This window comes from Thamnophis sirtalis, unplaced genomic scaffold, assembly GCF_051295495.1.
Source record: "Thamnophis sirtalis isolate CommonGarterSnake01/CBP01778 unplaced genomic scaffold, rThaSir2_p1.2 scaffold_2, whole genome shotgun sequence".
Classification (NCBI taxonomy): Eukaryota; Metazoa; Chordata; class Lepidosauria; order Squamata; family Natricidae; genus Thamnophis; species Thamnophis sirtalis.
The window spans coordinates 102,311,205-102,380,965 of record NW_028261382.1 but is presented as its reverse complement, the minus strand read 5'-3'; the positions used below and the strand labels follow the sequence as shown (position 1 = coordinate 102,380,965).

At 46.8% G+C, this 69,761-nt stretch overlaps 4 protein-coding genes across 7 annotated transcripts in view; 3 read left to right on the top strand and 1 right to left on the bottom strand.

Moving 5' to 3' along the window:
• Positions 1-5,956, bottom strand: part of LOC148049052 (protein brambleberry-like) — an 18,601-nt gene extending 12,645 nt beyond the window's left edge. The window contains exons 1-3 of the mRNA XM_087703536.1: positions 5,939-5,956; positions 5,431-5,697; positions 2,434-2,562 (exon numbers count right to left, since the gene is read on the bottom strand). Of these exons, the coding sequence (XP_087559662.1) occupies positions 2,434-2,562; positions 5,431-5,697; positions 5,939-5,956 (414 nt within the window). The remainder of the gene's footprint in view (positions 1-2,433; positions 2,563-5,430; positions 5,698-5,938) is intronic.
• Positions 5,957-12,763: 6,807 nt separating this feature from the next.
• PYCR3 (pyrroline-5-carboxylate reductase 3) lies at positions 12,764-20,720 on the top strand. The gene is made up of 5 exons (XM_087706624.1): positions 12,764-12,980; positions 13,554-13,733; positions 15,655-15,867; positions 18,527-18,619; positions 20,195-20,720. Exons 2-5 carry the CDS (start codon positions 13,698-13,700, stop codon positions 20,375-20,377), a joined length of 525 nt encoding a protein of 174 aa, XP_087562750.1. The 5' UTR covers positions 12,764-12,980; positions 13,554-13,697; the 3' UTR covers positions 20,378-20,720.
• Positions 20,721-22,869: 2,149 nt separating this feature from the next.
• On the top strand, positions 22,870-61,317 carry EEF1D (eukaryotic translation elongation factor 1 delta). Of its 4 annotated transcripts, none has more exons than XM_087706620.1 (9): positions 22,870-23,027; positions 39,795-39,918; positions 46,396-46,467; positions 51,613-51,684; positions 55,155-55,254; positions 55,362-55,465; positions 56,686-56,958; positions 57,850-58,044; positions 61,230-61,317. In XM_087706620.1, exons 2-9 carry the CDS (start codon positions 39,799-39,801, stop codon positions 61,266-61,268), a joined length of 975 nt encoding a protein of 324 aa, XP_087562746.1. In that variant the 5' UTR covers positions 22,870-23,027; positions 39,795-39,798; the 3' UTR covers positions 61,269-61,317. The 4 variants fall into 4 exon arrangements, with proteins under 4 accessions (XP_087562746.1, XP_087562747.1, XP_087562748.1 ...); XM_087706623.1 differs by lacking the exon at positions 22,870-23,027 and adding an exon at positions 35,086-36,350; XM_087706621.1 differs by lacking the exon at positions 51,613-51,684 and having other exon boundaries at positions 22,871-23,027.
• Positions 61,318-66,599: 5,282 nt separating this feature from the next.
• NAPRT (nicotinate phosphoribosyltransferase) overlaps positions 66,600-69,761 on the top strand; it is a 34,111-nt gene continuing 30,949 nt past the window's right edge. The window contains exon 1 of the mRNA XM_087706619.1: positions 66,600-66,807. Within this exon, the coding sequence (XP_087562745.1) occupies positions 66,600-66,807 (208 nt within the window). The remainder of the gene's footprint in view (positions 66,808-69,761) is intronic.

The window sequence follows — 69,761 nt, the reverse complement described above, 5'->3', positions numbered from 1 at the left end:
TGCCCCCTTACAACAAACAGCACCGAAAACATACACAGTTTGTAGTGTTATATTTCAGACTACGCTTGTACAGATGCTGTTAAAACTGATGTGGCTTTCTGGAAGTATAGTTATTCTCTGTTATTTAAAAGAAAGTACAATAGCACTGGGCCTCTTCAGATCAAGTATTTGTTTTAAAAAGTTTCTTCATTTTGTTAAGCTGTTTAGAACAATAATAAAGCAGTCTTTAAAAAGTAAGTCTAACAATTTGAACATTCTATAGGCATTTAAAGTTATTACAATACAATAAATACAATAGCAGAGTTGGAAGGGACTTTGGAGGTCTTCTAGTCCAACCCCATATTCAGCAGGAAACTCTACACCATTTCAGAGAAACGGCTCTCCAACATCTTAAAGACTTCCAGGATTGGGGCATTCACAACTTCTGGGGGCAACTTCTGTTCCACTGATCAATTGTTCTAACTGTCAGGAAATTCCTCCTCAGTTCTAAATTGCTTCTCTCCTTGATTAGTTTCCACCCATTGCTTCTTATTCTACACTCAGGTGCCTTGGAGAATAGTTCCTTGTGGCAACCCCTGAGATATTGGAAGACTGCTATCATGTCTCCCCTGGTCCTTCTTTGCATTAAACTAGACATACCCAGTTCCTGCAACTATCCTTCATATGTTTTAGTCTCCAGTCCCCTAATCCTCTTTGTTGCTCTTCTCTGCACTCTTTCCACAGTCTCCACATCCTTTCTACATCTTGGTGACCAAAACTGAATACAGTATTTCAAGTGTGGCCTTAACAAGTGGCCTTACACTTCACGTGATCTTGAGTCTATCCCTCTGTTTATGCAGCCTAGAACTGTGTTGGCTTTTTTGTTTGGCAGCTGCTGCACACGGCTGGCTCCTATTTAAATGGTTCTCCACTAGGACTCCAAGATCCCTCTCTCAGTTACTACTGTTGAGCAAGGTACCACCTATAAGTTATTGAGTTACCTCCTTGCAGCAAACAGCCTGATCAGCAGAAGAAGAAAAAACCTGCCTCCCAGAATTTGCCACTGGAGCAAACAGCAAGTTTCACTTTCAATTTCTCCCGATCATCAGCTGTTTCAGGCTGCAGATTATAGCCTATTGCAGCCTCCGAAAGCCTCATTTTCCCGTTTGAAGCAAGGAGGTAAATTGCTGGGAGGCAGAGGCCAAAGGGTGGCGGACGGTGGGTGGGTGGGTCTACATTCAGTGTATATGACGCACCCAAATTTTCACCCTCTTTTAGGTGGGGAAAGGATACGTCTTATACTCAGGAAAATACAATATGTTGTAGCATGCAAAGAAAATACAAAAGCGAATAGTAGGTAAAATAGGAAAGGAAAGAATGTGGAAAAGAAGGGGAAAAGAAAAAAGAAAAGGCATTTACTTCTGACTCTTTGGTGGAGTAGAAATCAGGCATTCACATCAAATCTCAACTTTTTTACTTTTACATAATAGTTTAAAGTAACCAACGATTAAAAACAAAGTCGGCGGTTCGTTTCCACGTCAAGCACAAAGTCCAGAAATGGTTTCCAGGTAGAAATAAAAGTATTTGCAATTTTTTTTTCTTTGATCAGAGCAATCAATTTAGCCATCTCTGCTAACTCCATTTAACTGACTTCGGAAGGATGGAAGTTCTGAGTCGACTTTGAGCCAGCCAGGATCGAACTGCTGACAGTCGGCAGAGTTAGCCTGCAGTATTGCATTCAGATCACTGTAACTCTACGGCTCTAGTCATGAGAATTAAAACAAGAATTTGAACCCGCAGTGGAACTGTTGTGACCGAGGCTTCCCGAGAGCCTGAAGCAAACTCCTGGTCCCAACAAAAAACCCTTTTATTAATTGACTGCGAATTCTGCTCCTTCACATCCAGCAAAGTCTTTCGAGGGAGGATTTACAGTCACAGACCTTATCTGGCTTGGAGAGCTTCCAGGATGATAGCTGCAAAACCTGGCAAGGAGTCTCGGAGAGTCACGAACCAATTAAGTGAACCAATTGTCTCCTGCAAACTCCACTCCCCTTTCGCTCCTCTTTTATTTCCTCTGGGAGGGGCCATTCATCGTCCACCTGTGGCCTTACTCCCAAGTCGACCCCTGTTCTTTAGCTGTTCCCTTCATCTGGCAGCTCTGCGCATGCGCACACTGGGAACAGGCTCCAGCTGTTCTTCTGCCTCACTGATGTCTGACTCCGAAGGCAGCTGATAACTGTCAGACGGCCCTGGCCCCCTCTCTGCCTCCGACACAGAGCCCTCCTCAGAGCCTCCCCCAGACTGGCCCATCTTCCTCCCCAACCTCCTCACTGTCCGAATCTGCCGCCAGCTCCACTGGCAGGCCACAACAAAACCAGTGCCGGAGCAGCCTCCCAGTCGTTGGCCAAGGTGCCTGAAGCATCGTTCAAAGGTGCCCCAGGTGTGACTACATACCATGTCCTCAGTGCACAGGTAAGTCCTCCGACCTTCGGAACTGGCCTGGCAGTTGAAGAGAGCCACTCCCAGCTTGGCCAGGTCCTCTTCCATGAGATCAGTGCAAGTTGAGTGTAGTTGTGAAATGACCTGGATGGGGAAAGGACAAGAAAAAGCCCCCCCCCCCTCCAAACCATCAATTCAAGAGGAAGAGAGATGTACATTGACCATTGTACATAAATGGCGAGGAGGTGGAGAGGGTTGGTAGTTTTAAATGTCTGGGCATTTATATCTCAAGAGGACCCTCTCATGGACCATGAATGCTAACATGCTTGTGAAGAAGTCACAGAGGAGGCTGTACTTCCTGGGAATGCTCAGGAAGATAAATCTATCTCAGCATCTACTTCTTTGAATGCTGTAGATATTGTAAGTTTAATGGTCTTACTCCATAGATCCCACCATTTGCCCATTTCAATCTCATAGCCAAAGTTTCTCTCCCATGCTATTAGAAGGCTTTTGTCCATCTCTTCATTGGCATCTTGGCAAGTCAAAAATTGATAAATCTTCGATAGCATTTTCTTGTCTCCGCCAAACAAAATCTTATCTAGCCCCTGAGGGTTTGGGTAGATCCCAAACCGTACCTTATCGCTTTTAAACCTGTTTCTAACATGTAAATATTCCCACCATTCCAGATTCCTGCCCTGTTGCTCTAATTCCATCTTGGTTTTCATGTTGCCATCTTCTGCCATAATGTCTTTATATGTTATGTTTCTTGTCCAATTAAATACACTGGGATGCGTTAAGGCCTCTAACGGTGCCAACCAGCACGGAACCCTAAGATAGTATTTTTTCCTCATCTTTTCCAGACCCCCATCAAAGTCTTCCGAATATAATGTCCCATGAAGTACCTACGGGGGGTGTCTCTTTCTTGCCAGAGGGAGGCATGCCATCCCTGGGGGAGGTCATGTCCCTCTATAGCCAATAGGCGCATCTACTTCTGTCCTACTATCGCAGCACCGTTAAGAGCGTCCTGACATACGGCATTCTTGTATGGTATGGGAGCAGCTCGGCAGCGGACAAAAAACGCTCTCCGGAGAATCATTCAAACTGCCCAGAATATCACAGGGCTCCAGCTACCAGCCCTGGATGACATCTTCGCATCTCTCTATTTGAGGAAGTTGCATAAAGTTCTCAGAGACTCTTCCTATCCTGCTTACAATCATTTTAATATGTTGCCTTCGGGCAGAAGATACCGAAGAATTAAAACTAGGAACCACGCGTCTTCTGAATCGCTTTTATCCCAGAGCTATAATTGCACTCAACAATGAACTAAAGGGCCACCATCAGTGATCTGTTGGACAGCATTACTTGGTCCGGGGTTTAGGGAGGAATTTTTTTTGGGGGGGGGGGCGTGGGTGGGATTGTTATGTATGTAGGGCCTGGTGTCTCGGTGTTATGTGAATTTCGCTGTATGTGTATACTGTGTATATATGTACAATGACAATAAAGTAAAGTAAATTCACAAGCGCATTGGCCAACAGGATGGGACAGCAATTGAGTGCAAACTTTCCATTGCTAAGGCCTTTCTTAAAGGAGTTTTGCCCCATTTTACAACCTTTCTTGCCACAGTCGTTCAGCGAATCACTGCAGTTATGAAGTGAGTCGCACAATTCTTAAGGGAATCTGGCCTCCCTCCCCCACCCCATTGACTTGGCCCATCAGAAGGTCGCAAAAGGGGATCGCATGACCTGGGGACACTGCGACTGTCCTGAGTCCTTTGCCAAGCGCCTGAATTTTGGTCACATGCTCGTGGGGATGATGTCGTAAGCGTGAGACCCAATCTTAAGCCACTTTTAGAATGGAACAGAAGAGAACAGGACAGAATAGGAATAGGATTAGGATTAGAACTGGAATTGAGCAGATTAGAACGGAACAGAATTAGACTAGGACAGGAATAGAGTTAGAAATAGAATAGAAATAGAATTAGAAATAGAATAGAGTTGGGATAGCAATAGCAATAGCAGTTAGACTTATATACCGCTTCATAGGGCTTTCAGCCCTCTCTAAGCGGTTTACAGAGTCAGCATATTGCCCCCAACAACAATCCGGGTCCTCATTTTACCCACCTCGGAAGGATGGAAGGCTGAGTCAACCCTGAGCTGGTGAGATTTGAACTGCCAAACTGCAGAACTGCAGTCAGCTGAAGTAGCCTGTGTGGGGAACCAGACTGTCGCCATAACAGGCGTTGTCTCTTCAAGCCTGCAGTGCTGCATTTAACCACTGCGCCACCTCGGCTCTTAGAAGAGAAGAGAATTATGGGAGGAGAAAATAAACAGAGTTGGAAGGGACTTTGGAGGTCTTCTAGGAAGACCCTCTAACAGTGATGGTGAACCTATGGCCAGAGGGGGCATGCAGAGCTTTCTCTGTGGGCACGCACACCGTTGCCAGCTATTCCTCTAGTGTCCGGCGTGCACATGGGCACCGGCCAGCCGGTCTTTGAGGGTACCGGAGCACTGGAAAATGGCCTGGAAATAGCCTGAAAAACAACCTTGGTGCTGGAGAAGAAGACTCCTGCATTGAGTCCCTTGGACTGCAAGGCCATCCAACCGGTCAGTCCTGGAGGAGATCCGCCCTGGCTGCTCTTTAGAAGGCCGGATCCCGAAGAGGAAACTCAAAGACTTTGGCCACCAAATGAGAAGAAGGACTCCCTGGAGAAGAGCCTCATGCTGGGAACGATGGAGGGCAGAAGAAGAAGAAGGGCAGAGAAGGAGCGGGCTGGATGGAGTCACCGAAGCAGTCGGCCTGAGCTTCAATGGACTCCAGAGGATGGGAGAGGACAGGAAGGCCTGGAGGAACGTGGTCCATGGGGTCGGGATGGGTCGGACACAACTTCGCAACTAACAACAAACAGTTGGAAGTCAACGACTGCCTGTACACACACACACGCGCACACACACACACACACACACACACACACACACACACACACACACACATCTACTACAAAGCGCCAGAGACCTTGTGATGGCAGGAATCCAGAAGCGACAAATCCACCGACTGAATTTCAGCTAGGAAGCGCTCGTCGCCCGTATCCATCTCGAAAGGCACTTCCGCAAGGCCGGCTGGGTCTGGAGCAGATGCTGCTGGCTCAGGACTGGGAGCCGGACTCGGGGAGGCCTTTTGGGAGAGCCAGCCAAAAAACCCAGAGGAGGGGGCAACCACCAGAAGCAGGGGGAGAGGAAAAGGAGGGCCCAGCTGTGAAAAGGCAGCATCTTCCCACGGTGCCTGCAGTAAAAAACAAACACAAATCACTTCGTACCCGTAAAGCAGTATATTCAGGGTTGAAATGAAGGGTCCTTGGTGCTCTCTGAGCTTGGCGGTTTTCTTGCAGACGTTTCATGACCCAATTAGGTAACATCTTCAGTGCTAGAAGGGAGTGGGGTTTGCAGAATAGAGGAGGAGGAGGAGGGGGGAGGTCCTTGATGCTCTCTGAGCTTGGTTATTTCTCATGCACAAGTTTCATTACCCAACTAGGTAACTTCATCAGTGATTTTCCTTCCTGTACTAGGTTCCACCACAAAACCGCGTTCGACTAAAGGGCGCTCGACGAAACCGCGTAGCTGACGTCATCACAGGGCGACAACAGCGCGGAGACAGAAGCACGCTGTAAACGCTAAACCTAAAATTAACCCCTAAACCTAAACCTAACCCCCCTAAACCTAATCCTAACCCTTAACTTAACCCTAACCCTTAACCTAACCCTAAACCTAACCCTTAACCTAACCCTAACCCTTAACCTAACCCTAACCCTAACCCTAACCCTAACCCTTACCTTAACTTGAATCGGCTTGCTTTCAAAGCGCTATTTAAATCGCCCTTCTTTCTCCGCGCTGGCTGTTGTCGCCCTGTTGATGACGTCAGCGACGCGGTTTAATCAGGCGCGCTTTAGTCGAGCGCGGTTTTGTCGTGCCACAGTCTGTACTAATTTATTCTCCTTGCAGACAGCTGGTCATTTGCATCCTTTTACAGCAGGGGTAGTCAACCTCTTTATACCTACCGCCCACTTTTGTATCTCTGTTAGTAGTAAAATTTTCTAACCGCCCACCGGTTCCACAGTAACCGTGTTTTATAAAGTAGGGAAGTAACTTTACTTTATAAATTTATAAAGCAAGAGTTATAGCAAATCCCTACCGCCCACCATGAAAGCTGGAACGCCCACTAGTGGGCAGTAGGGACCAGGTTGACTACCACTGTTTTAGAGGGTCCTTGAGGCCCCTTGAAGGTTTCTCTGTGTCCTTGGGGGTCACCTGCGTTTTCTGCCCCGTGTCCCTTCACTATTGAACATCCTGTAGAAAGCACAACTCCACAACACAATCCTTTCAGCAGTTCCAAGAAGGCTCCACCCCACATTTGCAAGGACTTTAAAGGCCAAAGACCCTCGTTTGTGTTGTATTTTCATACTTCAGCTTTTTACATTCCATGTTGGCTTCTTAAGGCAGCTTCTATACCAGAACAACAGAGCTGGAAGGGACCTTGGAGGACTTCTAGTCCAACCCCCTGCTCAGGCAGGAAAACTTACTGTTTCAGATAAATGGTGGTCCAGCCTCTTCTTTAAAAATTCCAGCATTGAAGCACCCACAACTTCGTGGGGCGAATCTATGCTCATTTTGGAGGAAAGTCTACTGCTCTTTCCAAGCAGAACAACTGAGAAGGAGATTCTCAGTCCTCCTAATCAGGATTGTCCCAAAGGGGCTTTTTCCAGTTTTCAGGAAGTCCAGTCGTCTTTTGGAAAAGCACCTTTGGGAAAAACCAAAAAGCCTCCTTCCGCAGAAGGCCCAGCTCTTGCTGACTTCCTAAGGCCACACCCTTGGCTTTGCAAATTGCCATTCCCTTTTCCTTAAATACTTTTTAACTGTAGATCTCCTCGTGGTCCCCCATCCACAGACCAGCACAACACACCCCAGACTTGGCTTTGCAAATTGCCATTCCCTTTTCCCTAAATACTTTTTAACCGTAGATCTCCTCGTGGTCCCCCATCCACAGACCAGCATTGCCGGGCCTGGCAAAACCAGCCAAAAGTCGGGCCAGGTGTAAAGAGAGAGAAGAAACCTCATCGGAGGCCGGGATGGGGTGGAAGGAAAGCGGGGCCAAAGCAAGGCGACGCACCCCGAACCCAGCGGCCCTTCGACCCTCCGATCCCCGCACAGTAGCCTCGCACGCAGCGCCCAGCGGAGCCGCGCGGCTGCTTTTTAAATGACCCGCGGCCTGACGTCACGGGCGCTTACCCAATCGCCGCCGCGTCTTCGGGAAGGGGCGTGGCGAGTCAGCGCCTTCCCCCCCGAGCGCGGGATTCCCGGGCGGGGATTGGCCGTCGTGGGCGTGGGGGCGTGCCGGGGGCGTGCCCGGAGGCAAAGTCGGGGCTTGAGCGGCGGGGCAGCGCCAGAGGAGCCATGGAGCCGCTGCGGGAGCTGCGCGTGGGCTTCATCGGCGCGGGGCGTATGGCCAGCGCCGTGGCCCGCGCGATGCTGCTGGCTGGTAAGGGCCCGGAAGGGGCGCGGGGTGCAGCTTGCCACGCTGGAAAGGCACGGAGCCCCCTCCCGTTAGAAGACCCGGCGGGGGGCTCGCACCCCACTTTCAGAGGAGGCGGAGCAGAGAGCCGGTGGGGTTCAGAAGGGGAAAGGGGCCGGGGTCCCTAAGGGCAGTCCCTTATTTGGAGGGATCCCTAAGAGAAATCCCTTATTCAGCGTGGCCACTTATTTAGAGGGGTCCCTAAGAGGGATCCATTATCTAGAGGGATCCATTATCTAGAGGGATCCCTAAGAGGGATCCATTATCTAGAGGGATTCATAAGAGGGGTCCCTTATTTAGAGGGGTTCCTTATCTAGAGGGATCCCTAAGAGGGATCGATTATTTAGAGAGATCCCTAAGAAGGGGTCCTAAGAGGGATCCATTATTTAGAAAGATCCCTAAGAGGGATCCATTATTTAGAGAGACCCCTAAGAGGGATCCATTATTTAGAGAGATCCCTAAGAGGGGGTCCCTAAGAGGGATCCATTATTTAGAGAGATCCCTAAGAGGGGGTCCCTAAGTAGGGATCCATTATTTAGAGAAATCCCTAAGAGGGGGTCTCTAAGAGGGATCCATTATTTAGAGAGATCCCTAAGTAGGGATCCATTATTTAGAGAGATCCCTAAGTAGGGATCCATTATTTAGAGAGATCCCTAAGAGGTGGTCCCTAAGTAGGGATCCTTTATTTAGAGGGATCTCTAAAGCCGGTCCTTTCCCACCGCTTGGAAGGGGGGGTATTTCAATTGGGCAACTTTAATGTCTAGCTAGGGAATTCTGGGGGTTGAAGTCCATCCCTCCTCCCCTCTTAAAGTTGCCACGATTGGGAAGCAAGATCTAAAATAAAATGCTGGAACTGGGAGCTCTTGAGGTCAGCTAGTCCACCCGCTGCCGGCTAAAGATTGGTTCTACTGTCAAATGGTTTTTGCATTGTTGGGGCTCAGATGTTACTGTTTCATCAGACGGGAGGCAAGTTGTTCCGCTGGTTAATTGTTCTCACTGTTGTGAATTTCCTCCTGAGTTCTAGGTTGCGCCTCTCCTGGATTAATTTTAGATTACAGGTATTCCTTGAGTTACAACAGTTCATTTAGTGACGGTTCAAAGTTACAACAGCACCAAAACAAGTGACCGATGGCCGCTTTTCATATTCACGACTGTTGCAGCATCCCCGGAGTCACGTGATTAAAATACGGACACTTGGCAACTGACTCATATTTACGACGGTCACAGTGTCTATGGCTCACGTGATCCCCTTTTGCCTTCTTCTGATAAGCAAAATCAAGGGAGAAATCAGATTCACTTAACAGCCGTGGCCATAAAGGTCGTAAAAACCGGCCAAAAATTCACTTAAATGTTTCACTTAGCAACAGAAATGTTGGGCTCAATTTGGGGTCGTAGGTTGAGGACTACCTGTGCTCAAAAGTCAATGAGGGAGGGGGGTTTGCTGTAAAGGAAGAGGCAGTTTTTACAATTTTACTGCCTTGGTGGAAATTTACTGCAGTCATGGAAAAATCTCCATCTGTTTTTTTCCTGCTCTGTTTTTCTCACTCATCTCTCTCTTACCTGCGATCCATTTACCTTCAGGTCTTCTAAGCCTCTGGAAATTTTCTTTAACCCGGAAATTATGGCAAGAATTTTTTTCTAAAGGAAACCAGCCAAGAAGTTTAACCTGATTCTTGACCTTTTCACCAAACCTTACTTTTAAACAATACCACCTTCGATTTTCTTCGTATTTTCCTAATAGCCAATTTTAACCCAAGGAAGAAACTAATTTATTTGTGTGGAAAAAGGTTCAGAAAAAAAAGAGGTGTGTAGTCATGGGAAAACATATATTTGGTTAAGGAATTGATAACATGGCTTGCAACTGTAAACTCTGAACCAACTTTCTGAATCAAGGGGTGAAAAGCAAACCGGGCCTATTTAACAGTATTGAAAAATGCATTTAAAAATGTATTTTTAAACACAGCCTATTTAAAAGTGCATTTTCATCATCTCAAACTTTGTTTTACGACGTCGGGAAAATTGCCAACTTGGCTAGAAACTGCTGTCTTCTTGTATTTATTTGGAGATTTTATATAAATCGATTATCTTGGCCGCATAACAAGGTTTTATCGGGTTAAAATTAGCATGTGGTTGGTTTTTTTCCAAATTCAAAACAGGCCGTTCCATTCCCAGGGAAAGTGTTCCAAAGGGGCTGCAATTATTATTATTTTTTGTAGGAAATCAAAATCAGAACATAGTTTTAGCTTTGAAACTTTTTGCCCAAGTCTTAAGGTTCCCTTTTTACGACCTTCTGACCAGCCAAGTCAACAGGGAAGTCAGATTCGCTTAACAACCAGGTTTACTAACCACTGCAGTGATTCGCTTAACAACGGTGGCCAGGAAGGCCGTAACATGGGACAAAACTCGCTTAACAAATTCCCACTTAGCAGCTTAAATTTGGGGCTCAGTTGTGGTCATAAGTTGAGGACTGCCTGTAGTCTGGTCCTGAGATGACCAGGGAAATGACGGCAGGGAATTCTGGCCCAGGAAAGGCCGCAAACTGGCGCATACCATGAAATTGTGCGAAGGCCCTTCTGGTTGCAACTGCCACTTGTTTCTCCCACAGGAGTTAATCACCTCCTTTCAATCGGGTGGTTCCGGCTGGTACGGCTCGGGACGGGCATACTGGCAGTAGCCGGGAGCCGTTGACAGCGTACCGGTACAGTGGCTCGTTCAGCCTGTGTTCTATCCCGGTTTTTAAAGCAACCGGTCAATTACGTGCGCACGAGCTCCGACAAGCAGCTGGTTGTCGGAGGGGCAGTGGGGTGCACGTGCGCAGCGCATGCACACGAAAAGATGCGTGGCCCCGTGAGCACTGTACCGGCAGCGACTGATTCTAATGACCCCATAATCCCTTGCGGCGCGGAGTCTGGGCAAGTGAATGGAGGTTACTGGAGTTTACTGGCCCGATGCCCTTCCTGTTGCCAATGCGGAGTTACATTCGGCAGCTATATTCTCATTGTGCCCTTAGAGAGAAATATCTGCCTCTACCGCGGATCGAACTCACAGCCTCTTAACTCCACCTCTCGGCCACCGCACCCCTCCAACGGGAGTTAACATTTTACGCAAATGTGAATTACTCCAGGACGCAGGATGGTGTGTGTGTGTGTGTGTGTCTCGAGGAAGAGTACTATTTCTCTGGGATCTGCCCCTCAGGATCAACTGTCCTGCGGCGTCCTGAGGTCTCATCCTTGCGAGACAATCCAGAAGGAGGTGGAAGCCGCTGGCGCCCCAGATTGGTGGGAACTCAAGCGGAAGCCACGAAGGGAGGCCTCCCCGGATCGTGTCCCGATAGAAAGCATCCCGCCAGGCAGAAAAGCCTATTTGAGTTCCAGAGGCACCTCGGAAGCCGGGCTAAAGCGGATCCCGTGGACAGGTTTAACCCTAGAGATGGTTCCCCACCGCGGTCCGGAGCGTCCTGGCCCAAAACGGACTCTTGGAGACCAGATGGTAACTGTCCAATCTACGTGGATCTCGAAGGCTTCGTTGGGTTAGGAGATTTAACGGCCACAGGTTTGGCCTTTCCGCCAGACGAGGCTTCCTCACGCGTGGCCGTTTGAAGAGAGAGCGCTGGACTTTTGACTCTCAGGCGTCTGGGCGTTGAAGTCCAGGCGTCTTAACCTGCCGTGGTTGAGAGACAACGGCGGCTGCACCAGGTGGACGTCAATGAGCAGGCCCGTTGTCTGAAGCTTTCTGCTCCTAATGGTGTAGAACCAATGAAGCTCCCGCTTCTTCCTTCTCCTCCCCCTCTTCCTGCTCCTCCCCCTCCTACTCCTCTTCTTCTTCCTCCTCCCTCCCTCCCTCCCTCCTCTTCTTCTCCTCTTCCTCTCCTTCTCCTCCTCCCGCTCCTCTCCCTCTTCTTCCTCCTCCTCTTCTTCCTCTTCCTCGCCCCCTTCTCTTCTCTTCCTCTCTCCTTCCTCCTCCCGCTCCTCTCCCTCTTCTTCCTCCTCCTCCTCTTTTCCTTTTCCTCCTCCTTCTCCCACTCTTCTTCTCCTCTTCCTCTCCTTCTCCTCCCACTCCTCTCCCTCTTCTTCCTCCCCCTCCTACTCTTCTTCCTCTTCCTCCTCTTCATCTCCTTCTCCTCCTCTCCCACTTCTTCCTCCTCCTCCTCCTCTTCTTCCTCTTCCTCCTCCCCCTCCTCTTCTCCTTCCTCTTCCTCCTCCCTCCTTCCCCTCTTCTTCTCCTCTTCCTCTCCTTCTCCTCCTCCTGCTCCTCTCCCTCTTCTTCCTCCTCCTCCCCTCCTCCTCTTCCTCCTCCCCCTCCTCTTCTCCTTCCTCTTCCTCCTCCCTCCCTCCCCCTCTTCTTCTCCTCTTCCTCTCCTTCTCCTGCTCCTCTCCCTCTTCTTCCTCCTCCTCCCCTCCTCTTCTTCCTCTTCCTCTTCTCCTCTTCCTCTCCTTCTCCTTTTTTCCTTTTCCTTCTCCTCCTCCTCCTCTTCTTCTTCTCCTCCCCCTCTTCCTGCTCCTCCGCCTCCTTCTCCTCTTCTTCTTCCTCTTCCTCCTCCCTCCCCCTTCTCTTCTTCTCTTCCTCCTTCTCCTCTCCCGCTCCTCTCCCTCTTCTTCCTCCTCCCCCCTCTTCTTCTCCTCTTCCTCTCCTACTCCTCTTCTTTTTCCTCTTCCTCCTCCCCCCTCCTCTTCTCCTCTTCCTCTCCTCCTCCTCCTCTTTTCCTTTTCCTTCTCCTCCTCCCACTCTTCTTCTTCTCCTCTTCTTCCTCCTCTACTCCTTCTCCTCCCTTCCTCTTCTTCTTCTTCCTCCCTTCCTTTAGGGGTTGTATAGCTGAAGTTCTACTCCTCGTAGCTTTATCCCCTGTTGTGAACCGTGGGAAGTTAGAAATCAGTGAGTTTGCAATCCGGTGACGAGTTCTCCTACTATTCTCATCCTCTCCCTCTCTCCTTGCAGGAGAAGTCCAAGCTGTGAATATCCTGGCCAGTGCTCCATCCAGCAGGAATCTGGACAAATTCCAGGTAAATCTATACAGGCCAAGCCTCTAGGGGGCGATGCTCACCTCCGTTTCTCGGTGGAGGGAACCGGCGTTCTTTGAAGACATGTTCCATGGTCATGTGGAGAGGAAGGCTTGTTCCCACCAAAGTTCCTTCTTTATTTCTTCCTTCTTTATTTCTTCGTTTTTATTCCTTTCCTCCCTTCTTTATTCCTTCTTTCCTTCCTTCTTTATTTCTTCCTTCTTTATTTCTTCTTTATTCCTTCATTCTTTCCTTCCTTCTTTATTTCTTTCTTCCTTCCTTCTTTATTTCTTCCTTCTTTCCTTCCTTCTTTATTCCTTCCTTCTTTATTTCTTCTTTATTCCTTCATTCTTTCCTTCCTTCTTTATTTCTTTCTTCCTTCCTTCTTTATTTCTTCCTTCTTTATTCCTTCCTTCCTTCCCTCCTTTCCTTCCTTTATTTCCTCCTTCTTTCCTTCCTTCTTTATTCTTTCCTTTCCTTCCTTCTTTATTTCCTCCTTCTTTCCTTCCTTCCTTCTTTTCCTTCCTTATTTCTTTCCTTCCTTCCCTCCCTCCCTCCCTCCCTTCTCAACCAAAGGGATTCGCCTGCCGGACGACCCACTGTAACCTGGAGGTGCTGGAGAAGTGCTCCTTCGTATTCCTGGCCACCAAGCCCCACGTTCTCCCGGCCGTCCTGCGGGAGATCAGCCCTGCGGTCACCGCCAGCCACGTCCTCGTTTCCATGGCCGCTGGAGTCCCACTCCGGACCCTGGAAGAGGTGAGTTCCCCAGAGAGCATCCCTGTAGGTCTCCCAAAGGGGCTTTTTTTTTTCCCCAAGAGGCAACTGGACTTTCTTGTTTTTTCTTTTGAAGAGGTTTCACTTCTCGTCCAGGAAGCTTCTTCAGTTCTGACTGGATGGTGGGGAAGGGAAAGATTGATGCTCCTTGCAGACAAAGCTGGTCATTTGCATCCTTTTAGATTGGGGTGTGAAACTCAGTCTCATTGAGGGCCACATCAGGGTTGGGGGTGACCTTGGGGGCCGGGGGAGCCTGGCCGACTGGGTGGGTGTGGCCTGCTGGATGCCACTCCCAAAACTGCTGCCTCTTTGTACTTGATAGAGCAGGCAAAAGTGACATGGGCCGGATGCTTACATTTCACAGGACGGCCCCGTGGGCCAGATCGGACCACATCGCGGGCTGGATCCGGCCCACAGGCCTGAGTTTGACCCCCTTGTTTTAGAGGGTCGTTGAGGCCACTTGGAGGCTCGTTTCTGTCCTCAGGGTCGCCCGAGTGGTGGTACCCCCCCCCCCCGGTACCAGTAGTAAAATATTTTGAAAGCCACCCCTGATGTACACAGATTTGCAAAACGGTGGGATAAAGGAATATTCCTGAACTTTGCTTTACGATTTATATCACGCGGTTACGGTGAAGTTGTGTGAATGCACCCATGCAGCGCATGTGATCTCAGCTTTTGCAGAGCTGGGAGGCATCGAAGGAGTTTACCGGATAGGTAAATGTTGCAGAATACACAGCCTCCTCTTGCTTCATAACTAAGCTCCGTTTCACGCTGAATAAACGTAAGTTACGAATGCATCTTAGGTAGAAAACTCTCTTTAGACAGATTTTTTTTACTCCAAAAGCATTTGATTAAAGTACATCTGATAAAAAATTTAAAAGATCTTATTTTTTTTAATCTTTTTTTTAAAAAAAAAACACATCAATTTTTTTTTTATAATAAAAAATTTTTAATTTTTAATTTGAAACAGGTACAACATCTTTCTTTACATGCTATAAAAAGTATATCAGTCGGTCACAAATAAACTTTGGTACATCTTCTCCACAGTCAACAAACATAACTCAAGCATTTTAACTCAGATATTCATACATATCACCATCATCATATATCCATTTTCATTTGACTGTGATTACTATTTAAAGATATTAATAATAATAATATTCTTAAACAATACATACCCACACCAGTGGGAAAAGAAAAAATCAAAAATCAAAAAAAGAAAAGAAAAAAAAGCACACAAAAAAAAAGAGCAAAAAAGACAAAAAGAACAAAAGACAAGGCAGGGAATAAAAAAGAAAAAAAAAAGAAAAGAAAAAAAAACGAACACAGGTATACATTATCAAAAAAAAAAGTATAGAGGATTTTACAAACAAGTAATGAAATGTCAGCATGTGGCTATGGATTAATTCTTTGGCATAGTTAAGGAGGAAGGATGTTTAAACAACTATAGTCAACTAAAAGTGGAGGTATAATGATGTTAATATGGTAAACATTTGAGTTAAGATATTTGAATTAATATGAAATAATGGAAGAGATGCACCAAAACATGTTGTAACCAGCAAAAAAACACATCAATTTTTATCCACCTTGCAGCAAGGTGAGTTTGTCATGGGGCCCTGTCAGGGTTCCCCAAAACACCCCCAAAGAAATAAAACTCTGGGAAAAGCCGAATCTGAAAGGTTCTCCGTTTCCCCACCCAGTTGAAAGTTCAAGACCCTGCCCCCATCACACCCACAAGTCCATCCCATGGTCCAGTATTTCATTGCCACGAAGACAGATTCTTCCCATCCACATCCGGCCAGGTGCAGAGACAAAGGATGACCTTGACTTTCTGAGAAAGAATGTTGTTATGGCTACATATCGTCCAACTCCATATAATCCCCCCTGTCTCCTCCTTCGGCAGCTACTTCCTGCGGGGACACGGGTCTTGCGGATGATGCCCAACCTTCCCTGCGAGGTGCGGTCGGGGGCTGTCCTGCTCTCTCGAGGGTCCTCCGTGGGCGAGGAGGAGGTCTCCCGGCTGAAGACTCTGCTGGCCCCGTGCGGGTTGTGTGAAGAGGCCCCCGAGTCCTACATTGACATCCACACGGCGCTGAGTGGCAGCGGCGTGGCTTACGTGAGTCTCTTTTTCCCGCGGGGACCTTCAGGGGCCTCTCATACAGGGAGTCCTCGACTTACAACAGATTCATTTAGTGACCAAAGTTACAACGGCATTGGAAAAAAAAGCGACAGGGTCGTTTTTCACACTTAATGACCGTTGCAAAATCTCCGTGGTCACGTGATTCGCCCACTTTTGGCAACCGACTCGTATTTATGACGGTCGCGGTTTCCCGAGGTCACGTGATCCCCTTTGGTGAGCTTTTGACGAGCAAAATCCACGGGGAAGCCAGGTTTGCTTCACAACCAGGTTACTACTGCAGTGATTCATTTAACAACGGTGGTAAGGAGAGTCGTAAAACGGGGAGAAACTCACTTAAGAAATGTCTCACTGACCAACAGAAATGTTGGCCACCATTGTGGTTGTAACTAGAAGGCTACCTGTGTTTGTTGCAAATTGAAGATATGGCAGTCCCATCAGGCAGGCACTTTAAAAAAAAAAAAGGAATCTTAAGTTTCTGGTCCACATGGCAGGTATTCCCGTTGGGTCCTCTTCGTTTCTTTGCTACCTGATTTTGCCCTTAGCCCCTCCCTCCAAATAATTAGAGACCTCCAAAAATAACCAGGATTCCTCAGCCTTCCTTGCCATGGTTTCCAGAGATGTTGGTTTGTTGCCATGGGTTATTAGGATACTCTTCAGCATCTTCATCAATGATTTGGATGAGGGAATAAATGGGGAACTCATCAAATTTGCAGATGACACCAAGCTGGCAGGAATAGCCAACACTCCAGAAGACTTAAGGCTTAAGATACAGAAGGATCTTGATCCACTTGAACATTGGGCACTATCTAATAAAAGGAAATTCAATGGTGAAAAGAGTCAGGTTCTACATTTAGGCAAGAAAAAGGAAATGCACAGGTACAATATAGGTGGTATCTTGCTTAATAGTAGTAACTGTGAGAGGGATCTTGGAGTCCTAATGGACAGTCACTTATATATGAGCCAGCTGTGTGCAGCAGCTGCCAAAAAAGCCAACACAGTTCTAGGCTGCATCAACAGAGGGACAGAATCAAGATCACGTGAAGTGTTGATTCCACTTTATAAGGCCTTGGGAAAGCCACATTTGGAATATTTGCATTCAGTTTTGGTCACCACGATGTAGAAAGGATGTGGAGACTCTGGAAAGAGTGCAGAAAAGAGCCACAAAGAGGATTAGGGGACTGGAGGCTCAAACATACGAAGAACGGTTGCAGGAACTGGGTATGTCTAGTTTAATGAAAAGAAGGACCAGGGGAGACATGATAGCAGCCTTCCAGTATCTCAGGGGTTGCCACAAAGAAGAGAGAGTCAAGCTATTCTCCAAGGCACCTGAGGGCAGGACAAGAAGCAATGGGTGGAAACAAATCAAGGAGAGAAGCAACTTAGAATTGAGGAGGAATTTCCTGACAGTGAGAACAATTAATCAGTGGAACAGAAGTTGCCTCCAGAAGTTGTGAATGCCCCAACACTGGAAGTCTTTAAGAAGATGTTGGATAGCCATTTGTCTGGAACAGTATAGGATTTCCTGCCTAGGCAGGGGGGTTGGACTAGAGGACCTCCAAGGTCCCTTCCAACTCTGCTATTTTATTATATTTAGTGACCAAACTTACAAGTGTTTTTTTTTTAAATTATTCTGGGCGTTGTAGTCCATCACTTAGGTAGGCATCAATGTATGGAAGACGAAAGGATGTACAGGTAGTCCTTGACTTACGACCACAATTCAGCCCCAAATTTCTCTTGCTAGGTGAGACAGTCATGTCAATTTTGCTCCCTTTTACGACCGTTCTTTCTCCGCTTGTTAAGAGAACCGCTGAGGTTAAGTGAAAGCAGCTTTTTGCTCATTAAAAAAATGCAAAAGGGAATCGCGTTACCCCAGGACACTGCAACCGTCCTAAATGTGATTCCGTTGCCAAGCATTTGGCTTTTGACCCCTGGGGCTATGGGGATCTTGCAACAGCGTGAAAAACAGTCGTAAGTCACTTTTTTTTGTGCCGTTGTAACTTCAAATGAGCAGTACATGAACCATTATAAGTCGAGGACTACCTTTATTCCATGATGTGGTTGGGTGCATGAGGTTTGGGACGGGCCTTGCAAGTTGAGAGAGAACTTTTGCAGATTCACAATTTCAAATTGTCAGCGTTCCAAATAGCCTCCGAAAGTAAATCAGAGCCCGAGGCAAAGGATTCCTCAAAGTTCCAATTTATGAAGAGAGCCATGTTGGCACATCTGGGAAACCCTGAATCTGAAAGCTTCCCAGTTTTCCCCACCCAGTTGGAAGTTCAAGATCTTGTCCCCCACACCCACCAGCCCATCCCATGGTCCAATCTCCCACTGCCATGCTGGCAGTTCCACCCATCCAGTTCCGGTCAGGTGCAGAGACAAAGGATGACCTTGGTTTTCTAGGAAGAATGTTGTTATGGCTACATATCATCTAACTCCGTACAATCCCTCCTGCCATTTTCCCACCATAGAAAATGCCTAGTAGAATCCAATGCTTTATTCTACCTTTGATGAACCTCTCCCATGTTTGGGCGCCATCTGAAGACTGAAAAACTTATTGCAGCTGTTCTGTGGATGATCTTGCTCACAAATGAGGATGCTTAGTTTAGACCGTGGTTTGTTTTCTCCCCTGCCACAGGTCTACATGTTTGCGGAAGCTCTGGCGGAAGGCGCGGTGAAGATGGGGATGCCTGGCCCGCTGGCCAACAAGATCGCAGCTCAAACTTTGTTGGTAAGGGGTGAGAATGGCAGGGCCTGGTTTCCGACTGACCCTCCGTGGTTTTTTCCCTTCGGGACCCTTTCCGTCAAAACGTAACTTATTCCCACGCCATTCGGCCTTGACGATTGCAACACGCGGTAAGCGGAGGTTGCTTTGTAGCTTTGAACGGTCACTAAAACGAGCTGTTGTAAGTTGATGGACGGCAGTTCATTGAGTGACCGTTCATTACCCAATTACATAACAATAGCAATGAAATGTCTCCAGAAAACAACCAAGCTCAGGAAACTCCAAGAGTCAGACAGTTCTTCCTCCTCCTCCTCCTCCTCCTCCATCTCCATAAATCCTACTGCCTTCTAGCACTGGTGATGTTATTTAGATGGGTTATGAAATGTCTCCCGCAAAACAACCAGGCTCAGCGAGCACCAAGGATCCCCCCCCCCCCCAGTTTCACCCTGAGCTACAAATAGTAATAGCACTTATCTGCTGCTTCACAGTCCTTTATAGCCCTCTCTAAGCGGTTTACAGAGTCAGCCTCTTGCCCTCCAATAATTGGGGTCCTCGTTTTACCCACCTCGGAAGGATGGAAAGCTGAGTCAACCTTGAGCCAGATAGAATTGAACTCCTGGCAGTGGGCAGAGTTAGCTTGCAATACTGGATTCTAACAGGAAGGAAGGAAGGAAGGAAGGAAGGAAGGAAGGAAGGAAGGAAGGAAGGAAGCAATAGCAATAGCACTTAGATTTATATACTGCTTTACAGTCCTTTATAGCCCTCTCTAAGTGGTTTACAGAGTCGGCCTCTTGCCCTCCAATAATCTGGGTCCTCGTTTTACCCACCTCGGAAGGACGGAAGGCTGAGTCAACCCTGAGCCAGACAGAATTGAACTCCTGGCAGTGGGCAGAGTTAGCCTGCAATACTGGACTCTAACAGGAAGGAAGGAAGGAAGGAAGGAAGGAAGGAAGGAAGGAAGGAAGGAAGGAAGGAAGGAAGGAAGGAAGGAAGGAAGGAAGGAAGGAAGGAATAGCAATAGCACTTAGATTTCTATACAGCTTTACAGTGCTTTATATCCCACTCTAAGTGGTTTACAGAGTCAGCCTCTTGCCCCCAACCATCTGGGTCCTCGTTTTCCCCACCTCGGAAGGACGGAAGGCTGAGTCAACCCTGAGCCAGACAGAATTGAACTCCTGGCAGTGGGCAGAGTTAGCCTGCAATACTGGATTCTAACAGGAAGGAAGGAAGGAAGGAAGGAAGGAAGGTAGGAATAGCAATAGCACTTGGATTTATATACTGCTTTACAGTGCTTTATAGCCCTCTCTAAGTGGTTTACAGAGTCAGCCTCTTGCCCCCCAACAATCCGGGTCCTCATTTTACCCACCTCGGAAGGACGGAAGGATGTGTCAACTTTGAGCCTGGTGAGATTCGAACTGCCAAATTGCAGGCCGCCGGTGATCAGCAGAAGGAGCCTGCAGTCCTGCACTCTTTAACCACTGCGCCACCAGGGCTCTTATCTCGTATATCCTCTCCTCTCAGTTACTTTATGCCCTGTCCATCCTGTCCCTTAATTTGGAACCTCCGATTTCTCTCCTCCAGGGAGCAGCCAAAATGATGCTGGAGACGGGGGACCATCCCGCTGTCCTTAGAAGCGCCGTTTGCACTCCGGGCGGCACCACCATCCACGCCTTGCACGAGCTGGAGAAGGGGTCGCTGCGAGCGACGGTCATGAACGCCGTGGAAGCGGCCACCAGCCGGGCGCGTGAACTGGGGGACAGGTAGCAGGTGCGCCTGGAGGGGGAACACGGGTACCACGTTCCTTGTCCCGCCTCGCGTATCGGGTCCACACCCACAGCTGGAAGAAGAGCAGGGGGCCATGGCTGCCCACCCGGAGGAAATTGCCACGACTCTGTGGCATGGTGGGGGCTGAGCGGGCATTTGCCCATCGGTGCCCCCTCATTGTCCACGTTGTCGTGGACGAAATGCTGCCGTTCTGCAATGCTGGGGGATGTCACCAAACGCAGGCGACATTGTGCCCACTTCCAGGTATCCGTTTATTATGACCTGGGTGTGATCCATTCCAAATTTTTCCCCCCATTGGCGGAATAAACCACGGTGGCTTGTTTGTGTGTGTGTTTTTTTTCTATCTCTGCTTGGTCCTCTTTCCTCAGCCTTCTGAAAGCAAGAGCTATTTTGCAGCTGGAGGTAGCTACAGTGGAGGTTTTGTTGATAGAAAGGCTCTCTTTGAACCTGAGCACCCACCCACCTGGATACCTACGGGACCGCCTCCTGCCACATACCTCCCAACGACCTATAAGATCTCACAGATTGGGCCTCCTTCGGGTACCGTCGACCGGGCAATGCTGGTTGGCGACTACTTGGGGGAGGTCTTTCTCTGTAGCTGCCCCAGCCCTGTGGAATGATCTCCCCGCAGAGATCCAGACCCTTCCCACTCTCTCGGCCTTCCATAAAGCCACTAAAACCTGGCTGTTCCGGCAGGCCTGGGGCTGTTGACCCCAAAATATGGTCCAGCCCCACTTGGAATGGAGTGCATGGTGTGTTTTTAAATCTATCTCTTCTTTTTTCTATTCCTTTTGATTTATTTGTATTGTTAGCCGCCCGGAGTCCTACGGGATTGGGCGGCATACAAATGTTATTAAACTTCTTCGAGAAGAATGAAATATTTTGAGAAATATTAAAAAGGCAGACTATTATATTTCCCTGGATGAGAAATGGAGAAACGTGTTTTCTTAGAGGGAGAAAGCAGCCCCCGGCCTTCCTTAATAGCCCACAGCAGAGATCAGCACTTAAGAGATAAAGAGAGAGATAGCTCTATTCATAAGCAAATTCCCTGCAGGAAGGTCTGAACAAAGGTAGGATTAGCCCTCAGCCACAATAGGAATCGCCCAACAAGCCCCTTCACTCCATCAGCAGCCCAAACTTCAACCAAACGTAGCTCAGACAAACATGACCCCTATATGGCCCCACGGGAGCCTGACAACAGCCAATAGAATACATGTTCTTGCGCAGGAACAGGAAGCTCAAGGGCAAAGGCCAAGAGAAGGTATAAATACCCCCCATTCTCGACTCCATGTGGTCAGCTGCCCAGGACCTCACACCCATGTGCTTCTGCTTCACCATTAAACCTTCTTTCCAATCAGCCACCATGTTTCCAGAGTCTTCCTCCCGGCTTGGAACGGAACTCAATATTTCTCCTAACATCGCTTAACACCCCCCCCCCCAAGTTCCACTACAGTCTCCGTGGCATGAGCCACTACAGCTAGTCCTTGACTTACAACACTTTGCTTAGTGACCGTTCGAAGTTTCAATAACACTGAGAAATGTGACTCATCCCCATTTTTGGACACCTACAACTTTTCAGCATCCCCATAGTGACATGATTCAAAATCCAGACGTTTTGGCAACTGGCTCTTATTTATGACGGCTGCAATATGCAAAGGTCGTGCGATCACTTTTTGCGACCTTCGGACAATCAGAGCCAAAAGGGAAGCCAGATTCACTTAATGCCGAACTGCCTTGTGGATTCTGTTAACATTTTAAGGGAAGATGGAAAGAGTATAAATATATATATATGAAACTTCACACGCTGTTAAGAGGGTTGCTTTTAAGCTGAGATTTGCTTCCCATTCGGATGCTTCTGATCAGGGTTCGGGAGTGGGGTTAATGCAGAGGTTGGAGGTGTCCAGATGTTGACACCTTTGCAGAAGGCGAATCAACCCAGGTTGATTCTCAGCTCTATTGCTGGGAAGGGATGAACACGCCCCCCCTTTTTTTCCTGTAGTAGACCATTCCACTCATTTCCCTCCCTTTCACTGGCGCTGCATTGGTTTCTTCCAAGCGCCTTTGGACTACTTCAATCTAGCAAATTGGGGGGGGGGTAGAAAGTGTTTCTCTCTCCACCTTTAAATTCCTCGGGACTATTCGCTGCGAGAAACCATTTTCTTCCCATGTGTGGTGACCGCGCTTAAAACCAAGATAAGAAAACGTTTTTCTAGGGGGGAGGGAAGCCCCCCTCAGCTTTAAACCACCCCCCTCGTCCATCATCGTGGCCTCGTCCTCTCAACGACCTGGCCTATTCCATCATTGTCGGGAGGGGGAGCAAGGGAGAAAGAAGGAAGAAAAAGTAAAAGGAACGGAAAAATTGACCTCTCATCGCACTCACGAAGCCATGCGGATACACCCGCTTTTCTCGTCGCCGCGGTTTCTCCCGCCTCGGTTGCTTTTCTGGGTGTCACTCGCTCTCTTTTCTCATCCCTCCCCTCTCGGTTCTAGGGAGAGTGAACTCGTCCGGAGAGGCGCCGCTCCCATAACCCCCTGCGCGGCGCGTGCCAGCCTTCTTTCCGCCGGAGCGTGAGGCGGGGTGAGCATCTCCCTCAGGCCGGCTGCCTCCTTGTCTTCCCGGCGACGCTGCGTGAGTAGAGCCCTCGTCCTTCGCCGGGAGCCCGTCGCGCCGGGAACTCCCCTCCCGAGGCTCCCGCAAAAGTTCGAGGCGGCGGTCCGGTCGGGCTTGACCCGAAGGGTCTCCCGGGCATCCCCAACGGGGAGCTCCCGGGCACCATCCCCATTGGGGGGGGGAAGGATCCCGCGCGGGCCTGGGCGGGGGAGAGGGCAGAGGGATGGGGCGGGGTATTGAAGGCCCCGCCCTGCCCTCCTTTGCTTCTTTAGTCTCCATCCTTCGCGGGTCTACCTTGCGGGGTTGTTGTGGTTGGGGGGTCAGGGCTCGAGATCCGCCCCGGCTGCGGCCCTTTCAGCTGCGCAAGGAGGTCTTTGTGTGTGAGGGGGAGAGATCGGTCTTGCATGTCCCCATGGGGGCTTATTGTGCATCAAGCCAGCCTTTCTTAAGCTTGGCAGCTTTTAAGATAGAATAGGAATAGAATAGGATATAAAGCATAGGAATAATAGGATGAATAAGAATAGGAGGAATTGGAATAAGAATAGGAGGAATAGGAATAATAGGATAAGGAATAAGAATAGCAGGAATAAGAATAGGAGGAATCGGAATAAGAATAGGAGGAATAGGAATAATGGAATAAGGAATAAGAATAGGAGGAATAGGAATAATAGGATAAGGAATAAGAATAGGAGGAATAGGAATAAGAATAGGAGGAATAGGAATAATGGAATAAGGAATAAGAATGGGAGGAATAGGAATAAGAATAGGAATAGGAATAATAGGATAAGGAATAAGAATAGGAGGAATAAGAATAGGAGGAATTGGAATAAGAGAGGAATAGGAATAATAGGAATAGGAATAATGGGATAAGGAATAAGAATAGGAGGAATAGGAATAAGAATAGGAGGAATAGGAATAATAGGATAAGGAATAAGAATAGGAGGAATAAGAATAGGAGGAATCGGAATAAGAATAGGAGGAATAGGAATAATGGAATAAGGAATAAGAATAGGAGGAATAGGAATAAGAATAGGAGGAATAGGAATAATGGAATAAGGAATAAGAATAGGAGGAATAGGAATAATAGGATAAGGAATAAGAATAGGAGGAATAGGAATAAGAATAGGAGGAATAGGAATAATGGAATAAGGAATAAGAATGGGAGGAATAGGAATAAGAATAGGAGGAATAGGAATAATAGGATAAGGAATAAGAATAGGAGGAATAAGAATAGGAGGAATCGGAATAAGAATAGGAGGAATAGGAATAATAGGATAAGGAATAAGAATAGGAGGAATAGGAATAAGAATAGGAGGAATAGGAATAATGGAATAAGGAATAAGAATAGGAGGAATAGGAATAATAGGATAAGGAATAAGAATAGGAGGAATAGGAATAAGAATAGGAGGAATAGGAATAATGGAATAAGGAATAAGAATGGGAGGAATAGGAATAAGAATAGGAGGAATAGGAATAATAGGATAAGGAATAAGAATAGGAGGAATAAGAATAGGAGGAATTGGAATAAGAGAGGAATAGGAATAATAGGAATAGGAATAATGGGATAAGGAATAAGAATAGGAGGAATAGGAATAAGAATAGGAGGAATAGGAATAATAGGATAAGGAATAAGAATAGGAGGAATAAGAATAGGAGGAATCGGAATAAGAATAGGAGGAATAGGAATAATGGAATAAGGAATAAGAATAGGAGGAATAGGAATAAGAATAGGAGGAATAGGAATAAGGAATAAGAATAGGAGGAATAGGAATAATAGGATAAGGAATAAGAATAGGAGGAATAGGAATAAGAATAGGAGGAATAGGAATAATGGAATAAGGAATAAGAATGGGAGGAATAGGAATAAGAATAGGAGGAATAGGAATAATAGGATAAGGAATAAGAATAGGAGGAATCGGAATAAGAATAGGAGGAATAGGAATAATAGGATAAGGAATAAGAATAGGAGGAATAGGAATAAGAATAGGAGGAATAGGAATAATGGAATAAGGAATAAGAATAGGAGGAATAGGAATAATAGGATAAGGAATAAGAATAGGAGGAATAGGAATAAGAATAGGAGGAATAGGAATAATGGAATAAGGAATAAGAATGGGAGGAATAGGAATAAGAATAGGAGGAATAGGAATAATAGGATAAGGAATAAGAATAGGAGGAATAAGAATAGGAGGAATTGGAATAAGAGAGGAATAGGAATAATAGGAATAGGAATAATAGGATAAGGAATAAGAATAGGAGGAATTGGAATAAGAATAGGAGGAATAGGAATAATGGGATAAGGAATAAAAATAGGAGGAATAGGAATAATAGGATAAGGAATAAGAATAGGAGGAATAGGAATAAGAATAGGAGGAATAGGAATAATGGAATAAGGAATAAGAATGGGAGGAATAGGAATAAGAATAGGAGGAATAGGAATAATAGGATAAGGAATAAGAATAGGAGGAATCGGAATAAGAATAGGAGGAATAGGAATAATAGGATAAGGAATAAGAATAGGAGGAATAGGAATAAGAATAGGAGGAATAGGAATAATGGAATAAGGAATAAGAATAGGAGGAATAGGAATAATAGGATAAGGAATAAGAATAGGAGGAATAGGAATAAGAATAGGAGGAATAGGAATAATGGAATAAGGAATAAGAATGGGAGGAATAGGAATAAGAATAGGAGGAATAGGAATAATAGGATAAGGAATAAGAATAGGAGGAATAAGAATAGGAGGAATTGGAATAAGAGAGGAATAGGAATAATAGGAATAGGAATAATAGGATAAGGAATAAGAATAGGAGGAATTGGAATAAGAATAGGAGGAATAGGAATAATGGGATAAGGAATAAAAATAGGAGGAATAGGAATTCTTCATTGGCCAAGTATGATTGGACACAGAAGGAATTTGTCTTTGGTGCAGATGCTCTCCATGTACATAAAGGAAAATAAAATAGAATACATTCATCAAGACTCATAAGATACAACACTTGGTGATAATCATAGGTCACTAATAAGCGATCAAATCATACTAGGAAACAAAATAATATAAAATTTAAAGATACAAACAACAAAAGAGGAAAGAGAGGTACTCGGAAGGATGAGAAGAATAGTAATAGAGTTTTAGTAGATAATTTGACAGTGCTGTGCGGATTAGTTGTTTAGCAGAGTGATGGCATGGGGGGAGGAGGCTGAATGCTGGACTTCCAACTTAAAACAGAATTCTGGGACTTGAAGTCCATCCGTCCTTAAAGTTCAACTAAATTCACCGATCCTAAGTTTTTAGGATGGGTGAACTTAGTTTGAACTAAGCTGATTAAAGGCCTGGAGACTAAAACATACGATGAAGGGTTGCAGAATTTGGTTGGCCAGTCTACAGAAAAGAAGGATTGTGGGGACATGACAGCAATATTCCAGTATTTGAGGGGCTGCCCCAAAGAAGAGCGGGGTCAACCTATTCCCCAAAACCCCTGAGGACAGGACAAGAAGCAATGGATGGAAACTAATCAAGGAGAGAAGCAACCTCGAACTAAGGAGAAATTTCCTGACAGTGAGGACAACTAACCAGTGGGAGGACTTGCCTCCAGAAGTTGTGGGTGCTTCAACACTGGAAGATTTTAAGAAGAGACTGGACAGCCACTTGTCTGGAATGGTATACGACCTCCTGTTTCAACGGGGTTGGACTAGATGATCTCCAAGGTCCCTTCCAACTCTGTTCTGATTGATTGAAGTCTATGGAGATTCTCAGTCGTGCAGGTCATGGTTGTCCCAAAGGTGGTTTTTCAGGTTCACCGACAAATGCACGCTCGACAAAAGCGTGGCGAGAAAACCGTGAGTTCTAAATCGCGCCAATGAATGAGTGCAGAAGCGTGCCGACAACAGCGTGCCGACAAAAGTACGCCTTCAACGAACAAGTAATAACCACGAGTTCTAAACCTAACCCTAACCCTCAACCTAACCCTTACCTTAACTTAAATCGCACATCTGTCAGCGTGCTGTTGTCGGCACCCTGTTGTGGGCGCGTTGATGACATCGTGGTTTTCTCGCTGCGGTTTCGTCGGTGCGCTTTTGTCGTGCGCGCATTTGTCGGTCACGGGTTTTTCAAGAAGCAACTGGACTTTTTTTGGTTTTCCTTGAAGACATTTCGCTTCTCATCCAAGAAGCTTCTTCGGTTCTGATTGAATGGTGGAGAACGGAAGGATGCATATTTCGTTCAATCATCTAGTCCCAAGCGCTCTTTCTAAAAGTTGTTGAGGCCACCCGGGGGGGGGGGGGTTGCCAAAGAGGCCACGTGTGTTAAAATTGAACAGTCCTCTCTCAACGGAGCGGGAGGGACACGGCACTACCCACCTCCTGTCCACAACACATTCCTTTCAACAATAGCAATAGCAGTAGACTTATATACCGCTTCATAGGGCTTTCAGCCCTCTCTAAGCGGTTTACAGAGTCAGCATATCACCCCCACAGTCTGGGTCCTCATTTTACCCACCTCGGAAGGATGGAAGGCTGAGTCAACCTTGAGCCGGTGAGATTAGAACTGCTGAACTGCAGATAACAGTCAGCTGAATTGGCCTGCAGTACTGCATGCTAACCACTGCGCCACCTCGGCTCTTAGCAGAACCTGCAAGCAGGCTCCACACCCATTTGCTCCTCTCAGGTGGCCCTTGAGGACACACACAAACCTCCAGGTGGCCTCAACGACTCTAATAAAAGGATGCAAATGACCAGCCTTCCATTCCTTCCATTCTCCAGCATTCGGTCGGAGCTGAAGAAGCTTCTCGGATGAGAAGCGAAACGTCTTCAAGGAAAAACAAAAGAAAATCCAGTTGCCTTTTGGGAAAAAGAAAAAAGTACTTTGCGACCCCCCCATCTTAAAAAGAAACACTGTATTCGGCAGTTTTATTATGGCTGGACCAGGTCTTGGGGCGTTGGTTGATTCTGTACAGATAGTCCTTAACTTACAACCATTTGTTGGAAATTATAACCACACTGCAAAAAGGGGTCAGTTTTCACACTTACGACCATTGCAGCGTCCCTGTGTTCATGTGATTAAAATTCACACACCCGGCAACTGGTTCATCGTTTTGACGCTTGCAGAGTCCAGGGATGGCGGTGTGTCATGTCGCAACCTCCAACAAGCAGACTCGGTGGGGAAGGCAGATTCGTTTTACGGCTGGGTTACCGGCTTAATGGCAGTGATTCACTTAACTGTGGCAAGAAAGGTTGTAAAATGGGGGAGGAGGAGGGGGGATTAAGTGTCTTGCTTACCAATGGCAACGTTGAGCTCTATTGTCCTACGTCAAGGGCTACCTGTAATCATTAGTGCTCCGTCCACAGTCATCCTTTGCCCTTCCTTGGCGTGTTTGGCCTTTGGGAATCCTGAAGCCAGCTTGAAAGGGGCCAGTCCTGAGCCTGCAGGCAGAGGAGAATTTGATTGGGAGCTCTGCCCTTCAAGGCCTTAACCAGTTTTGCTTGTTTTTTCAAATCAATTTTTTTTTTAAAGTTAAAGTTGCCTGGAGAAAGTGGCTGCATTCCTTTCCTCTTGAGAGAACTAAACCACACGAATGAAAGTTTTGTTTTAGGAGCTTGGTGAAGCTGCATTTTCTTGGTGGGTGACCGTTTATCGCCTAACATCAGTGTTTTTCAACCTTGGCAACTTGAAGATGACTGGACTTCAACTCCCAGAATTCCCCAGCCAGCGAATGCTGGCTGGGGAATTCTGGTAGTTAAAGTCCAGACATCTTCAAGTTGCCAAGGTTGAGAAACACTGGCCTACATAACTCTTGTCCCCAAGGGATTCCCTTGAAATGACGTTCCTCATGCAGGTACCATATTCCTCCAAAAATAAGACCTGGTCTTATATTAACTTTTGCTCCAAGAGAGGCATTAGGGCTTATTTTTTGGTTAGGTCTTATTTTTGGGGGGGAATAAGGTAGTGAATGTGTCCATCTGATTGACAATCTTCTCTGGGGCTTATTTTGGGATAGGGCATCCTGAAAAAAATCATGCTAGGACTTATTTTCCAGGTGGGTCTTATTCTGGGGGAAATACGGCCGTTGTCGACGTAGTAACTCTTCAAAAGTAGAGCAGCATTGAGGAAAAAAAACCTTATGGCTGTTGCAGCCAGCGTCCCAAGGATCCTCATTTGCAACTGTCCCAGGCAAGCTTCCGACATGCAAAACCAACCAGGGGGGGCAGCTGGATTCACTTAACAGCTGCATGGTTTACTTAACAACCTTAGCATAAAAGATTTCAAAACTGGGCAGGCGTCTCCCCCTAGCATAGCGAGAGACTTTCTGGTCCCAATTGTTCCCCTAAGTCAGAGATAACCTGTACTTTGTGACGTTTCTGCACACAATCTTATTTGTGACTCCGTAGCTTTGTCCAGTGTGGCGTTTCCTAGTTGTGAAAGGAATTCTAGTGACAAATGTTCAGGCTTTCTGCTTCCTGCCTCATCTTCAGCACAAGTCACCACGTAGAACATCTACTCCAGTTGCTTGAAAAAAAGAAGACTCAGAGCATCCCCGAAGAGCCACCTGCGTGCCTGCTGTGTCATTCCCTTCTCTCGGATGCAGTCCCTGTTCAATTTTTAATGTTGCGCTGTACCGGGATATGGTGCTTTAATTGCATGCGGATTGTCAGCAGTTTTTATGTACATCATTGAATGCGGTGCTCTCTGAGCTGGCTTCTTTTCTTGCAAACGTTTCATTGCCTTAACTAGGTAACATCATCAGAGGATGTTACCCAGTTAGGGTAATGAAACGTTTGCAAGAAAACAAGCAAGTTCAGAGAGCACCAAGGACTTCTTACGTCAGTCCTGATCTGCAAATATTCTCCTTTATTGGTACCTCATGAGATATAATCTGCTACTGGTTTTCTCTCTTTTTTGCAACTCTTTCTGTCCTAGATCTATTTGTTTTCGTTGGCAACCTGGCTTGCTGTCTTAACTGGTCTTCTCTGTTTTTCTTTCTAGCACGCGTATAAACATTTTGTGATGACCAAATTCAGGCATGCTTTCATTGATCCTATAGCAAATAACCTGCCATTCGCGCATAAGAGCTTAAATTAAAACATTGCACTGTTGTGAGTCTGTTTATGAATAGGTGATTTTTATGGCTGTCCACATGCACAACAGAACATGTATGTCAAGTCATGTGCTTTAGCAGGTCAGTTCCAGTGGCTTTGATGGTGGACTTCATAGCTTTATAAGTTCCACCCACGGTGTGTTATTGATATGTTTTAAATAGGAACTCATCTTGATTGTTTACAACTTAGCCCAGAAATGATTAATTTGTTATAGGTTTATGATGAATGAGGAACTGGATGTAACAGCTAGTTTACAAGTAAAATTAATGTATTCAGAATCTGAAATAAATTCTCCCATCATCGGGGTTTGCTGGTGGTTTGGAAACTATTTTCATAACTGGGCTTATTTTAAGTTTAAAATGATAGAGAAACACGGGAAATATGGGAGCAGTTAGTTACTCTCGAGGTTTGGAGATATGTAGTCCTACGGTGGGATATATTGGAAATTTGTTAACTTTGGACTTAAAGGAAAATGGAATTATGAATTCAGCAGAAGTCCTTGTACCACTGGCACGTGCCAATGTTTCTTGAAAATGAAACCTGAAGATGGGTGGACTTTGCTGACTGGGGAATTCTGGGCGTTGAAATCCTCTAGGCTTAAAGTTGCCACAGTTGAGAAATGTTGTAATCAATAGTGTAATCTCAGAGTAGTGGTTTTTACAGTATTGTTCCAGCGATTTGCCATTTTACTCTCTTCTGTTGTTACCTGTAGAAACAATATTTTTACTTTACTTTCTCCTTTTAATGCTTTCTCTTTCTTCTACTTTTAATGCCTTCCTAGGAACCAAAAAGTAAGTATCTGCCAACCACACGGAACATTTCTTGACTGGTTAACACTAGAAGTCCTTTCCCCCCTGATGCGAATCTCGTGTTTTTAAAAGAGTCCTATTGTTTTGAGATCTCCTTTTCATACGTCTGTCTTTCCTTTTGATGCAACAGAGTGGTAGGACGAGAAAAATTGCATTTCATTCAGTGAAACTGTAATTCTGTCACTATTTATAATCCTCCAATTCTTCAATATTAGCAAAACTGCTGATAGTTTTTTCCATGCCACAATGTTGACATAACGCACATCATATGCGGGTTCTCCCACGTTGTTTAAAAGAAACTCTCACTTTGTTCTCAGGATGAGTTTGCACATGATGAACTAAGCCACATGATAGTTAGCATTATCTTCAGTATTTATCCTTCCCATTCCCAGAGCATTGCAAACAGCCAGCAAAGCCATACAAAGAACATCCAGGTCATCTGGCTACAGACTATCCCTGCTCTGCTGCAGGCCACCTTGAAATATGCCAGCCACAGTTGCCCACAAAATGCCTAATCTAGACCAGGGCCACTAAATTTTGAAGCCCAACTTAGGCCAGCTGTGAAAGCCTTACCCCCAGAACAGGGAGTGCTGGACTTATGACCATGAGTGATTGCTCAGTTACAGTGACGCTGAAGAAAGTTGACTCATGGACAGTCTTCAAATTTCTGTCCCTTGCAGCATCTCAATGGTTGCGTGATCACCATGCGTTTGGCAACTGACTGGTATTTATGACTGTTGCCCATGTCCCGGGGTCACCTTTTGTGACCTTCTGACAAGTAAAGTCAACCGGAAAGCGAGATTCACTTAACAGTTGGCAAGAACAGTTGTAAAAATGGGGTAAAACTCACTTAACAACTATCTTGGTTAACAACAGAAATGATGCACTCAACTGTGATCGTAAATTGGGGGTTTCCTGTACATGGGCAAACCTAAGTTTACCGTCTTGCAGAAACAAATGTAAAATAATGTGGACAATCTGTGAACTTGGTATGTTGTGCTGCGAACATTTTGATATGCTTAAAAAGAGTCCATAAGCTCCTTTTTTTAAAGGCTACTCTTACAAATTGGTTTATGAAATGGAGCACTTTTCATTGGCTTGCTTTCCCTCCTAGAAAATTCTAGTTCCAGGATCGATTTAGGATTTAGAGGAGGATGATAAAAGGCGCACACCATTTCTTTCCCGAAAATCTGGGAATGAGATGAATTGCTTATTGAGATGATGATGATGATGATGATGATGGGCTCTGAGAAGACAAAGATTGGCCACGATAGTCCCTGTCTGAGATGGATGGGCGGTGCAAAAATGTGAATAAAGGAAATTCTTGTAGTAAAGGTATTGATATATAAACCAATCCAATTTTACCTGAGCAAGACATTTCAAACCCCATATAATAACAGTGAGCTTTATTTGATTTTTGAGATGGAAAGATGTCGCTATATTTTGTGCATTTTGACACACAAAACATCTGAATTGTTAAAATAAAACTTCTCCCAAGTTGTCCTTGTATAAATTGAGCTTTCCTCCTGCAAATGTGCTTAAACTTACAAAACTTTTCAGGCCCTCCAGTCTCCCTGCTTCAGTCACTTGCCTCCTCTTTTTCCTAATTCTTGGGCTGCTATCTTATTCTTTGACCCACTTTAGATCTGAGAGATGGTATTGAAAATTGTCCAAGGGAATGTTAGGCCAGGAAGACAATTAAAATGTTCCTTGTATGGCTTTGTATGTGAAAAGCAACATCAGTGCAATACTGGATTATAAATGAATCGAAGTAGGAAGGCACAGTAGAAAAATATATATACTAGTAGTGTGACAATCATATATTTTACACTAGGCTAAAGCTACTATTACTATTAGTCCTTGGATTGTCTCCCCCGAGGTGGCATTGTGATGTCAAAGGCATTTAATGCCTGTCACAATTCCTTGGAAGTCCACTTAATGCTTTATTCCAGGACTTGGCTCATAACAGCTTACAGCTTTTTAACATCTTACTTCAAATTTGTGATGGATGCACTCAAGGTTAGACAAGTAACTTTTTCAAATTTGTAGTAGAATGCTCCATTTCAAGTCTCCCAACAGTAAGTAGGGAAAGTGTTGTTAAACATACATGAGATGAAATGTACATTTTAAACAGCAGCAGCAGTGGCCCTTTGAGGGATGGCCTGACTTCTGTTCAGGTTAATGCCAAGTAATTTCATCTACATGTAGACCACAATGTGGCACCAAAATTGTCAATCGCATATATTTAAAACCGGCAAAGGTTCGGAAATTCTTCCTTAGTAGCACGTAATTTGGGTATCCAAACCTCAGCAGGAGGTTTTGGGGAGTATAGAGTTATTTTGCCAACCAGATCCTTAAAATGTCCTTTAACTAAGAAGTTAGTTTTTTCCACCTGAGAGTTTTTAATTCTGCTTTATTTGTGTGAAATATCCCCTTCTGGAAGAAACAGAACTGACAATTTATGGGATGTTTTGGGCCATAAATTGTGGAGGAAAGTCTTTCCCTTCTTCACCAGGAGGGATGGGACTGAATTCCTTCAGTAGAGGCAGTCCTCATTTAGTGACTGTTCCGTACAACAACCCTTTTGCAATTACGATGATAAAAAAATTAATGTTGCAATCAATTCTTGCATTTATGACTTTCAAATAGGCTCTAATAAGATCATAAGTACAGTTGTGGCTACACTTAGCAGGTGCTTCCCTTAACCAAGTTGCCAGTCCCAATTTTGGTTGCCAAGTGAGGGCTACTTGTGTTGAATGTTAAGGGAAACAACCAAGACCTCTAGCCAAATCACACCACTCAAAACACACACACAAATAGACAGACACACACCTTTTAAAGCCTCTTAATGAAAGGCTTATGGAACACTACTTCATGCTGTTTTCTTAACCAAACTTCCGGGATTTTAAAAAAAATCTTTCTAGACTAGCCTACAGCCCACATGTTTCCTGGTGGTCTCCCATCCAAATAGTTACCAGGCCTAATCCTGCTTAGCTTCCAACCCCAGGAATGCCCTGCCACCTGCGGAGACCTTGCCACTCCTAAATCCCCTTCAAGAAGTGGAATTGGCCCAAACAGAAGTGGAATTGGCTGGGGGATTCTGGGAGTTGAAGTCCACAGGACTGAAAGTCGCCAAGGTTGAGAAACACTGCTCTAAACAATTAGCTTAAAGCACCTTTTTTTCTTAAAAAATGGCGCAATCATTCAAACGATTAGGGCTTTGTATACAGGTAGTCCTCGACTTAAGACCAGTTGTTTACAGCGGCACTGAAAGATGCCTCGCAATCGGCCCTTGACTAACCACAATCACACAATCAAAATTGGGGTGCATGGCAACCAGCACATATTTACGACGGTGGAAGCATCCCTGGGATCATGGGATAGCCTTTGCTATTTTCCCAGCCAGCTTCTGACAAGCCAAGCCAGTGGGAGGAAGCGAGATTCACTTAATGACCACATGATTTACTTAACAACTGCAGCAATTCACTTACGTGTCCCAGCAGAACAGGTCATAAAATGGACCACGACACATTTAAAAATCATGTTGCTTAGCCACGGAAATGTTGGTCCCCCAAATGTCATCGTAAGTCGAGGGATATGTATACAAGTAGTCCTCGACTTACAACAGGTTCATTTAGTGACCGTTCAAAGTTACAACGGCACTGAAATGTTACTTACGACCATTTGTCACACTTATGACCGCTGCAGCATCCCCAGGGGTCAAATGATCAAAATCAGGCCTCTTGGCAACTGACTCATAATTATGACGGTTGCAGTGTCCCCAGGAGGAGGGAGGTTTTGTGTGGGTCCCCTTTTGTGACCTCCTGACAAGCAAAGTCCATGGGGGTGCCGTGTGACTTATTTAACAACTGCAGTGATTTGCTTAAAGGTCGTATAGTAGGAAAAAACCTCCTTAACAACTGTCTCGCTCAGCCACAGAAATGTTGGGCTTAATTGTGGTCGTAAGTCGAGGACTGCCTGTAAATGGTGGCGCTCGGGGGGCATTGCACAGCCTTTCCAAGCTTTCTCCCACCAAGTATCGGGTGCCACCATTCTAGAGTTCCAGCCTGCAGGGCCCATGCGCCCGGGTTGGAGAAGGCTGCGGCACCGCCGGCTGCTTTGTGGTGTGTTATTTGAGCCACTGTACTCTTGTGCTTGTCTCTCCTTGCTGGTGCCCCGTTCCGAAGATGAGAACCAGGAAGCTGCTGTACCCCACCGAAAAGGTCTGGGTGGACAAGCCAAAGTACGACGAGGCCGAGAGGCTTCACTATGAACGAGAAGCAGCGTTAGCCGCCTCGGCAGCCGGGCCTTGCCAAGAGCTGGTGGCCGTGAATGGCTTCTGCCACGAGGAACACGCTGAGGAAGCGTTGAAGGCTGAGCTGTGGCGGGTTGGCAGCGGGAAGAAGCAGAAGAAAAGGAAGTATTCTCCAAAAGCCAAGCCTTTGGGGCCCAAGATAGATCCCGTCTTGGCGGGACTGATGGCTGACCACGTCTGGTTTGACAAGCCTCGGTTTGACCATGTGGAATATGCCTACCACGTGAAGCTCGCCGACTCTTTGCCCCCGGTGGCACTTCCCGTCGTTGAGCCAGCTGCTGTGGTGCCTTGGTCCGAAGATGCCATCCAGGCCCAGGCCGAGCTCGGTGGAAACGCGGCCGTCTTGCGCTGCGCCCACGGCAACCTCATGGCGTGCCATCATGTCATTCAGGACGTGTGGGTGAACAAATTTGACTTTGACGACGCCGAGGCGGCTTTTGTGGAAAAATCCCAACTTGTGACGCTCGCACATCTGCTGCAGCCCCCGTCCGTTCTGAAGCTGGCCAGCGCCGGGCCCGTCACACCGGACGAGGGCTACGTGACGGCCCTGGCTACGCCTTCCACTCCGGCCCACGTTGCCGATACCGAGCATCAGGCCCCCGACGCTCCGTTCGTCCCAGCGGGAGATGCAAACCAGACGGTGAACGGCAAACCTCCGGGCTCCAGTTTGCGGGCTCTGCTGTCGGAAGTCTGGCTGGAGAAGCCGATCTACGATGACGCAGAGCGATTGTTCTACGCCAACATGTTTGACGGCCACCCTCCGGGGAAGGTGAGGCTGCAGGAGCGCGGCCACGCGGACATCTCCAGGAAGGGGCGGAAAGAGAAGAAGGGCCGGAGCAGCCTCAGGAAGCAGCCGACGGGGAAACGGGGGAACAACGCTGCCGTTGGGACTCCATCTCCCCAAGAAACGGCAGCGGCAACACAGCCACAACCTCCCGCCTGGCATTTTATGCACCCGGACACCGAATCTTTGTGGTTCAGCAAGCCCACATACGACAGTGCAGAAGCATGCTTCTACGCCTCCCTTGCCCAAGAAGAGGCCAGCCGACTATCGGAAGCCACACGAGCCAAGGCCTCCCAGCCCACTGCGCAGCCCTCCAGCGCACCAGAGCCTGATGCTAAGTAGGAAATGCATGTGGGGGGCGGTTGGCGGGGGGAGGGAGGATGTTCTCAATCCCAACATCATAGCTATAAAGAATCAGCCTGAACATGCAGAGTATGTGAGATATGCTGTCGGTGTGCAACCGGCCAGGGCTAAGATAACTTAGACATATACCGCTTCCCAGTGCTTTACGGCCCTCTCTAAGCGATTTACACAATCAGCCTCTTGCCCTCAACAATCTGGGTCCTCATTTTACTGACCTTTGAAGGATGGGTGGCTGGGTCAACCTCGAGCCGGTCAGGATCGAACTCTTGGCAATGGGCAGCCTGCAGTACCGCAGATGGAGGGATGGGGGGATCAATCAGACAGAGATGGGTAGACGAGAGAGATGGATAGATAGAAACAGTGATGGATAGCAATCACCCTTAGGCTTATATACCTAAGCAGTTTACAGAGTCAGCCTCTTGTCCCCAACAATCTGGGTCCTCATTTTATCCACCTCAGAAGGAAAGAAGGCTGAGTCGAGCCGGTCAGGATCGAACAGCCAGCAGTCAGCAGAACTAGCCTGCAGTACTGCATTCTAACCCCTGCGCCACTGGGACTCATGATGCTTCGTTTTGGCAGGGAGCATTATTGAAAAAAGGAAATCAACCCTACTCTTTTAGGAGATCCTAGGGCCTAAGGAGAAATTTCCTAGCAGTTGGAACAATTAACAGTTGGAATATCTGGCCTCCAGAAGTTGTGGGTGATCCATCACTGGAGGCTTTTAAGAAGAGACTGGTCCAGAGGTCCCCAAATTTGGCAACTTTAAGACTTGTGGACTTCCAATTCCCAGAATTCTCCAGCCAGCAAAGCTGGCTGGAGAATTCTGGGAATTGAAGTCCACAAGTTTTAAAGTTGCCAAGTTTGAAAACACCTGGACTGAACAAACATTTGTCTGAAATGGTTTGCTGCCTGAGCAGGAGGTTGGACTAGAAGACCTCCAAGGTCCCTCCCAACTCAGTGATTCTGTATTCTGAGAATGCATTCCGGTGTTCCAGAGTTAAGGAAAGGATGTGGAAAGAGGTCTTTTGTGTCTCTGTTTTGGGGCGACTTGACATGAGTACCGAAGGGGGGAGACCCCCATGAGTTAATGTGAGATGAAAGAGTGCTTCATTCACTGAATCTAGATTTTAAAAGCCACCCCCCTCCCTCCCCTTTAATGACTGTCTGCATGCAATGTGTTGGAAGCATGTTCTGCCTGGTCTCATTTGAGAAAAATGTGTCAAATTCTCCAAAAACCTGGTCCTTGGTGGCAGGATGGGAGAACTTGCTGCAGCCAATTGGATAACCTGACTTTAGCAATTCCCCCAGATTGTGGCTGCGGGACCATTCAACAATTGAGTTGAATTATTGTCATTTCTGTCATTCACATTTCATGCTGTCCCTGTTTCGGCATCCTTTAATGATCCCATTGCACCATTTCTTCGATATTAGTGTAACTCTTGCCCCGTGGCGAATTTGGCCACGGCGAGTTGTCCTGTGATGTGTTGTCGTGGTCCGCCTTGGGGGCAATATTTCTAGAATTGCTGCTTCACAAGAGGGGCACTAGAGGGCAGAGATGATTTGAAGGATAATAAAACAGCCACACTTGGAATACGGCATCCAGTTTTGGTTGCCACGGTGTAGAAAAGATGTGGAGACTCTGGAAAGAGGGCAGAGAAGAGCAACAAAGAGGATTAGGGGACTGGAGGCTAAAACATATGAAGAACGGTTGCAGGAACTGGGTATGTCTAGTTTAATAGAAAGAAGGACTAAGGGAGACATGATAGCAGCATTCCAATATCTCAGGGGTTGCCACAAAGAAGAGGGAGTCAAGCTATTCTCCAAGGCAGCTGAGGGTAGAACAAGAAGCAATGGGTGGAAACTAATCAAGGAGAGAAGCAACTTAGAACTGAGGAGAAATTACCTGACAGTTAGAACAATTAATCAGTGGAACAGAAGTTGCCTCCAGAAGTTGTGAATGCCCCAACAGTGGAAGTCTTTAAGAAGATGTTGGATAGCCATTTCTCTGAAATGGTGTAGGGTTTCCTGTCTAGGCAGGGGGTTGGACTAGAAGACCTCCAAGGTCCCTTCCAACTCTGCTTTTTATTCTATTTTATAGAAGCCTGGATGCTTGACATTTTAGGCCTGCATGAAGGGCATAAAGCAGATTTTGGATGCCTCTTGAGATGAAGTACTTTTTGATGGCGTTCATGGTACTCTGTGATGTACCATCTGTAGTTTAATAAGCATCTCTAAGGGCAACTGTGATAGGTTTTAAATCTTTTGCCCTGTGATTATATTTGCCCCTCTTAGTTGCGGTAATCCATCTGTCCTACTGTCCATTTATTTCCATTGCTGCTGAATTCCAACCCCACATCCAGTATTTTATTACCATGTGCATTTTTTTTAAAAATGTGCTTCCCTTCTAGAGGCAGATTCAAGGATTGAGATTCCTAGTTATCCCTGAATTGCCTAGATCAGTGTTTCTCAACCTTGGCAACTTGAAGTCCTGTGGACTTCAACTCCCAGAATTCCCCAGCCAGCTATGCTGGCTGGGGGATTCTGGGTGTTGAAGTCCACAGGACTTCAAGTTGTCAAGGTTGAGAAACACTGCCCTAGATAAAGGTTACCGCCTGAAACAGTTTGGAAACTGGCCCGTTGTAAAACAGTGGCTCGGTTGTGTGGTTTTGTTCAATACCTTGAGGGCTCTATTAGTGGACGCCTGTTCAGAGTGTACTGAGAAGGTTGGGGCACTGCCAAGCCCATCATTCTGTGCCGTTTAAGGATCATGTGTTGCTTGTAGAGTTGGTGTCTATGTATTTTCTGGGGGGGAAAAATAGGTTGAGGGCGCTGCTCCTTCTGTACCTCTCTTGGAAGCCAAAATTTGTTAACTGGTAGTTGGGTTCCGATCAATTTTCAGTTTTGATTCGAGTAATTGATTGATTTGCATTTTGGTCAGCTTTTTCGTATAGATCTGGGATGTCCAACCTTGGCTGGCTCGGGAATTCTAGGAGTTGAAGTCCACACGCCTTAAAGGCGCCAAGGTTGGACATCCCAGATCCAGAGTGATGGGTTAGTGCAGCGGTCAGCAACTTGCGGCTCTGGAGCCGCATGTGGCTCTTTCATCCCTCTGCTGCGGCTCCCTGTCGCCGGTCGGCTCCACAGTTGATAGGACTTTCGGTTAGGACAAGTAGAGGGAAAAGGATGCCACGCTAGGAGGAGACTCTGTGGTGGGGGAACCGGACTTCCAGTCGGCTCCAGAATTGAACGGGGGGGCTTCCAGTTAGGACTTTTGTGGCACTTTGAGTGTTTAAGGTTGCCGACCCCTGGGTTAGTGAGTTTTTACCAGCTGGGGCCCGAGGGATGGAGAGAGGAACGGCTCATGGTCATCCTAAAACCAAGGCCTTTCAAATATTGATTTAAGCTCCTCCCCTCTGCAGGAGAATGGCAACCCACTTCCTTATGCACGAGAAGATCTGGTTCGACAAATTCAAATACGACGATGCTGAGAAACGGTACTATGAACAGGTGAACGGTCCAGCCCGCAGCCCTTCCTGCCCGCAGGTAAGATGTTAACATCTCCCGTGCCCAAAGCCACAGGGGGCCTCTCGTTTTATCTGGTCCCACCCAAACGGGGCTTCTACCTCCTAGTTCCCTCTGATCCATCCAAGCTCCTATTTTTCTCCTGCGTTGAGGTCCCCACAAGGCCTAGTGTTCTGACCCAGCTCCCCAAACACAACAACCCTCCTCTAGTTGAAGCAACGATTCCTTTATTAGGCGCGCCGGCAGCCCCAGCAAAAAAATTTCTCTCTCACCGCAGGCTAACAGGTCTGTCTGGCAGGGTAGAGGAACAGTGGTCTACCACATCTCTTCATCTCCTCCCCCTGCCTTTTATCCCCAGAGCTACGGTGGGGCTTCCGTCCCAAGGACCAGGCTGTAGATTTCCACTGCTCTCCTCTCCTCTGCCTTCTGTGCATCCTGGCGTCAGGCAGACGACACAGCTGTTCCTCCTCTTCCTCATTAGTCATCTCCAGACCTGGAGGATGTTGACTGTCCATCTGAGGGCTGACGGACAGCCCAGGCTCCGCCTCTGTCTCTCTCTCTCTCTCTCTCTCTGCCATTCCACCCGTCACCCTCGGAGCTCTCAGGCTGCCTTGATGCTGACCCTGACTCCCACCCATCCTTCTCCTCTGATTCGGCTGCTGGAGGGTCCAGGCCACAACAATCCCTTGGGAAAATATTTCTATCCGCCTCTCCTGCCAGTTTCGGCTCCCCTTTTGAGGGTTACCCCTTGAGAAAGCCCCAAAGAGCTGATGTAAAAAATGGTCCATTTTCCCCCCAACGCCACCAGCGAGTACAAATTGTGCAGCTTCTCTGCTCGGTTCTCAGCATCGTAACTTGACTCATAGAGAGGATTTCTCTGGCCATTTTTAACTCTGTCCCATTGACAAGTCACCCTTGGAATCGGGTAAGTTTGAGCTCCCCAATAATTTTGAGTCTTTGGCCGGAGAGTGGGAGGGGGGCATCTTCAAAGAGAGTCAAGGAAACGGTTCCGGGTTCTGCTCCTTTGTGTGTGTGTGTGTGTGTGTGTGGAGGGGTGGCCTGATTCCCGAGTAACCCTCGGAGTAACAGGCCTGTAGTCCTTGACTTAACAATCACAATCGAGTCCAAAATTTCCTTTGCCAAGCAAGACGCTTCTTAAGTGAGTGTTGCCCCATTTTACGACCTTTCTCACCACCGTTGTTAAGTGAATCGCTGCAGTTGTTAAGTTTGTCACAATGTTGTGAAGTGAATCTGCCTTCCCCATGGGCTTTGCTTGCCGGAGGGTCGCAAAAGGGGGATCACGTAACCCTGAGACACGGCAACTGTCATAAGTACAAGCCAGTTGCCAAGCGCCTGAATTTTGATCACGTGACCCTGTGGAGACTGCGACGGTCGTTAAGTGTGAAAAAGTGGTCCTGTCACTTTTTTTTTTTTTACCACCATTGTAACTTTGGTTGCTAAAGGTGTATTTGTAAGTCAAGGATTACCTGAAACACGTCACATTCAGTCTGAACACTTAATACAGGTAGTCCTCGACCTACGGCCATCATTGAGCCCCAAATTTCTGTTGTTAAGTGAGACATTTGTTTTACGGCCTTTCTTGTCACTGTTGTTAAGTGAATCACCGCCGTTGATAAGTTAGGGCCCCGGTTCTTAAGCGTATTCCACGCGTACTTTTGGCTAAAGTCGGATCTCAAATTAGCGTAGCCAGCAGGCTTGGAAGAGGTGCACCTCATTGGGGAATGTGATTTATGACACAGACCGAGGGAGGGGAGGGAAGGAACAGGGGTGAAGTTCAGCGATAACTGAAACAAAGCTCAGATCCGACTGCGGAAAGGCCTTGCCTATTGGTGCTCCTAATAAATGGCTGGTTTTGTATTTGAAACTTGGCTCGATACTCATGAATCAATTCGGGCATTTTTAGGAAACCTGACACCGGCTCCTCCATCGACTGGAGGGTCGCGGAAGGGGATCAGGTGACCTCGGGACACTGCAACCATCATAAGTACAGGCCGGTTGCCAAGCGCCTGCATTTTGATCCCGTGACCCTGGGAATTGCAGCAACGGTTGTAAATGTGAAATAATATTTTTTTTCAGTGCCATTCTACCTTTCGACGGTCACTAAATGAATTGTTGTAAGTTGAGGATTACCTGTATTTGTTGTAGTCTGAGATTCTGGCTCACAGATATCGGAGTACTGTAGTTAACAGGAAGCTTTTAATCCCGGAAATAGTTTTAGCACAGGGCTCCCCAAACTTTGCTGGCTGGAGAATTCTGGGAGTTGAAGTCCACACGTCTTAAAAGTTGCCAAGTTTGAAGGCCTCTGGTTTAACACCAGCTCCTTCATTCTCCACCCACATAGGATAAATCCCTCCATTTGTGCGTGGTCACTGTGGCCGTTGCCTCCCCCTCTTCCGGGACAAGCCAGGATTCTTGGTTTGAGATTTAAATGAAACTGGCTTAATAAAATAAGCCCCTGGAACACCTCGTTGTGGGTTCTCAGCAGAAGGAACAAGTTTGGGATAATTATTATTGTTTCTGTCTTAGCTCCTGAGAACCACTTTGGAGCAATCTTATCCTCTGGTTAGGCTTCCACCCCACACTACCCCAGCCCCATCTCCATGCAGATGCTACTGGTTTTCAGTGGTTCTCCTGGTTATGTGCGGAAAATTGCAAAAGTGTGCGTGAGTGTCTTGTTCTCCTAGGCTTGTATACTCACGACTCAAAAGATGCTATAACAGAAGAGAATCTTTGTAGTTCATGATTGAACAGTGGGGTCCTTGGTGCTCTTTGAACTTGGTGGTTTTCTTGCAGACGCCTCATGACCCAACTAGGGAATAGCATCAGTGTTCTATGTAGTGCTCCCTTCTAGCACTAATTGTTGTGGCCTGCCAGCGGATCTGGCAGCAGATTCAGACAGTGAGGAGGTTGGGGAGGAACCTGGGCCAGTCCTGGAGTCTAGGGAAGGCTCTGAGGAGGGCTCTGTGTCAGAGGCAGAGAGAGGGCCAGAGCCATCTGACAGTTATCAGCTGACTTCGGAGTCAGAGATCAGTGAGGCAGACGAACAACTGGAGCCTATTCCCAGTGTGCACATGCGCAGAGCTGCCAGAGGAAGGGAGCAGCTAAGGAACAAGGGTCGATTTGGGAGTAAGGCCACAGGGGGACGGTGAATGGCCCCTCCCAGAGGGAATGAAAGGGGAGTGGAGTTTGCAGGAGACCATTAGTTTGCTTAATTGGTTCGTGACTCTCCGAGACTCCTGGCCAAGTTTCTCAGAGATCGGCCTGGCAGCTCTCCAAGCCAGATAAGGTCTGTGACTGTAAATCCTCCCTTGAAAGACTTTGCTGGATGGGAATGACCAGAATTCACACTAAATTCATAAAAGGGGTTTTTGTCGGGACCAGGAGTTTCCTTCAGGCTCTCGGGAAGCATCATTATCCCACTAATGATGTTAGTGGGATAATGAAATGTCTGCAAGGAAACCACCAAGGACCCCACACAAGAGACACCATCCAAACACATTAAAGCAGCCCCTTATATGTGGGGCTTTGTTCAGGGTCTGTGTCAATCAGAATTTTGTACTGCAGTTATATTTTGAAAAAGGTTTTTTTTTAAAAAAAATCCATTTTATTCCTCACTTTAGGGAGAAAGTGTTTGTCACCCCCATGTCCTTACCTGGTGGAATAATTGTTAGATCAGCCTGTTCTGATCTCACAGCTAGTCTATCACGAGTCTTGTCTGCTTCCTTGTTCCAGTATTTTTTACCTGTCCCACCCCCTCATTTTTTCGTTTTAATGCCTCAGTCCTTGATTGGGGACAAGATTGATAGACACTTTTTTTTTATGTAAGCAGAGTTTTGTTCAAATTTGGGAGCACAGAATTTAAGCCTCTTCCAAATTCAATACCCGTAACCACCCAGAGGCATGCCTGTGTGATGGGCGGCATAGAAATACAGAAAAAACAAATAAATTACTCATCTTGCAGTGCTGGCCGGAATATCCTGGGGATAAATTACATTTTTATTGCATTTCTAAGTTTCCCCAAATGAACTTACTGACTTGCGTTTGGGCTGAAAACCGATAGAATTGCGGAAGCCATTTGTGGTGTGTCTTGCACGCGCCCCCCTTTTTACGGCAAATAATTTTACTGACAGCGCCATGAGTGTGGTCTAAGGATGGCTTGGCTGGGCATAGTTCCCCTCACCTGCCTAATGCAGAATTTGGGTGGTTTCCTCCCCCCCTGCCCCTATAGGGGTGTTGCAGGAGAACCCATGAAGAGTTGAGCACAACTAGCCACAGGTGTTGCCCCAGAGCGATGGGGTGAAGGGTTTGATGGGTAAGCGGAGGTCGCAGATGGGCTGATGCAAACACACACCCCTCTCTGAATCCCAGCTGTGCATTGTGCATAGGTGTGCAGTCTTCATCCTGAGTGGTTCCAGCTTCCTACTGGAAGCTTATGGAACTTAACTTCCCCATCCGGCTACAGGCAGTCCTCGACTTACAACAGTTTATTTAGTGACCCTTGGAAGTTACAACGGCTCCGGAAAAATTGACTTGTGACCGTTTTTCATACTTACGACTATTGTAGCATTCCCCCATGATCATGTAATCAAAATTTGGAGGCTTGGTTGCTGACTCATACTTATGACTATTGCTGCCACCACCCTTTGGCAGCCTTCTGATGACTGTGTTTCATACTTACGACTGTCGTATCATCCCCATGCTCAGGCCATCAAAATTCAGACGCTGAATTTTGACTCGTATTTAACGACCGTTGCAGTGTCCGTGGGGGTGGGGGGTCACGTGATTCCCCTTTTTGCCATCGTCTCACAAGCCAAGTCAATGGGGAAACCCGATTCACTTAACAACCCCGCTTAACAACTGCAGAGATTCACTTAACAACAGTGGCGAGAAATGTCGTAAAATGGAGCAAAACCCACTTAACAAGCTTCTCTCACTTAGCAACATAAGTTGTGGTTGCAAGTTGAGATCTACCTGCATTTCTGCTGCTAAAGTACTTGTTGAAGGTGATGTTAACATTCACAAAAGGTGAAAACAACATCGGACAGAACCCCCCCCCCCACACACCCACACCCACACACAGAGTGTTGAAGTTCACCTTGCATCATGGGAAACCCACCTGGGGTTTGATCAGCCCTGTGCAACATGAACAACACCGAACCAAATGCACAACTGGCCACTGATACGGTGTGCAGATGCCCTCTACAAGTGGGACAAATTGCCACACTGAATTGTGACAAAACTATCCCACGCATAGCGACACAGTGCAAAAAAAAAATAGGGGTCTCCAATGGAGACTTCATTCATTTCCTGGCTGTGACAAAAGAAGCAAAACACAATCTCCGTAATCTAGGCCAGGGGACGCCAATCCCCCGGCCCGTTGCCCACGACTGCGCCCTGGCCCATTCAGAACTAGGCTGCGCAAGAGGATGGCCAGCGGGCGCAGCTGATGTTGGGCGAGAGGTAGTAAACTGCTTGCACGGGCCAGTTCCCCTCTTACCCACCCCTTGCTGGGCTGCCAAGCCGTAAAGATTGGGGATCTACACCAGGGGTCTCCAACCTTGGCAACTTTAAGCCTGGAGGACTTCAACTCCCAGAATTCCCCTGCCAGCAAGTCCTCCAGGCTTAAAATTCTGGGAGTTGAAGTTCTCCAGGCTTAAAGAATTCTGGGAGTTGAAGTCCTCCAGGCTTAAAGAATTCTGGGAGTTGAAATCCTCCAGGCTTGAAATTCTGGGAGTTGAAGTCCTCCAGGTTTAAAGAATTCTGGGAGTTGAAATCCTCCAGGCTTGAAATTCTGGGAGTTGAAGTCCTCCAGGCTTAAAGAATTCTGGGAGTTGAAATCCTCCAGGCTTAAAGAATTCTGGGAGTTGAAATCCTCCAGGCTTGAAATTCTGGGAGTTGAAATCCTCCAGGCTTAAAATTCTGGGAGTTGAAATCCTCCAGGCTTGATATTCTGGGAGTTGAAATCCTCCAGGCTTAAAATTCTGGGAGTTGAAGTCCTCCAGGCTTAAAATTCTGGGAGTTGAAGTCCTCCAGGCTTAAAGTTGGAGGCTCCTGGTGTAGACAAAATATGTCCAGTATTTTTAGATTTTCTGTGTCACATTTTGTACTTTCCTCTCTTGTACTCGTTGAAATGTGATGTGAACGTGCCATACGCTAAATGGGGAAAGACATGGGAAACGTTAAAATTCGCAAACGAATTAAGAAAACCACCTCTGGAACTTTCCCGGACTGACAGCCGCCCGCCTTCCGGGCAGCGCAGTCAGAGTCGGCTTCAGCCCTTGCGCTGAGCAGGCGAATTTTCACGCGGGCTGCTTTTCCCCCATGGGCCAGCTGTTGCGCACCTTAAAAAAGTCGGGTCCCCTTTCATTTTGAGCCACCCTTGGGGGGAGCCTCTCCTGTGTCTGAATGCGCCTCTTTGGAAACAAAGGAAGCGAGAAAAGGAAAACACACCACTTGGTTCTTTCTGCATGTTTGCAGGAGAACGGCGCCAGCACCATCCTGCGCGACATTGCCAGAGCAAGGGAGAATATCCAGAAGTCACTGGCCGGAGTGAGTACCCGAACGCTCTCTCACCAGCTGGCTCTTTCCGCTCTTTTTATTTTTTTCCTGGCTGTGGCATATCTCTCAGACCTTCCTTCCTTCCTTCCTTCCTTCCTTCCTTCCTTTCTTTTTTTCTTCCTTCCTTCATTCCTTCCTTTCTTCCCTTCCTTCCTTCTCTTTGTTCCTTCCTTCTTTCCTTCCCTTCCTCCCTCCCTTCCTTCCCTTTGTTTCTTTCTTCCCTTCCTTCCTTCCCTTCCTTCCTTTCCTTCCTTCCTCTCTCCTTCCTTCCCTTTCTTCCCTCCCTCCCCCCCCCCCAGTCCTTCCTTCCTTAATGATGTTCCATAGTTGGGTAATGAAATGTCTGCAAGAAAAGCACCAAGCTCACAGGCCTCCATTTCCTCCCCCTCTTCCCCCTATCTGCAAACCTCCCTTCTCCCTTCTAGCACTGATGATGTTCCATAGTTGGGTCATGAAACGTCTGCAAGAAAAGCACCAAGCTCAGAGAGCATCAAGGACCCCTCAGTCCTCCCTCCTCTTCCCCACCCACGTGACCATGAATGGACGCTGCAGCAGTCGTAAGGGTGGGAAACGGTCATAAGTTACTTTTTCGGTGCATTCAAACAGTCACTAAAGAAACAACCATAAGCCAAGGACTTACCTGGAGTCTAACACAGGTGCAGGGAATATTTAAAGATTTAATACTTAACTTTTAAAGAGAACAAGAACTTTTTCTGTATTTTCTTAACAGAAACGGAGACTCTTGATTTAAAGACCGTTTTCCTCCCTCCGAGCCTTTCCAGGTGTGTTAAGCATTGCAAGCCAGCAGCTGCACCTGTGGAGATGCTGCTGAATTGAGCAAAATCAAGAGGAAAATCAGTATCCAAATCCCACCCCTTTCCCATTCTTGGGCTTCCAATCGGGAACCTGTCACTTCTCTTAAAAAGCCAAGCTGCACCTTTACAGGGAATCCTCGACTCACGACGATAAGCGAGCCCAGAATTTCCATTGCTCAGCCAGAGCGTTGTCCAGCGAACCTTGCCCCGTTTTACGACTTTCCTTGCCACCGTCGTTGAGTCAATCCTTGCAGTTGTTAAAGTAGTAACACAACTGTTAATCAATTTGGCTGCTGCTTTGCTGGTCAAAAGGTTGAGGGGGGGAGAAAGGATCACATCACGCACGCATGCACACACACACACACACACAACCGGGACACTGCAACCGGCATAAGCACATGCCAGTTTCCAAGCGTCTGAATTCTGATCCACCTGACCACGGGGATGCTGCAACGGTCGTAAGTGTGAAAAGTGTTATAAGTCGAGGACTGCTTGTATTGGATGCGACAGTGCGAACATCCCTGGCACGTGTGCGGATTTGAGTCGGTTTAGGATGGTCCCTGAATGAGACTCTGGTGGCAAATTGGCAGTTAGGTGTCAGGTATGAAAGAGAAGAAAAATATTTCATCAGCCGAGGAATACAGGAAGTCCTTGACTTACAGCCATTCACTTAGTGACCGTCCAAAGTTAGAACGGCCCTGGAAAAAAGTGACTTATGGCTGTTTTTCACACATCCGACCATTGCAGTCAAAATTCAATCAAAATTCACACTCTTGGCAACCGATTCATACTTATGACAGCCACGATATCCCGGGGTCACGTCATCCCCTTTTGCGACCTCCTCCCAATGATAAAGCCAGATTCACTTAACAACCCCGTTACTAAAACACCTGCCATGAAATACTTAACCACTGCGGCAAGCCAGGTCATAAAATGGGGGAAACCTCATTTAATAAGCGGCTCACTCAGCAACAATGATCTTGGGCTCAACTGTGGTCGTAAATCGAGGACTGACCGTATGTACCTTTGTCCCATCCTATCCCTGGCTGCCTCTGAATTAGGCCGGCCGTTGGTAGCCCTCTTGTTCGATAGATGGATGGATGGATAATAGATGATAGATAGATGATAGGTAGGTAAGTAGATGGTAGATGATAGATAGAAAGGTGATAGATAGATAATAGAATGAGAAATGATAGGTAGGTAGGTAGGTAGGTAGGTAGGTAGGTAGGTAGGTAGGTAGGTAGGTAGGTAGATAGATAGATAGATAGATAGATAGATAGATAGATAGATAGATATGGATGGAGACAGAGAGGGATAGCAGATGTTCTGTATTAAATATCCATATTCTATTTTTAAGTGACAGTTGGAGAACTGTCAGCTAAGTTGGTGATTATATTTCATGGTGGATACAAGCTACCTTAAACATGTGAAGCTTGAAGCTTTTTTTAATGTCAGGATTTGCTTTTAAAATGCTGGATTCACCCCTGGAAATATTTCTAGTCTCAAGCAAATCGGTCTCCTGTACTGTATTTTTCACAGCGATTCACTTAACAACTATGGCAAGAGAAGTCGTAAACTGCAAGTGCCAAAGTCACAGCGAGTTTCTCACTTAGCGACATAAATTTGGGGTTCAGTTGTGACCGTAAGTGGAGGGCTACCTGTACTTGCAACCGTTGGTGGTTTAGGGATCCCTCGAAACCACAACAACACTGGGGGAAAATGATTTGTGACTATTTTTCCCTACTCATGATTGTTGCTGCACCCCATGGTCACCTGATCAAAATTCAGACGCTTGGCAACAGGCTTGGACTTACGATGGTCTCCTTTTGCGACTTTCTGAAAAGCAAACTCAACAAGGAAGCTAGATTCACTTAACAACTGTATTCCTGACTTAACAACTGCAGTGATTCACTCAATGTCTGTGGCAAGGAAGGCTGTAAAAGTGGGGCAAAACTCACTTAACGACTGCCTCACTTAGCAGTAGAAATGTTGGGCTCAGTTGTGGTCGTCAGGTTGAGGACTACCTGCTGCTAGTTGCAAAGTTGTGTCTGAACCATCACAACTCCATGGACCATGTTCCTCCAGGCCTTCCTGTCCTCTCCCATCCTCTGGAGTCCGTTTAAGTTCAGGCCGACTGCTTCGGTGACTCCATCCAGCCACCTCCTTCTCCGTTGTCCCCTTCTTCTTCTTTTGCCCTCCATCCTTCCCAGCATGAGGCTCTTCTCCAGGGAGTCCTTCTTCCTTCTCATTAGGTGGCCAAAGTCTTTGAGTTTCCTCTTCAGTATCTGGCCTTCTAAAGAGCAGCCAGGGTTGACCTTCTCTAGGACTGACCAGTTGGATCGCCCTGCAGTCCAACTGTACTACCTGTACGGAAGAGTAATTGTTAATTTTCCCTTTTACTGTATTTTTCGGTGTATAAGACGCACCTTTTCCTCTCCTAAAAGAGTGTGGAAATGTTGGTGCGTCTTATACACTCAATATAGCCATTTCCCCGAAGCCCCACCCTTACGTCCCATTTTTGTGAAAAATGGGGCATTTGTCACAAAAACAGGGGTGCTTTTGCCTTCTCCCCCCCCCCCCAAAAGCATTCTGCAGGATTCAGCAGGGATGGGGGGAAAAGGAAAATGCCCCCGTTTCGGTGAAAAAAGAAGCTTGCAAAGTGCTCCCGTGGGCCAGGGAGGACAAAAACCTTTTTTTTTCATACTTACCTCTTCGAAATCTTAGTGCGTCTTATACACCGAAAAATACGGTATATGTAAGCAGCTGCTTTTAAAACACTTGAACTGATTCCCTTCAGCGCTTGGGAACATTTCCAGCCCAAATCCATCTCCCATAATACGTAATAATAGTAACTTTTTTAAGGCTACCCAGCTACATAAAGACGTTGGGTGATTTACCAATATGTGCTTGTAAACTTAAAAGGCACAAGCAGAGCAACCTGAGCCAGCACTGAGAAATGTTCCAGAGAGGTTCACAGATGCCCTGTGCCAGGCCTGGGAAAAAGGCCAAAGCCATTACGGGGGGGGGGGGGGGGACATTCTGTTCCGGAGGGCAGGACTTTCGCAGAGAAGTCACACCTCCAGGCAGGACAAGAAGCAACGGGTGGGTGGGAAAACTCATCAAGGAGAGAAGCAACCCCAGAACTAAGGAGAAATTGATTTCCTGACAGTGAGGACGATGAACCAGTGGAACAGCTCGCCACCAGAAGTGGTGGGTGCCTCCACCACGGGAGGGTTTTAAGGGGAGACTGGGCGGCCGTTTGTCTGAAATGTTATAAGGTCTTTTGCTTGAGCAGGGGGGTTATTATTATTATTATTTATTTGTCTTGTATGCCGCCCACTCCCGGAGGACTCCAGGCGGCTCACAAAGGACAAGGGGAAGGGGGAAAACGAGACAAAGACAACATATTAAAAACAAAACCAACATTCACAATTTCCGTGGAGGTAGATGCTTCTCAGCCCCCCCCCCCCCCAGCCTGCTGGAGCAGCCAGGACTTGGTGGCTTTGCGGAAGGCCGGGAGGGTAGTAAGGATCCGGATCTCAACAGGGAGCTCGTTCCAGAGGGCCGGAGCTGCGACAGAGAAGGCTCTCCCCCGGGGAGTCGCCAGCCGACATTGGCTGGCAGATGGAATCCGGAGGAGACCCAACCTGTACGATCTAATTGGTCTGAGAGAGGTAATCGGCAGGAGGCGGTCTCTCAGGTACCCAGGGTTGGACTAGAAGACCTCCAAGCTCCCTTCCAACTCTGGTTAATTCTGTTACGACATGCCTCACCAAATACTTCTGTGTATGCATAGATGTTGCATAATGCCATCCTAGTGTGTCTTGCCTGGAGAACAGCCAGTCAAGCAAAGCTTCATTCATTCTTCTAGTTATAATTCTCTGTATTGTGGAAAGGAATCTCGTTAAATCAGAAGTCTCCAACTTTGGCCACTTTAAGACTTGTGGATTTCAATTCTGGGATTTAAAGTCCACAAGTCTTAAATAAGAGGCCAAGATTGGAGACCCCTGACTTAAATAGCATAACCGCAGGCAGATTCAGCGTTTGAGAGTCACAGGGTAGCCTGTTCCAGTCCCAAATAATGAGCATTTTCTAATTTAAAGAGGACATTGCTTTGAGATTTAAGCTGTTCCCTGTATTCCGCGCCTCCTTGCTCTCAGCATATTGGTACTTGGGAAAGTATTTTTTTTAAAAATCCTTTTAATTCCAGATAGTGAGGCTTCTGCTACACTCCCCTTCCACTGTACTGCATGAATGAATCTCAATCATGGTGGAATTATTTTACCAAGAAATATATATCTATATATCTTGCCCTTTCCAGCTCAAGACAGTTTTGCAAAACCCTCAGGAAGCCACTGGTGTTCGTTCCAAGAAGCGCAAGGGTCGCGCGGCTGTAAGTCGCTTGTGGGAAGGGACGCAATCACCTTCCTTCCGTCTGTCTGTCTCTGTCCCAGCCGGCATGGAAGTTTAACGGGAGTCCTCCATGCCTCTTGTTGTGTTGCTTGGAAAACTCTGTCCTGTCCAGTGTGCCATTTCTATGCATTTTTGGCCTTTCGGTTCCAGGCACCTTCTGGGAGGGCTGAGCGTTTGACTTTTGAAGCTGTCATATAATCCCTCCCTTTTTTAGAGACGTTGTATTAGTCATATCCTCATGGCTCAGGGGCTAAGACGCTGAGCTTGTCGATCAGAAAGGTCAGCAGTTTGGAGGTTCAAATCCCAAGCGCCGTGTGACGGAGTGAGCTCCCGTGACGTGTCCCAGCTTCTGCCAACCTAGCAGTTCGAAAGCACGCAAAAAATGCAAGTAGAAAAATAGGAACCACCTTTGGTGGGAAGGTCACAGCGTTCCGTGCGTCTTCGGCATTTAATCATGCCAGCCACATGACCACCACGGAGACATCTTCAGACAGTGCTGGCTCTTCGGCTTTGAAACGGAGATGAGCACCGCCCCCTGGAGTCAGGAACAACTAGCACATACGTGCGAGGGGAACTTTTACCTTTTTAACTTGGGAGAATTTTAATTTTAACATCCGGGCGCTTTTGTGTGTCAAAATGCACAAAACACAGCGACATCGTTCTATCTCAAAAATCAAACTCAAAAGTCCCTTGTACAGGTAGTCCTCAACCTACGACCGCCATGGACTCCAACATTTCTGTCGCTAAGCGAGACATTTGTTGAATGGGTTTTGCCCCTTTTTACCCTTTTGAATGGGTTTTGACCCTTCCTCGCTGCAGTTGTTAAGTGAATCCCTGCAGCTATTAAGTCAGTGACACAGTTGTTAAATGAATCTGGCTCCCCCCCCCCCCCCCGTTGACTTCGCTTGTCAGAAGGCCGCCAAAGGGGATCACATGATTCCTGGGGACGCTGCAACCTTCCTAAATATGAATCGGTTGCCAAATGTCCAGATTGGGATCGTAGAGATGCCGCAACGGTCTTAAGCCTGAAAAACGGTCGTAGGTTACTTTTTCCGGTGCCGTTGTAACTTTGAAACGGTCGCGGAACGAATTAGTTGTAAGTCAAGGATAACCCGTGCCCGACGGTGGATGCTTAACAACCAGGTAGATTTTCCCCCCATGAAAAAAAATCTGGCAGAAATCCCTTCCCAGACAGGATGATGGAAGAGTGATTTCAGCTCACGTGAAAAGTTTTGCGCTGCTAATATCTCGCATAGCGCTCCCCCCCCTCACCCCCATTTGAATCTTTTGGGGGCTCCACAAGTCTGCTTTTGTGCTTGGCCAGAGTAGCTACGTTGTGAAGGGCCGGAGAAATAAATAAAATCCTTCTGCTTACAAAAAAATATATGATAAAATCAAGCCAAAATTGCCTTGAACTCAATAGCTGGTAAGATTTCCAGCCAAGCTCTTTAGAGCAGTGTTTCTCAACCTTGTCAACTTGAAGATGTCCGGACTTCAACTCCCAGAATTCCCCAGCCAGCATTCGCTGGCTGGGGAATTCTGGGAGTTGAAGTCCAGACATCTTCAAGTGGACAAGGTTGAGAAACACTGTCCTAACCACTGCTGGGGAATTCTGGGAGTTGAAGTCCAGACATCTTCAAGTTGACAAGGTTGAGAAACACTGTCCTAACCACTGCTGGGGAATTCTGGGAGTTGAAGTCCAGACATCTTCAAGTTGACAAGGTTGAGAAACACTGTCCTAACCACTGCTGGGGAATTCTGGGAGTTGAAGTCCAGACATCTTCAAGTGGCCAAGGTTGAGAAACACTGTCCTAACCACTGCTGGGGAATTCTGGGAGTTGAGGTCCAGACATCTTCAAGTGGCCAAGGTTGAGAAACACTGCTTTAGAACTTCTTTTGATCCTATGAAGAAGGGACAGATGCTCTGTCCAACCTGAATAAGGAAAGGTATTTCTCGACCCTTGTGAGATTTTATTACAGGATTGGGTTTTTGTGCTTCCTTTCTTAACGTGGAGTTCCTACTTTCCAGCTGAAGATGATGAACCTCCGTGTCCTCCCCAAGTAACCCATAAGGGAGAACGCTTGCAGCTCAGGGTTGAAATGTGCGGCCCTCGGGAGCTCTCTGAGCATCAGTTCTGAGATCGCCTAGTTTGTGTCGTGGAAGGCCGCGAGAACACAACCAAGCTCAGAGAGGCTCAAGGACCCCACAGTCGTCGTCCTCTCTGCAATCCCCATCTCCCACTGATGACGTTACCGAGATGGGTCACGAAATGTCTGCAAAAAAACCAGCTGAGCTTAGAGAGCCCCAAGGAGAAGGGAGGGAAGGGAGGAAGGTCACTGATGATGTTACCTAGTTGGGTCATGAAACATCTGCAAGATAACAATCAAGCTCAAGAGGGCACCCAGGGGAAGGGAGGGAGGGGAGAAGGAAGGGAAGGAAGGAACCAAGCTCAGTTTCAAGTTCAAGTTTAATTTTATTTATAGGCCGCCCAATCCCGGAGGACTCCGGGCGCCTTACAGAGAGGGGAAATAAAATAAAAATAAAATAGACAAGTTAAAAACAACACAGATACATTCATTTCAGTCGGGGCTGGACCTCAACAATGAGGTCAACAGCCCCAGGCCTGCCGGAATAGCCAGGTTTTAACAGCTTTCCTGAAGGCCATGAGAGTGGGTGAGGTCTGGATTTCTGGGGGTAGTTCGTTCCAAAGGGTCGGAGCAGCCACAGAGAAGGCCCTCCTCCGGGGAGCCGCCAGCCGACATTGTCTAGCTGACGGCATCTGAAGGAGGCCCAATCTGTGGGATCTCACCGGCCGTTGGGAGGAATGTGGCAGTAGGCGGTCTCGCAGGTATGCTGGTCCTAAGCCATGTAGGTGGCGCAGTGGTTAAATGCAGCACTGCAGGCTACTTCAGCTGACTGCAGTTCTGCAGTTCGGCTGTTCAAATCTCACCGGCTCAGGGTTGACTCAGCCTTCCATCCTTCCGAGGTGGGTAAAATGAGGACCCGGATTGTTGTTGGGGGCAATATGCTGACTCTGTAAACCGCTTAGAGAGGGCTGAAAGCCCTAGGAAGCGGTATATAAGTCTAACTGCTATTGCTATGTAGGGCTTTAAAGGTAATAACCAACACCTTGAATTGCATCCGGAGACCAATGGCAAGATGTAATTATTCTAAGATGCATTACGCCTCTCTATAAACACCTTTTTAAGAAAAGAAGGAAACCCATCCTGGGTATCCAAGAATCCCATCTCCCCTTCCCTTTGCAAACCCCTAAAAGCTGCCTTGTGCTCTTTACTGGTTCCCAGTTGCTTTCTGGACGTCTTCCCCTGTCCATCTCCCTCTCGTGGCTTCTGCTTGGCTTGGTTGTCTGTGGGCCTGGTCGAGGTCAGCGCTTGGCCTGGCCTCACCGCCTCTCCCTCCCCCTTCTTTGTCCTCGCTGTCTCTTGCAGACCACCAGCGGCCCCTCCCCCGCAGGGCCAGCCGGAGACCAAAATGAGGTGGTCACCAGGATTGCTAACTTGGAGGCAGACAACCAACACCTTCGTAGTGGTGAGTAGCCCCGCCGTGAGACTCGGTCGTAGTTAATAGGTTGAGGGGGTTCGGAGCGTAGCATCCTATCCTTTTAACAATCTTTTTTTTTCCCTTCCCGTTTTCAGTGGTCACCAACCTCCAAATGGCCATCTCCAAACTGGAGTGCCGCCTGAGTGTGCTGGAAAGGGCATCGGCTTCCCACCATCCTTCCCCACCTCCACCCACACAGGTAAAATGTGCTTAAAAATAAGTCCTATGCACGTCCATTGCTTTGCCCATTTGTAGACTGCAGTCGTGCTTTTTAAAATCCGAGGCCCATTCCTTCCAAGGCCGCCTTAGCAACGGATAGAAGCGAATGCAGAATATTTAGAATAGAATAGAAGGCAGAACATTTGGGATGGAATTGAATAGAATAGGAATGGAATTGGAATAGGAAAGGGATAGAATAGAATTGGAATAGGATTGGAATAGAATAGAATAGGAAAGAATAGAAGGCAGAATATTTGGGATGGAATTGAATAGAATAGGAATGGAATTGGAATAGAATTGGAATTGGAATAGGAAAGGGATAGAATAGAATTGGAATAGGAAAGGGATAGAATAGAATAAGAATAGAATAGAATTGGAATTGGAATAGGAAAGGGATAGAATAGAATTGGAATAGGATAGGAAAGAATAGAATTGGAATAGGATAGGGATAGAATAGAATAGGAATTGGAGTAGAATAGAATTGGAATAGGATAGGGATAGAATATAATAGGACAGATTGGAATTGGAATAGAAAAGGGATAGAATAGAATTAGAATAGGATAGGGATAGAATAGAAGGCAGAATATTTGGGATGGAATTGAATAGAATAGGAATGGAATTGGAATAGAATTGGAATAGGATAGGGATAGAATAGGAAAGAATAGAATTGGAATTGGAATAGAAAAGGGATAGAATAGAATTGGAATAGGATGAGGATAGAATAGAATAGAATTGGAATAGGATAGGGATAGAATAGGAAAGAATAGAATTGGAATTGGAATAGAAAAGGGATAGGATAGGGATAGAATAGAATAAGAATAGAAGGCAGAATATTTGGGATGGAATTGAATAGAATAGGAATGGAATTGGAATAGAATTGGAATAGGAATAGGAAAGGGATAGAATAGAATTGGAATAGGAAAGGGATAGAATAGAATAGGAAAGAATAGGAATGGAATTGGAATAAAATGAAATAGGATAGAATAGAATAGAAGAGTTGGAAGGGACCTTGGAGGTCCAACCCCCTGATTTAATGGTCATCTTGGCCTTGACCCCCACAGCCAGATGCCTGGCGAGCAATGTTGCGCTACCCCAATTAGTTCTCCTGGGGGGTAGGGCAGTGGTAGGTTGGATGCTCTTGAGGCTTCCCCCTGGGAAGGCTTTCGGGGTGAGGCTCACCACCTCCTTTTCTCCACAAAGCACGTCACGCCCATGAAGAAAGTTGAGCCCCTGGCCGTGCCGTGCAAGAAGGTGGTGCTCCCTTCCGCTGCCATCAAAGAAGAATCCCCGGGCGGTGCAGCCGCCGCTTCCTCCGAGGAAGACGATGACATCGACCTGTTTGGCAGCGACGAGGAAGAGGAGGACCAAGAAGCTGCCCGCCTTCGGGAAGAGCGGCTAAAGCAGTACGCCGAGAAGAAGTCGAAGAAGCCGGGCCTGATTGCCAAGTCCTCCATCCTTCTGGATGTCAAGCCGGTAAGTGGGAGGTTTTGGGGCTGAAGGCCAGGTTGGCATTCCCGCGTGCCCGCCCCACGCTCACCCGCCCCCCCCCCCTCCATGTGGACTGCCATTTGTCAGAAACGGTGATGGGTCTCCTGCTTGGGCAGGGGGTTGGACTAGATGGCCTATAAGGTCCCTTCCAACTCTTAATCTGTTAAACCTGTTAAATGCATTCACGGTGCTTTTGATCCCTATCCCCTCTCTTGGTTTCTTGAGCCCGAAAGAGGACTCTTAATTTGCATGCAATTATTAAATTGGTGTCCTTTCATTTTTTTTCATTTTTTTTTTTTCATTTTATTAAGCATTTATAGGCCGCCCTTTTCCTTGAGGGGACTCAGGGCGGCTTACAATAAAAAGGGAGGGGAGTGCAGGACAGAACACAAAAAGAAAATGTGAATAAAAATAATTAGCAATAAAAAAAAGCCAACATTCATTCAACATTCGGGAGGGGCGAGAGTAAAGTCTTATCCCCAGGCCTGACGGGATAGCCAGATCTTGAGGGCCGTGCGGAAGGCCTGGACGGTGGTGAGGGTGCGGATCTCCACGGGGAGATTGTTCCATAGCGTCGGAGCTGCAACTGAGAAGGCTCTCCTCCGCGTAGTCCCCAGTCGGCACTGACTGGCGGATGGAATTCGGAGGAGGCCTACTCTATGCGATCTGATGGGACGGAGGGAGGTAACCAGCAGAAGGCGGTCTCTCAAATTGCTTTGAGGAAGCAATTGTTTTCTCTGATTTGCGAGTTGGTTTTTGGCTCATTTACCCTTTATTTCTGCATACAAAGCTTCCTTGATTTTATCCCCCTTTGCCAGCTGTGAGTTTGAGGTCCAGCTTTCTCACTCCCCCCCCCCCTCTCTTCCTTGTTTTCAGTGGGATGACGAAACGGACATGGCCAAAATGGAGGAGTTTGTGCGAACGGTTCAGATGGATGGCCTCGTCTGGGGAGCTTCCAAACTGGTCCCAGTGGGCTACGGCATCAAGAAACTCCAGATCCAGTGTGTGGTGGAGGACGACAAAGTTGGGACAGATATCCTGGAAGAGGAGATTACCAAATTTGAAGATTATGTAAGTTTTTCCAAAGGGGTTGTATTCCTGTTTGGATGGGCCATCCCAAAATTCTGCCAATGCTAGTTAAAAAATCCTTGAAATCAACATAAATCAGGGAATACCTGGAGTAGAGGACTTGTGCCAAAGGTTCCTTTGCAGAGATCCGCAGGTTCTCTCAAATTACTGCTGATAATCTGTAGAGCAGGGATTGGTAATCTTTTCTCCCCTAGGCCCAATGCCCAGGGTTATAACTCTCACAGAGCTGGGCATTTTACAGTTCCCGGGTCACATCCGGCCCTTCTGGCTCACGTGGGTTGCTTTTATTTTGATGGTGTAAATGCAGATTCAACCCTCCAGGCCAAAAAGTATCTTAAAATGTTTAAATCATGGCAACTGGAACAAAGTTTATACAAACGTAGACGGTTCGTTACTCATCCAAGTAGCTTCTTCAGTCAAAATGAAAATTTTGGGCAGGCAGAGAAAGTGGTTGGAAAGAACGGTTGCAGGAACTGGGCCTGGCTAGTCTAGTGAAGAGAAGGACCAGGGGAGACATGATAGCATCTTCCAGTATTTGAAGGGCTGCCATAGAGAGGAGGGGGTCAAGCTGTTTTCCAAAGCACCTGAAGGCCAGGCAAGGAACAATGGATGGAAATTGATCAAGGAGAGATTCAAATAAGGAGGAATTTTCTGACAGGGAGAGCAGAATGGTGTAAGGTCTCCTGCTTTTTTGGGGTGGGTGGTGGTGGACTAGATCAGTGTTTCTCAACCTTGGCCACTTGAAGATGTCTGGACTTCAACTCCCAGAATTCCCCAGCCAGCGAATGCTGGCTGGGGAATTCTGGGAGTTGAAGTCCAGACATCTTCAAGTGGCCAAGGTTGAGAAACACTGGACTAGATGACCTACAAGGTCCCTTCCAACTCTGTTAATCTGTAAAGGATACAGAGACTCTAGAAAGAGGGCAGAGGGGACCAACCAGGATGATGAGAGCACTGGAGGGTAAAACACACGAAGAATGGTTGCAGGAACTGGGCATGTCTAGTTTAGTGAAGAGAAGGACTAGGGGAGATATGACAGCAGTCTTCCAATATTTGAGGGGCTGCCACAGAGAGGATCAAGCTGTTTTCCAAGGCATCTGAAAGCCAGAGAAGGAATCATGGATGGAAACTGACCAAGGAGAGATTCAACTTGGAAATAAGGAAGGATTTCCTGACAGGGAGAGCAATCAACCCATGGAACAGAAGTTGCCTTCAGAGGTTGCGGGAGCTTCATCCCTGGAGGCTTTCAAGAAGAGACAGGACTGTCCTCTGTCGGAAATGGCGCAAGGACTCCTGCTTGAGTGGGAGGGGTTGGACTAGATGACCTACAAGGTCCCTTCCAACTCTGTTAATGTGTTAAACCTGTTCTTGCCATATAGATTGCAGGGGGTTTCTTCCCAAAATGGAAAGCAACATGAAAATGAAGATTCAGTCACGCAGGCCGAGAGTATCTCAAAACGTTAAACAAAAACGGTTTAGTAAACTTTGGTACAGGCACCCTGATCTAACATTTTCAGATATTTTATTTTGAAGGCTATTATTATTATTATTATTGTCCATTTGCAGCTGTGCATGAATGGGGGCCTATGTACCGTCACAACCTTATTGGTTCGTCCTTCCACAAGAGTCCCAGTTTCTCATGTGGGGAGATTAATTATCCCTTCCCTTGACGTTAACCTGAGAAAATGCTTCATGCATAGGATTCTGGTCCCAGAGTTCACACACACTCAGTAAAACCTTCTTTATTTTGATGCTGTTTTATTAAGGCCTTCGACACACCAAATCAAGGCCAGAGTTTGGCTTAGCACAGTTGTCGAACTCCCGAGTCCCAACAAGGGGCCCGTCACAGCTGTCCTTTTTTGCTGAGCTTTGCCCCAAATAATCCCCCTCCCCACTGGTGCCCTCAGGGTTGAAGTCTTGCAGTCGCGCCTGACGGGTTTTCAGCAGCTTTTAAACCGCAGTTAATGTTTTATTTCGGCATGGTGATATTTTCAGGAATGGAAAATGGAAACCAGAAGCCATTCCTACGCTGCTCAACCTGCTCAGGAAAGATGGGGAAAACAAAATCACAGGCTTGGAAGGGACCTTGGAGGTCTTCTAGTCCACACCCCCCCCGCCCCCCGCTCAAGCAGGAGAACCGGTACCTTTGCAGACAAATGGTTGTCCAAAGAATCAAAGAAATGGAGGCAGTTGTGGAGGGCACGAGAGACCAAAACATAGGAAGAACAATGGCAGAACTTGGCCAGTCTAGAGAAAAAGTAGGGGTGACAGGATATCCGCCTTCCAGTATTTGAAGGGCTGCCACAAAGAAGAGGAGGTTGACTTATTTTACCTAGCGCCTGAAGGCAGGACAAGAAACAACAAATGGAAACTAATCAAGAAGAGAAGCAACTTGGAATTAAGGAGAAACGTCCTAACAGGGAGGACAATTAACCAATGGAACAACTTGCCACTAGAAGTTGTGGGAGCTGCAGCACTGGAGATTTTTTAAAAAGGGAGTAGTCAGCCACCTGTCTGAAATGGCATAGGGTCTCCTGATTGAGCAGGGGGTTGGACTAGAAGACCTCTGAGGTCCCTTCCAGCTCTATTCTGATTGAAATGGCATAGGGTCTCCTGCTTGAGCAGGGGGCTGGACTAGAAGACCTCCAAGGTCCCTTCCAGCTCTATTCTGATTGAAATGGCACAGGGTCTCCTGACTGAGCAGGGGGCTGGCCTAGAACACCTCTGAGGTCCCTTCCAGCTCTATTCTGATTGAAATGGCATAGGGTCTCCTGCTTGAGCAGGGGGTTGGACTAGAAGACCTCTGAGGTCCCTTCCAGCTCTATTCTGATTGAAATGGCATAGTCTCCTGCTTGAGCACGGGGTTGGACTAGAAGACCTCTGAGGTCCCTTCCAGCTCTATTCTGATTGAAATGGCAAGGGTCTCCTGCTTGAGCAGGGGGCTGGACTAGAAGACCTCCGAGGTCCCTTCCAGCTCTGTTCTGATTGAACCCGGGAAAGAAAAGTCTCAAATGTGCACCGTTCATTACCTTTGACCACGCGCGTCCTGGCCAAAGTTTCTTTTAGGCATCCATTACCGAAGTCTCTTTTTACCCGAACGTCTGGGCGCCTGGGATCTCCAGGTCTGCCCTGGGCAAAGTTTCTCACGCCTGTCTTTTGCCTTGCAGGTGCAGAGTGTTGACATAGCTGCTTTCAACAAGATCTAACGGCAAACCTTTTACCCTTTCTAAAGCTAATAAATGGTTAAGAGTTGGAGAGCAATGTTGGAGCCTTCTCTTTCGGGTTGAGAAGCCTGAGATTGTGGCGCTGTCTTATGAAGCCACATCAACGGCGCCTGGGATGTAAATGCTCACTTCCAGAAGTCGCTCGTTTCACAAGCAGTGTTCAAATCGGTCCGACTGCACCCAGCTGTTGCACACCCATGGAAGGAAAGGGCCTCCCTTATCCCCGAAAAAGGATTTGAGAGAAAAACTTAAATACAGGGAGTCCTTGACTTACAATTGAGCCCCAAATTTACACTGCTAAGCCAAGACCGTTGTTAAGGGAGTTGAGCCCCATTTTATAAACTTCCTTGCAAGGGTTGTTCAGGGAATCGCAGCAGTTGTTGAGTGAGTCACAGAGTTGTTAAGCGAATCTTTGTTTTGATTTTTGGTGGAGGTTGCAAAAGGGGGGTCACTTGGACGTAGCAGTGAGGACGATTAAGCAGTGGGAAAGTTTGCCTCCAGAAATCCTGGGCGCTCCGTATACTGGATGTTTGTAAGAAGAGCCCAGGGGTGTCAAACTGGATTGAGGGCCGTGTAGAGGGATCTGCAGAATTCTCATCAATGGTCACGCTGTGGAATTCTGGGAGTTGAAGTCCAGACTTCTGGAAATGCCCACGGTTGGGAAACCTCGCACTGCAGGTAGTCCCCAACTCATATAACAGTTTATTTAGTGACCGAGGTTACAACGGCACTGTAAAAAGTGAGCTACGATCATTTTTCACACTTACGACCTCTGCCGCATCCCCATGGTCACGTGGTTTACATTGTTGCTTGACAGCTGACTCACATTTACGACGGTTGCATTGCTCTGTGGTCACGTAATCCCCTTTTGCGAACTCTTGACAAGCTGAGCCAATAAGGAAGACACACACACACACAAACAAATAAATTACTAACCCAACAGCTGTAGTGATTCACATAACAACCGGATTAGGAACAACTGCAGTGATTCACTTAAAAAATGTGGAAAGAAAAGTCGTAAAATGGGGCAAAACTCACTTGACAAAGCTTTCACTTATCCGCATAAATTCTTGCACACAATTGTGGTTGTAAGTCAAAGGGCTACCTATATGGCAGGGGTCACCAGACCTCAGGGACCACTAAATTCATAATTTTAAATCCCAAGGACTAAAAATATGATTTTTAAAAAATATTTAGTATTTAGTGCAATATAATATATACAATATATAAAAATCATTTTAGTATATACTGCAATATAAAAAATGCAAATAATTTTTCTGCAGATTGCCAAAATTCGCACCGGTTGGTGACCGTTGTTATACAGTACCATTGAGCAGTAGAGGAGAAAACTCACTTCTGGAAGGAGGGAAATCTAACCTAGCTTTAACTGGGGTGTTTTTGTGAGTTTGCAAATCCCTGCAGACTTGTGACTGCCAAGTCAGATTCCACTGTAGTATATCAGTTGTGTTGGAAAGTTAAAAAAAAAAAATCGTGATCGCATAGTGCAGGGTTCTTTGACCGTGGCCACTTTAAGACCTGTGGACTTCAACTCCCAGAATTCCCCTTTGCTGGCTGGGGAATTCTGGGAATTGGAAGTCCACAGGTCTTAAAAGTGGCCAAGGTTGGACACTCCTGATCCAAAGAGATCCACTCAAATGTTGGTCAAGAGATCCCAATGGCAGGTGTTCTGACCGAGGCTTCCTGAGAGCATGAAGGAAACTCCTGGTCCCGATAAAAAACCCTTTTATTAATTGACTGTGATTTCTGCTCATTCACATCCAGCCAAGTCTTTCAAGGGAGGATTTACAATCACAGACCTTATCTGGCTGGGAGAGCTGCCAGGCTGATATTCTGCAGAACTTGGCCAGGAGTCTTGGAGAGTCACGAATCAATTAAGTGAACTCATTGTCTCCTGCAAACTCCACTCCCCTTTCGCTCCTCTTTTACTTCCTCTGTGAGAGGCCATTCACCGTCCACCTGTGGCCTTACTCCCAAGTCGACCCTTATTCTTTAGCTGTTCCTTTCGTCTGGCAACTCTGCGCATGCGCACACTGGGAACAGGCTCCAGATCTTCTTCTGCCCCATTGATGTCCAGCTCCGAAGGCAACTGTCATATGGCCCTGGCCCCCTCTCTGCCTCCGACACAGAGCCCTCCTCAGAGCCTTCCCCAGACTCCAGGACTGGCCCAGGTTCCTCCCCAACCTCCTCACTGTCCGAATCAGGCAGTCCATAACAGCCGGCAGTTCTATGTTGGGTGTGATCTTTCCATCAGTGTTGCAAGAGAACGTGGCTTCAACATGGAATCCCATCTTTCTTGGAAATGTGAGAAGGATAATTAACTTTTTTTAGGCTTAACAAAGAACTCCGTTCCCTCAGTTGAATGCTTGCCCCTCCAGGCACGAGGCTCAGCGTCGTCCATACACTCAGGGATGGAAGGGTCTATGGAAATGCGAGATACATAAAGCAGGGCTCCCTAACCCGCGAATCACAACCCAGAACCGGGCTGCAGTCCAATCGGAATCGGGCTGCACAAGCGGCGGAGCGACCTCCATTCGCATGCAAAATTCCACTTCGCGTGTGAAGTGCCTGAATGTGGAGCTGCATGCCTGCCACTCACACGGAGCAATCCTCCCTCCCACGAATTATTAGTATTAATATAGTTAATAATTTTTTAAACTGCTGCCATCCTGCAAGGATACCAGATTTGCCTATCCCAGGTCATTCGTAATAGCCAATAGGTAGACAAAAGTGCCAAACCCAGTCGGAACATCTGGCTGACTGATGATTAATAATAATAAATTATTAATAATATGTTTGATAGAATAATGTATATAATAATATCGCCTGGCCATCGAAACTATATGGCTATGGATGAAGCATGTAACAGTGATACCCATTGTCATCGGGGCACTTGGCACCATGTCCAAGAATTTTACAAGATACACCCACAAATTGCAGCTTCCTGCAATAAACACCAGCGGAACTGCAAAAAAACTGCGCTACTCGGAACATCGTATATTTTAAGAAGGTCCTTGGTTGATTCCTAGGACGCTGGCAGCAAACTGTATCAACCATTAGCACCAGTCACTGGTATTTGTAATGCATTTTTGAATGTTTAGTTGACTTAATCTCATGTTTAATTAATAAAAGAGATAATAAAACAATTATTATTATTCAGACCAATCACAAGAATAATGAGAACAATCGGACTGAAGCCTAACTGGTTTTATCACGGTTTATTGAGTAAAATCACATTGGGCTGACTTCTTATTTCCATTTATCCTATCTCATCTATGCGCTGTTTTAGCAATAGCAATAGCAGTAGACTTATATACCGCTTCATAGGCCTTTCAGACCTCTCTAAGCGGTTTACAGAGAGTCAGCATATTGCCCCCAACAATCTGGGTCCTCATTTTACCCACCTCGGAAGGATGGAAGGCTGAGTCAACCCTGAGCCGGTGAGATTTGAACCGCTGACCTGCTGATCTAGCAGTAGCCTGCAGTGCTGCATTTAACCACTGCGCCACCTTGGCTTTTATGATTTCTATTGCCTATCTTGTCATCCGTCTTCATCAGACTCTTCATACCAATCAATGCCGATTTTAAGAAACGGCTGCCCGTCTCCCTCGCAAAGGGAGATCTATAAATAAAACGTCTTTTTTAAAAAAAACCAATACAAAAATGTAAACTAGAAGTGAGGATTGTTAAAATTCAACATGAAACGTTTATGAGAAACCTTGAGTTCAGAGCACCATCCTGCCCAGCAGCTGCCCACTCCGAGGTGCCAGGGTTAGCAGGTTGCCCAATTGCACAGCCACTCACACAAAAGCTTACGAATAAAAAAACGAAAGTGCAGGATATTAAAGAAATCCAAGCATCCCCAGAGGCAAAGTGACAAGTTTAGTCTAATCATCATTTCTTCCTCTTCTATTCATTATTCTATTCTATCTTCTACGTTCCTCTCTTCTTTATTCTATTTTTTTTCTATTCTCCATTCTAGTCTATTTTCTATTCTGTTCTCTTTTCTGTTTTCCATTCTAATCTTTATTCAATTCTCATTTTCATTCTGTTCTATTCTCTGTTCTATTCTCTATATTCTATTCCCTTTTCTATTCTATTTTAATCTTTATTCTATTTGATTTCAATCTTCCTTCTATTCTATTCTCCCTTCTCTCTATTTTCTATTCTGTTTTCTCTGCTACATTCTATTCCCTTTTCTATTCTAATCTTTATTCTATTTGATTTCAATTTTCATTCTATTCTCTCTTCTCCATTCTCTTCTCTATATTCTATTCTTTTCTATTCTAATCTTTATTCTATTTGATTTCAATTTTCATTCTATTCTCTCTTCTCTTCTCCATTCTCTTCTCTATATTCTATTCCCTTTTCTATTTTAATCTTTATTCTATTTGATTTCAATTTTCATTCTATTCTCTATTCTATTGCCTCCTATTTTCTATTCTATTTTCTCTGCTATATTCTATTCCCTTTTCTATTCTAATCTTTATTCCATTTGATTTTAATTTTCATTCTATTCTATTCTCTATTCTATTGCCTCCTATTTTCTATTCCATTCCCTTTTCTATTCTAATCTTTATTCTATTTGATTTCAATTTTCATTCTATTCTCTCCTTTTCTCCATTCTCTTCTCTATATTCTATTCTCTTCTATTTTAATCTTTATTCTATTTGATTTCAATTTTCATTCTATTCTCTCCTTTTCTCCATTCTCTTCTCTATATTCTATTCTATTCTCTTCTATTTTAATCTTTATTCTATTTGATTTCAATTTTCATTCTATTCTCTCTTCTCCATTCTCTTCTCTATATTCTATTCCCTTTTCTATTCTAATCTTTATTCTATTTGATTTCAATTTTCATTCTATTCTCTATTCGCCTATTTTCTATTCTATTCCCTTTTCTATTCTAATCTTCATTCCATTTGATTTCAATGTTCATTCTATTCTATTCTCTATTCTATTGCCTCCTGTTTTCTATTCCATTCCCTTTTCTATTCTAATCTTTATTCCATTCCATTCCGATTTGCATTCTATCCTCTCTATTTCCTATTCTCTTTTCTCTGCTGTATTCCCCTTCCCTCCCTCCGGCTGGGGTGGCCCGCGGGCGCCCGGCTGGCGCTGCCCGGGAACCGCCCCTTCCGCTCCAGCGCTGCAATGCCTCTTCCCCGGGGGGAGGAGGAGGGGGCGTGGCTTCCCGGCGGGGTGGGCGGGGCCTCCGGCCGCCTGGGTCGCCGCGTGCCCCGGGCAGAGCCAGGCAGAGCCGGGCAGGCTGGGCGGCGGGTGGGGAGGGCGGGCATGGAGGGCGGGCGGGGCTCGCTGGTGCTGCTGACCGACCTCTACCAGTTCACCATGGCCTACGGCTACTGGCGGGCAGGGAGACACCGCCAGCCAGCCGCCTTCGAGCTCTTCTTCCGCCGCTGCCCCTTCCAGGGCGCCTTCGCCCTGGGCGCCGGCCTGCACGACTGCCTGGCCTTCCTCCGCGCCTTCCGCTTCAGCCGCGCAGGTGAGGCGCCGCTCGGGGGTCTTGGAGGGGGCGGGAGGGGGACCCTAGGGCCAAGCCGGGGCTCCCCAAAAGGGCCCCCCAGCCCTCGCGGGCGCCCGGTTGGAGACCATGGGTTGGGGGGCGGGGGGGGCTTGGAATGGCTGAGCCTCGGGGGTCGCGGAAGACCCCCAGGTTCCCCAAAAGGACCTGGGATTTCCCCCCCCCCCTTGCGTCAACCCACGTGCGCCTAGGGGGTCTTCCCTGCAGCAGCGGTGGGATCTCTTAGTGGTCTCCCATCCAGGGATGAGCTTGAGCTAGCAGGGTCTTTTCCCTAACTGGGGGGAGGGGGCACCCTAAGACGAAGCCTGGGGTTCGCTGGCTGGGGAATTCTGGGAGTTGAAGTCCGGACATCTTCAAGTTGCCAAGGTTGAGAAACACTGCTCTAGAGGTCTTCCCTGCAGCAGCGGTGGGATCTCCTGGTGGTCTCCCATCCAGGGATGAGCTTGAGCCAACAGCTTTTCCTTAACTACGTGGCTGGGGGAAGGGGGGCACCCTAAGACAAATCCCGGGGCGGCTGGGATCCCCGAAAGGGCCACACAGAGGGGGCTCCCCCAGTCCTCGCGGGCAGCCGGTTGGAGACCATGGGTTGGAGAGGGGGATGGGAGGCTGGGAATGCTGAGTCTTCTGCAACCGACAGGAGGGGCTCCACTTATTTTCCAAAGCTCCGAAAGGCAGGAGAACAAACAATGGATGGAAACTAATCCAGGAGAGAAGCAAGATGGAAGTAAGGAGAACCTTCCAGACAGGAGAGTTAACCAGTGGGAACAGCTTGCCACCAGAAATCATGGTCACTCTTATCGCTGGAGGTTTGCAAGAAGAAACTAGACACTCACTTATCTGAAATCATATAGATTATCCTGCTTGAGCGGGAGGCTGGACTAGAAGACCTCCAAAGTCCCCTTCCAGCTCCTATTCTGCTCTTAAATTATTCTCCAAAGCACCAAAAGGCAGGACAAGAAACAATGGGTGGAAACTAATCCAAGGAGAGAAGCAACTTGGAATTCAGGAGAAACTTCCTGACGGGACCGTTAGCCAGTGGAACAATTTGCCACCAGAAGTTGTTTTGAAGACTGGACAGTCACCTGTTTGAAATGGTATAGGGTCTCCTCCTTGAGCAGGGGGTTGGACTAGAAGACCTCCAAGGTCCCTTCCAAATATTATTCTGTATTTCTTTTAACTAGTGGAACAGCTTGCCCGCAGAAGTGTCCCAACACTGGAGATTTTCAAGAAGAGACCGGAGGTCTCCTGCAAGAGCAGGGGGTTGGATTAGATGACCTCTGAGGTCCCTTCTAACTCTACTACTGTAACTGTACCATCAAGGGTCTAATGTGGCAGAGGAGCAACCTAGAACTCTAGGATCAATTTACTGATGGGGAGACCAATCAACCCATGGAACAGAAGTTGCCTTTGGAAGTTGTGGGAGCTTCATCCCTGGAGGCTTTCAAGAAGAGACAGGACTGCCCTCTGTCAGAAATGGTTTCCTGCTTGGGTGGGTGGGGGGCTGGACTAGATGACCTACAATGTCCCTTCCAACACGGCTATTCTGTTCCCAGAATTCCATTCTATGATCATACTTTCTATGATCATGTGCATCCCTCCCATCAAGCCCAGATAACCATCTGGAATAGATTCCCCTGCTTAAGCAGGGGGTTGGACTAGAAGACCTCCAAGGTCCCTTCCGGGCCGTGTTATTCTGTTTACCATGGTGCTGAATAAAGGACCACACCGGAAGGAAATTAAAAAAAGTAAGAATGTTCACCAGAACAGGACATTGGCTTAAGTTCCTAAAATCCCCACACCCTGTAAGTATGTGTGTGTGTTGTATTTGTGCTGATAAATAAAGGGAGACTAGTATAGATCTATTTCAAGCTATTTAGCTCAATTTAAAAAGTAATAATGTTCACCAGAACAGGACATTGGCTTAAGTTCCTAAAATCCCCACACCCTGTAAGTATGTATGTGTGTGTGTGTGTGTGTGTTGTATTTGTGCTGATAAATAAATAAAGGGAGACTAGTATAGATCTATTTCAAGCTATTTAGCTCTCATCAGCTAGCCATACCCTTACTGGGATTAGAACCTGTGCTGTATTGCATCTTAGGCAGATGTGTTAACCATTAAGCCACAAGATTCTTCTCCTCTATCTATCTATCTATCTATCTATCTATCTATCTATCTATCTATCTATCTATTGATAAGGAGAAGAATCTTGTGGCTATAATATATAATATATATATTAATGGGCCCGTTTGCATCCTCCCCCACTGTCAAATTCTAGGATCCTGCAACCAGCTTTTTTCTCCCAAATTTCTCCGCATTTTTCATCTCTCCAAATGCTACCCTCTGACTGTTTCCCTGATTCTTTTCTCATTGATGCTTCCTTTATCCGTTATGAAATGTATGCGCCACCCATCTCTTATCCAAGAACATAAATAGACTTGGCGCTAAGCAAGGAACATTTCCTGCAGATTCTGTTCCCCTGTTCACCCGCTTCTGCGTCTGTTTTTTAAAAAGAAGCCTGCTCATATTTATTCTTTTCAACTCTCTCTCCTTTATCCAGGTTTTATTCAGGCTTGGAAACTTGACATCCAGTTCTTGGGCGTTCAGCCCTCAGATGCTGAATTGGATTCTTGCAAGATTTTATTTTTTTTGCTCCTGGCAGCTTGGGAGGAGGAGATGGGAGGCCGGGTGGGAGTGGAAAGGGCCAATCCTGCTTTGGACGGAAATCTCCCTTAAGCATCCCTGATAGATGGTGGCTGACCTCCAGCCCAACTGGGAGGGGAGGCTCAGCCTTGTGGGTTATATTATTTTAGCCATCTCTGCTAAGTTTGTTACTTTTAATGCCCATTCTTGAATAGTAGGCAAATCTTCCTTCTTCCAGTATTGCACCACCAACAGTCTTGCTGCCGTTATTAAG

What these genes read in the sequence shown, in the direction of transcription:
- PYCR3 (XM_087706624.1), top strand. Translation starts at nt 13,698, where the DNA reads ATGGCCGCTGGAGTCCCACTCCGGACCCTGGAAGAG. An exon ending in GTGGCAGCGGCGTGGCTTAC is followed by an intron (nt 15,868 to 18,526) that starts GTGAGTCTCTTT and finishes CCCCTGCCACAG; the next exon opens with GTCTACATGTTTGCGGAAGC. An exon ending in TCGCAGCTCAAACTTTGTTG is followed by an intron (nt 18,620 to 20,194) that starts GTAAGGGGTGAG and finishes TCTCTCCTCCAG; the next exon opens with GGAGCAGCCAAAATGATGCT.
- EEF1D (XM_087706623.1), top strand. Translation starts at nt 35,101, where the DNA reads ATGAGAACCAGGAAGCTGCTGTACCCCACCGAAAAGGTCTGGGTGGAC. An exon ending in AGCGCAAGGGTCGCGCGGCT is followed by an intron (nt 51,685 to 55,154) that starts GTAAGTCGCTTG and finishes TGTCTCTTGCAG; the next exon opens with ACCACCAGCGGCCCCTCCCC. An exon ending in CCCCACCTCCACCCACACAG is followed by an intron (nt 55,466 to 56,685) that starts GTAAAATGTGCT and finishes TTCTCCACAAAG; the next exon opens with CACGTCACGCCCATGAAGAA.